Source organism: Oryzias latipes, chromosome 18 (genome assembly GCF_053564925.1).
Source record: "Oryzias latipes strain Hd-rR chromosome 18, Olatipes_Hd-rR_3.1".
NCBI lineage: Eukaryota > Metazoa > Chordata > Actinopteri > Beloniformes > Adrianichthyidae > Oryzias > Oryzias latipes.
In genome coordinates this window covers 10,817,501-10,875,000 of record NC_136254.1, presented here as the reverse complement: position 1 = coordinate 10,875,000, position 57,500 = coordinate 10,817,501, and the positions used below count along the sequence as shown (strand labels likewise).

Genomic DNA, 57,500 nt, shown 5'->3' with positions numbered 1-57,500 from the left:
ATTCTCAGATTGAATCAACCACCACAACAAGAAAAAAGATGAACAAAAAAAGAATCCCACAATGAATAAATTCAAGTGACAATTTATTTGGTCTTCCTTATTTCCTACGAAATGAAAAGCAACAGTAAGAATTCAATATTCATCCAAAACCTTTATAGAATTCACCAATCTCAATACACACCATCCCTGCAGCTTGTGTTTCAGGATTTCAATTTCCAGATCTGACTTTAGGATCTGTCAATCCAAGTAACACATCTCTTTGTCGGTCTTTTCAATTTTTTTTATGAGATGCAGTTTATACAACTCCTTCACTGGTAACTGAAAGTACAGTAATGTGGGGTTAAATCCTGTTCATCAACATGAATACCATAGAATAACACTCTGGCATTTCAGAGTGTTATCCGTGCAGAGGAGTTTGATGGACCTTCCACCTCCTGCTCCTCCTCCTCCTGCGGCGGTTGTTCCTCCACACTCTGGAGGGTGGGGAGGGCAAGAATAGGTTAATCGACACAATAATGTGAAGATTGTTTGACATGTACAAACATAAGATTACCTCTATAGATCTGTCGGTATAAGCAGACAGTGTGTCATCCTCTACATCCTGAGAAGATGAGCGTTTGGTTGAGCACACTTTATAATACTACCTGTGCTATTTTCTGGTGTGTAGGCTACTTACAACTGCCTGGGGTTCAGTTGTGACGGGATGGTCTAAAAGGACGATATTGCCATCAGCATCTGTTGAGACCAATGCAATGTTACAATTTTATATATATATATATATATATATATATATATATATATATATATATATATATATATATATATATATATATATATATATATATATATATATATATATATATATATACACACACACACACACACACACACGTACTGGTGCTTCTGAGTGGTTAGAGGCTGGCATGTTGCACATTTTAAGTGAAAATATATATAGTGTGTATGGAGGGAAGCCTCTTACATCTTATGAAGGCACTTGTGTCCTGGGGAGTGACTGGCTCTGATGAACTCCCTGCAGGAATTCCCTCAGCCACCGGCCTTCCAGTGTTGAGACTCAGGGCCATCTCCTCAGCAGTTGTCAGAGGTGGTGGTGCAGGGCCTCCCCCTGTTTTGCGAGCCTCTGCCTTCTTTCTGTTGGCTGAAGACAAATCAAATGACAGTGAACAATGAAAACAACATTAGAAATGTATTGCTATGTAGATGTTTCATATGTAAAATATTGTCAACAAAGCCTACATCCATGACATGCTCAGATTTTACCTGATTGAATTATGTTTTTGTACTTCATTTTTAGCTGCTGCCATGTTCTTTTTATTCCTGCAGGATTGCATCTACATGGAAATGAAATCAGGGACATTGAATTAAATTAATGTAACAATTACTTTTTGGAAACACAATTTGCTAGCACTGCTTACTTTCTTAATTCCATATAAACCTATACCACTTGATCAATACAAGGGTAGACAAAAGTTCACTTTTAAAAACACAATTGCATGTATTAATATTAAACTGACCAACGTTTGCAAGAGGGGAAGGTTAACAAGAAAGTCCTCTAAACATTATCAATGTTAAATGCATTTTCCCCCAGATTGGTTCTGTACACTATGCAGCATTTAATGCAATTACACCAGGAATGACACTTCAAAAGGACAACTAAGTATCGCCAGTTTTTATTTCACACCTTACGCTATTTAGAAAGTTATTACAGCCAATATTTTATAGCAATGATTTAAATGCAAACTTACGCATTGACTTGAGCAGCAATGTTTTCCCACGCTAACTGTCTCTGTCTTGCAGCTGCAGCGGTGTTGCTTTTTTTCTGGAATATATGCTCATATTCCCTGTAGGTCTGCAGCAGCACGTCAAGTTCAGCCGGCGAAAAATATGCAGACCTCTTTTTTTCCTCAGTTGCCATGGTGACTCGTGATATCTGCGCTCCATTGATCATGGCTTCTTATAGTAGCGGTGCGCACGCTCACCTCCGAATCAGTCCACTCAGAGTTGATTGACCTAACGCGGATCAGCTGCTCTGAAACTGAAAACTCAGAGTTGTCAATCTCTCGATTGACCAACTCAGAGTTCAGGTTTGACCTCAGAGTTGGTTGAACCTCCTTTCTGAAACAGTCCCCTGGTGGAACTATAATCCATACAGGCAGTGTAGTTGACACACTTAACTGACAGTGATTTGATGACATAGCGTATACAATAGTGATGGGACGAAGATACCTCAAGGAGTGTATTGACACACTAAACAAACTGTGTCAGCACTGTATTGATACTGTGTTGGTCACCAAATAGTGACCCCTGCAGTAGTTATAAAATCATTGCAGGTAAAGAAATTCCTTGTTCGTGTAAATGCTAAAACTGAGATGGTATGTAAAATATAGCAAATTAGAGTAAAAATGCAGAGTTACAATTTCTTTAACTTTTTATGAGCACATTTGTCAACTTAACTGTTAAATCATATGAAATAAAAGACAAAAAAGTGATTAGTTCATGAATTTTTATTGAGGAACAAAAGTTTTTGGAGTCTCTTTGCTCCAAGGCGATTTCTCCTCTTACACACCAGCTCCCCAGCCTTGGAAAATACTCTTTTGCATGGAACAGACGATGATGGTGAGCAGAGAGTTTTAAGTGCAAGTTGATGAAGATGTGGGTATATTTCCTGGTTCCTTTTCCAATATTGCAAAGGATCTTGGTTTCTGGGTGTGTTTGTTTCTGCCAGGTAGCGTTGGACTTCAATAATGGAGTCAGCTGTTGCGTTCCTCGTCTTCTGGGTCTCTGCAACCTCCATATCTAATGTTTTCCAGAGATTGTGCCCTAAAAAAATAGTTAATCATTACTTTATTATCACATAATAAACAGGTGATACAGGAGCTCCCTGAATCCCTCATTTTCAACAAAGCTGAGTGGCTGACAGTCTTTGATCATATTGACCACTGCCTCATCCACTGCTTGCTTGTTAGGAACTGCAAGCCAAAAGGAACTATTTTGTCAAAAGCTTAATAAAAGGACTGTAATTTTTACAAACAATATCAAATGGACATAAGACGACATGGTGATATAGTGGTTAGCACTGTTGCATCACAGCAAGAGGGTTGGAGGTTCGATACCAAGCCTTGAGCCTGTCTGTTTGCATGCATGTTTTTTTCAGCAGAATTTTTAGAGAATTTCAACATACCTGGGGTACTCTCACGAGTAGCTGCCAATTCTTCATTGCCATGCCGAGCTCTATAATGCCTCAGCATTGATGAAGTGTTCTTATTGATATAAGATAGCTCTGTAGAGTAGAGCCGACCCTTCACCTACAATAACAACATAAAAAGTTAATTTATCTGAAAATAATTCAAACCTCTTACCAGAACATTGGATTAAAAATAATAGACACCCTATCTCATGATTACGAGATCAGGATCTCATAATTACATGATAACATGAATAAAGCAACTGTAAGGCTCTTTAACTATCATATGTATCACAGGTCATTCACTTGATAAACTGATAAAGTGAGTGCAATGCGCCACCTTAAAAAATAGTATTTAAAGGAGAAAAAGATTTGCCTCGTTTGGCGTCACGAGATCAAAATTATTCCACACCGGGGAAAACTTCCTAGGACGATCCATGATCAAGCAAAACTCCATCCGACAAACCCACGACATGTTGATACAGTTTGTTTCCTGATAAACACACTTTAGCGCGGCACATCCAAACGATACAGTTCCTGTATCGGTCACATGATTCTTTCCTAAAGCAATACACGCACCGATGCGAGGTTTCACTCTTGAGACTCTAGACAATTAGTCAGGTAAACATTCATCATAAGTGTCCATTAAGTATTTATCCAAAGTTTAAAAATGGTCGATTAACCTGTTATGAAACAATTTTATCCAGCTGCCAAACAGCTGATTATGGCACAGAGGCTGGGCTTCAAAGAAATTCTGAGGATGGTCAGAGGTTTGGGTAGAGAGTTTTACGATTGTCCCAGTACTTCATAGGATCCTGCAACCTGGCAAGGTATCTCTGTATCTCCTGGATGGGATCAGTCTGCCCACTTGTAATCTACTCTTGAGGATTGACCACAAATTCTCTATGATCTTAAGATCTTGTGAGTTTCCAGGCCATGGATCTGAGGTTGTTAATTTTAATGGCAAAGGACTATGCAATTCATCTGATCCCTCTTCATAACATTCTGGAGTGTCACGGCGTGGGGAAGGCTCGAGAGCCGGTAGGACCCAGATGCAGAGGCGGAGGCACGCGGTTCAAGGACAAGGGGGTTTAATAACCAAATGCGCTGCAGAGCAGGTTTACAAAACAAACAAACTTACAGTGGCATGGCTTGAAACATGGAACAAGGCGTGAAGACAGGATGCCACAAACACCATGACAAAGCTAATGGACCAGCACAGGAGGAAGACAGAGACAAGACTAATATACAGACAGGGCAGACAAGACACAGGTGAACACGATCAGGGCAGATGGGGACCAAAGGAAGTAAAACTCAAGAAACAAGACAAGACAGGAAACCTTTCAAAATAAAACAGGAAACAGAACCAAACAAGAAAGAACAAGAACTAAAACGAAAAACAAAACAAACTTAAACCATGACACTGGAGTATATGCAAATTGCTATTATGAAAATTTAAGCAGCAACATTTCCAATTTCCATGTTTAATCCTCAGAACTTTTGGCCATGACTGTACATGCACATTGTAGAGAATTGAACCCAACTCCCAACTCTTTGTCTTTCTCATGTGAGTTGGCACCTTCAGGGTTTCCCATGATTAGAATTGAATCCTGGAGATAATTTAATTCTGGTCCATGTCAGATCTACAGTTAAGCTTCCAGGTGGTCTTAGAAGATCAAAGACTGTTTTCTCCTGAAGGGGGGATGTGTTCGGCGCTGCAGCATCAAAACCTCTTTACATATGCAATTATCAGGAAGTCCCTTTTAATTGAAATGACTGAAACCCACACACAGTAAACCTGAATGAAAACCTTTAATGAAATAAAGATAAGATAAAAACCTAGGAGAAATAAGGACCAAAGAAATAAAAATTCCTTCACTCTCTAACTTAATTATTAGAATTTGGTATATGTTACAATAGATGGCTTGTAATTAAAAAATATGCAAATATGAGATTTTATACTATTAATAACTACAGACTAAAAAATAAAATGGGTAATGCTTAACATATTCATAATGCAGGAAGAGAAACCATATTTGAATATTTTCATTTTAAATTTCCTATAAAAATTCAATGGGTTTCCGGCATTCGTTGCGATTACTGTTGCAATAAAACATCTACTCATTTAAAATGTACATGGTTGTGACTCCTCCTATTACACAGATTCGCAATCTCACTGCTTTTCCACAACAACTGACAGCAACATGCATTTACTTAAACATTTAAAATGAAGTCGACGTTTGTGACGTTTATTAGCTTTTGAATGATTACCACTTACCAACAGTAGGGAGCCGGTTTAGCTCGTGCTGGTTTGCGGCGCCTTCCGTCCGTGAAACCAGGGTTCGAATCTGGGCTGCTCCCTGTTCCCTTCTCTACTTCTGTGCCGGTCCCGAGCCCGGTTGCTTTGAGAGGGTTGCGTCAGGAAGGGCATCCGGCGTAAAACACATTGCCAAGTTTACCATGCGACTCGTTCGCTGTGGCGACCCCTGATGGGAAAAGCCGAAAGAGAAACAACAACAGCCACTTAGTAACAGTAGTTTACATGTGTAATGTTAGAAGTGACCAGTAGAGGGCACTGGTAAGTTGAGCATGAAGGGACTGATGTGGAAAGATCACGAAGTAGTTGAGGAATGACTGGAACTGGAATGTATGTCAGAGAGCAACGGAGGAACAAAAGTCTCAACAGTTGAACCTACAGAGTGTCCTGCATTGTATTTTATGCCTGTAAGACAAGAACAGACATTACAATATGTTTTCCAGCAATTGACATAATCTTGAGCTTTTATAACATTCTGGAGAAGGGAGTATAGCTGGGTTAAATTATGCTAATTTCCTTGTCCATTAGTTGGAAAAACATGTAAAGCAGAGCTTCTTTCTATGGTTTCATGTGACTTCAATAGTTGCATATCACTTTTCAACATTTCAGTGCCTTTGCATAGTGTCCTTTTGGCAAATTCCTGATCTTTTTGATGTACAATGGTTTCTAAACACACCACAAGTCTATACCCACAAAAGAGAATTATTAGATTATTGCTGAAACGAAAGGATCTGGTTGAGAGCACACGTGATCCCACCAAAAAGCACTCTGTGCTTGGCCACAACAATTTATCAACAATAAAGAAAACAGATTAACGGCCTCTGATCTACATGGTTAAAACTCCCAAAAGATATTAAAAGTTCCAAAAGTCCAGGAAGAGGTTAAAACAAAAGCTCTTAAATTCCTGGGAAAAGTTAAAACACAGGGTAATGAGCTTCAACTGTGGGGAGGTCGCAGATCTACAACCGAGGGCCGACCTCTTTCAGCCTGATGTCGTCCCCAGGACTGGGTGTTCTCCAGTTGATGATCAGGGACCCTTCCAGTCACACGCACCACAACCTTTCTTTAATTTTTTTTCATAAAATTTGCATTGACATTGCCATCACCAATATTATCCCTCCTAGGAGACAAAAACCAAGATGCTATTTGACATGCAATGCACTAGAAAATAAGAGAACATTACCTTCCTCGATAATTACCTCATAAACCCCAGCGACTGCACTGATGTTCTTCAATGGAATAGGCTTGTCTTCTTCCTCATCACTGTCACATGTTGGGGCCAGCGAATGGTCTCAATCATGGTCTACAGGCAGTGGCGATTCTGGCACCCTGGGCGAGCCACACCAATAACGCCCCCTCAGTACCCCAGAATTAAAACCCATAAATGTTCATTCAATCATTCATTTTCTATACCGTTTTTTCCCTTTCGGGGTCATGGGGCTGCCGGAGCCTATCCCGGCCACTTGTGGGCGAAGGCAGGGGACAACCTGGACAGGTCGCCAGTCTGTCGCAGGTTTGTGGTTGTCTGTGCCTTTACAAAACAAAAATAACAATTTTTTTTTTTTAAAAACGTTTTTTCTTTAGACTTTCTTAGCATGAATTAATGCTCCTTAATGCTCAACATTGAGCCAATTTTCTGGATCTCTGGATAAATGTACAATTGCTTAAAATGGTTTACTATATTGTTCAAATATTAAATAAATACCAATTATTATAAAAAGTGTTTTGTAAATTCTTACAGCTTATTATAGTACTGTTATAAAAAATACTAAATTTAATAAGTCTTACAAGGATAACATCACTCATGTTTGCTTGAGGTTTAAAATGACCTATTTTAAAATAAAATAAAAAACTATATACAACTAGTACAACTTAAATCTTGAACATTCTCATAGCTTACACTACAAACTTGGTCTGATGGTCTTATTAACACTAAAAGGCCTAAGGCAGAGCCGTTTGACTATTCTACCTATAGAGCCTGCCAGTTAGTCGATCGACTAAAAGACTTTCTGCTAATATCCTAAAGCAGCTGTGAACGGCTGCTTTTCTGATGTAAATAAGGCACTTACTGGTGCACCATAGCTGGGGCCATGCTGAACAACTTCAATGAAACTTGTTTTTCACTTTGTCATCTTGGGGAGAGATCAACACACATGGGTTTTTTCCTTCACTAAGATTTATTTATGGAAATCGTACAAAAACTGACATTTTTACACATTTACAAATTACAAAAGTCAATGAGTACATTTTGAGAAATCACTCACAATCCTGGCACTGCCATGGCATCTCTTTTCTGCATTTGCCACATGTGTATCTGTAGCAGTCAACACATCGCATACTAGCATGATTGTTCTTGCAGTGATTCTTGACCTGACACGTGGCTCTTTTTCCAGGGCTGGGTGTGGATGGTTGTTGCCGAAGCAATTGTTCTTTTTGTGCCTTCTTTGCACCCACATAAGTGAGCCAACTCTCTTGCAAGCTCCACCAGGAAGTCCACCCGTCTCTCCTGCCTCCCGATGCATGCTTGGTACAGCACATGTGCATTTAGTGCTGCCATGTCAACCATGTTATAGAACACAGCGACTGGCCAGCGCCGTGTTCCTTTGCGAACTGTGTACTCCCGCACAATCTGGTCCATCACATCCACTCCGCATTTTGTGGTGTTATACAGGGTGACTGTGTTTGGCTTCCTTTTAGTGGTTTCCTCAGTCTGAACCTCGCTGTGCATGCTGCTTAGAATGTAGACTGTCTTCTTCTTTTTGGGCGCATACACCGTCAGCGTGGCACCAGTGGTTGAAAATACCTAATAAAGACAAGTTGTTATTTTCATAGCACTTTCACACACAAATTAGAAACACATAAACAAAGAGCAACAAAAGACCTGCAACATACCTGAGTGGTGAATTCATCGCGGTCTGTCTGCCTAGTAGATTGAGGAATTTCGCGGCGAATCTTGTTGAGTGTGCCAAGGATGGTGGTTTTCCGGCTAAGCAGTCGTTGCGCAAGTGACAAAGATGTAAAAAAATTGTCTGTGGTAACATTTCTGCCCTTGTCCAGGAATGGGTCCATCAGCCTCATCACTACGTTTTCAGACAGTCGCTCCCCACTGGGACGACTGGGGTCCTTGCCAAGATATGGGAGGACATTGCATATATACTTGGATTTCAAGTCGCAAGCCACCCAAAATTTTATCCCAAACTTGTCGGGTTTAGTTGCAATATATTGCAGGAAACAGCAGCGAGTCTTTGATGGGAAAAGCTGTTCGTCAACAGTGATGTGCTGACCGGGGTTGTAGGATGTGATGCAGTTGATGACAAATGATCCCCACACAGTAGAAATTGCAGCAAACTTATCATTTTTTGCTCGCTCGCTGCGGGTGGACCTGTCATCAAAGCGTAGGTGTCGCATGATGTCTTTGAAGTGGTCACGGGACATAGTTCCAATGATTTGTGGGTTTCCAAAGGTTTGCTGACCAGCAGTCACGTAGTGATGGGACCTTAGTAAGCCCCCGCAAGATCACAATTGCAATAAATGCCATTAGTTCCGGGAGGGCCATAAACCAATCAACATGCTCTGTTTGCTGTGCATGTTGAATTGTCCATTTTTGAATGCTACGAAGCATGTCCAGGGTGATAAAACAGAGGAAGCTCTGAAGGCGACTTGAGATTGTTCTCCTGGCCTTAGCTGTTGGCTCTCCATCTGCGTCGTATGCTTCTATTGGGGTGAAATGGAGATGCTCCCCCACCTGTTCTTCACGCCACACTGTGCCATCTTTCGCTGTCTCGGTCTGGTCAGTCAACAAACGAGGCTTTTTTTTTGGTTGAGGACCAGTCTCTTCATCTGCAATGTGAACAAGTTCAAATTGTGAGCAACGGGACAGTCAAATGATATCACAAATGCATGCACAGATACTAAAAACAATTCATGTATCTCTTCCTCTGTATCTGAACACTCGTTTGAAATTAAATAGGAAACAACATAAAAGGAAATCTAACCTGAAGACAGCTCAGAGTCCGAATCCAGACTAAAAATGAGCCAGTCTTGTCTTAATATGGGCAAAGTCATCAATCAAGACATCATAAGTTAGTGTCTCAGCAATGGTGTGGTTTATGCTATTCACTGCCAAATCAGATAGCCGATCCTTAGCAATGGATGATCTTAGGAAGGTTTTGATAAGATTAAGCTTAGAAAAGGTTCTCTGCCTCTCCACAGTAACAGGTAATGTGAGAGAAATCCTTAGAACTGTCCACGGATTTGGATACATTTCAATTAGTTCAGAGTCATGAAGGAAAGATGATAAAAGAATAATAATAATGGGTTATATTTATCTGCACTTTTCCAGGCGCTCAAAGTGCTTACAATGATGGTAGAGGCGTGGCTGCCAGTTTGCACCTACAGTCCCTCAGACCATCACCGGGACATTCGTACGCATTCTCACACCAATGGAGCCACACTGGAGGCAGGGAGGGTGAGGTGTCTTGCCCAAGGACACATGGACACATGTTACCTGGGGGAGCGGGGATCGAACTGCCGACCCTTTGATCATTGACCGACCTGCTCAACCTCCAGAGCCACTGCCACCCCATAGGTCATATTGTGTCATTGTCTGTTTTGGAAGGTTGGGCAGGTGTTTTAACTCTTATTAGCTCATCATCATCCAGGTCAAATTGTCCATTGTGTCTAATGTGGCACCAAGAGCCACCATCTGAAAAAGTTTGGAAGTTGGACAGTACACAAAACTTGTCCCCTACATTCTGCAATGTTTTAAATCTTTCCTGAATAGCAGATACTGCACAGTCAACAACAATGTTGAAAAATTCCTCCAAGTTTTTTCAGAGCATCTCAGAGGTTCAGTAGAAAAGTGACGCCTGGAGGATCTGAGCCTCTTCTTCTGAAGTACTGTCTCCACGTTCATTTCTTCACAAATTTATTTAGATGTCTTTGCCACCATAAACCCAGTTGCTCTGTACGTGTCCAGATCAGTCTGTCTTGTTTAGCATATCATTTTGCTGACATACTGAATATGTCACACCAGACAACTGTGCAAATACTGAACTGATAGGATCCAACGTCATCTGAGAGTGACTGCGCCTCAGTGATAATAACTGGGTCCTTGGTGTTGTCCCTGACTTCTAGAAGTGCCTCTCGCAAAGCTGCTGACTGATACCCCATGGGTTCAACGCTCTTCACTTTACTCTCCCATCTTGTCAGTCCGAATCTTCAAAGTGATATTCATATATTTTTTTAAATAGCCCATCTCTGTGTGGATGCTGAAAAGAGTGTAAAGTTTTTGCAGAGTGCCAAAATAGTTGGTTGCATCACTAGACGTTTTTGCTGCATCAGCAACAACAAGGTTCAAAGTATGAGCCCCACATGGTACAAACAGAGCTCTTGTCTCCTTTAACCTTCGGGACAGTCAGAACCATTTTTATTTTGAGGCATTGAGCCTTTCTTGAAAGTCCAGTTGGTTTCAGTCCCATAAGAACTTTTGACATATTTCAAATGAGTATTGATGACCTTTTGGCGACCCCTGATGGGAAAAGCCGAAAGAGAAAGAAGATTGATGACCTTTTGGGCAGCTCAAATTGAGGGCATAGAAGAGACTAAATAGCATTGCAAATGCCAAGGCAACGTTGTCCAAGTCTGACAAGTTCTCCTTCAAGGCAGATTCCAACATCTGAGTATTCCAGCGTTTGGTCTTCTCTGGCTACAAAAATGACCACTGTTGTAGCCTCTCTATATGGTGTCTTCATACACACCATAGTGAAATAAAATTTGTAACAATTATTTTACAGATAAATTCAATACCAAAATTGTGCCATGTATGGTAATGCAATTGCATATTAACTTACATTTTGGTCTCTGACCAAGACATCATAATCATCACCAGTCCTTTTATCATGCTCTCTCTGGCATCATCTTTGTCATCCTAGGAATGAGCATTCATATTTGACGACCCAGTTCCTAAGAATTAAGGAATGGAATTCAAGACAAAATTAACATAGTCCAAGTTACAAGTTAGCGTTTTACACTAGCACTTTATCTCCAGTGTTTACATTCTATTCTAGTCAATTATGCCAATTGTTTGCATAATTAATATAATTCAGAAGAAAAAAATTTGAAGCAGAGAAAAGCAGCCTTGCACTTATATGCAGCCATGTGCAGTAGTGAATGGCTTATCACTGTCAGTTAGCTGATTCTGCTATAGAGAAAAGCGGCTTTGCACCAATATTCTAATATCACATTTACATTCATAAAGCATTAAAATCGGTACAAAACCTGTATGAGAAGCAGCTTTTCTCCATGTCAGAATCAGCTGGTTGAACGGTGAATGGGCAATAATTTTCAGTGTTAAAAAGAGTCTTATTTAGCTGTTCCCAGCCACAGCTCCGGTGTTAAAGGGTTTCTATATACTATGTTTTGGTTGTAGTAAAATTTTTCCCTGTGTTCTGAGCTTTTACAAAGCTAGGGTTTTTATAGGAATAAGTTCTCAGGCTCAAAGCATAAACAAGGCTGAGACCTGGCTGCCACCCTAGAAAAATGTCTGGACAAACATCTGAGAACCTAAAAATGGAGAGAGAAAAAAGGCCTGAAACTAGTTCTTGATCAAGTAAGGAACGTCTCAAAAACATATATCTGATCCATAAGAAATAGCACATAGGTACCTACAAATATGCTTACAGCCAGTAGCTTCAGTTTGTTCCTATGAGGACTTGAGGACTTCTGAAAAAGTCTGAGTAAGTTTCCGCGAGAGAAACCATGACTGAAGAAACATATTGATTAGCATCTTGAACTCTGCGTTTATTGGTGAAGACAAATTTAGGATAATTTAACTGAAATGGAAACTCTAAACTTTCTGTAAAAAAAAAAAAAAAAAAAAAAGATTACCTCCTCTGAAGTAAAATGAGCAGGCAACCTCTCAAGCAGCTCCCTGATCATGGGAGCATCTTGGACCACTTCAGTCTCTTTTGGGCAAAGGTTTTCTCCATTTTTTTCTTTGACAACTTTGTGATAGTCTCTAATCAGAATGTTGTTGACCAATTCCATGGGCATTTTTTCTAAAGCTTCCACTTTATATCCTGGTGGGTAAGTTGGGAGATTTGACACCTCACCACGTTCCACCCATCTATCTTCCTCCGCTTCGACTGCCACCCAAACCACAATGCACCGGCCCCCTTTGAGGTCTACTACGGGTGGTGGGCCCATGGGAGAGTGGTCCCACGTCGCTCCTTTGCCAATCCGGGTGACGTAATCGGTTCCTTGCTGTTTCCTTTCATCAGGGGTTCTGAAACGCTCTTTGTCTGGCCCGTCACCTAGGACTTGTCTGCCATGGGAGACCCTACCAGGGGCTTAAGCCCCCGACAGCTTAGCTCCTGGGATCACTCGAGCTCTCGAACTCCCCCACCACGTTAAGGTGGCGGTTCACGGGGGAGACCTGTCCGACATCACCTATGCAGATCTATCCAAGAACTTTGCCACATCATTTCTCTGGAGACGCTGAGCCTGTACCACAATGGATTGGATCCCATGAGCTGAGCATCTTCGCTCCCCAGGTGACCCTGCGCTTGGGGATCTTGTGAACAGAAACAAGGTTGGAGCTGGTGACCAGCAGCTTGGTCAGGTTCTGGATTTCCTCACCACGTTTTGGCTTTTTTATCCTTAAAAGCTGGACTGCTCTTGTGTTTTCTCTCAAAGCCATTTCAGTCAGACAACTCATGCAGTAAAGATTTATTCCATATTTCTTTTAGTTTGGCATAAGCCTCCGTTCACATACATAAAACAAAGATCTTCATAGAAAACTTTGGGTATTAAACTACCCCTAACGGAGCTCAACAAAGCCAGGGAGGGTGGGGTGACAAACACAGCGCTCGACTTGGAAGAAGAGGATTGGGCCGCACCTGGAACTCAAGTAGGACTCTGAACAGGTGAGTTGATTAGACTGAACTGCCCGCAGGGAGGAGTAACCAGCTAAACACTTATTCGAGTTGTCTGCCCAAAATACTCCCAGGGTTGTTGACTTATACAAACTTCTGGACATCCTGCTTTAAGAAGCTCTCTTCTGGAATTGGAGAATTTATATTTTAGGCTAACCTTCCAACCTTCACAACCACTTGTTGAGCCTCTTGGAGACGTGGAAACTTTTGAACAAGTGCTTCTGCTATTTCACTAACATCTCTGTTTGTGGCATAAAGCTTTCCTCTGTAATCCCTAAAGAAAATGTTAAGAAACCTCATTGAGGTTATACATTAATATACTTCTTGAAAGAAATACTTCAACAGGCCTCATATCTTAGGTGTTTTTTCAAAGCAGTAACAGAATTTTAAGGTTTTTTTTTTTTTTTTTTTTTTTTTTTTTTTTTTTTAACTTGTCCTGTCCAACAGCTAGGCAGACAGATGAGAGCTGAGGGCCTCTTGGGTTGGACATATTTTACTTTAACAAGAGGGGTTATTAATCTTCAGACAAACCAAAGGTATGTCTGAATAAACCCCTTTTGTAATTGAGGCCAAACTTTATTAATTTCAAACATGTCTGAAAATCTTTGGTGTTGGACCGGACGGAAAAGGAAAGAGGGGAAGAAGAAAGAGGGACGTTAGAGAGAGGGGGGGTAGGGGGTGATAATAGGAGGGGAAGGGGGATAAGACCATGAAGCAGCATAAAGCAACAAGTTTACTGGTTGTTAATCATTATGGTAAGGTTCAAATGTAAAAAAAAAACAAAAAAAAAGGGCGGAGCCTGTCCACACACACACTCAAATGTTATAAACACACTTGTTAGTTGCAAAAATGTCCACCTGTCGACATGTACACAAAACAGATAGTGTTCACACGCATACTTATGCCTTAAAACCAACTAGTGTGAAATATTTCAGTCATTCAGTCTGTTGAGCTGACACCTGTGCTCAGGTGAGTGTTTATGTTCTTCTAAAATGGATGGTGGAACGTGAAAAGAAGGAGGGAGAGTGCCCAGCCATCCCCACCCCAAGACCCCCACCGCACCAGCAGCGGCAGCCGGACTCCCCCCAACACCACACGGGAACCGGCAGGGAACAACCGCCGCCCGGGCGACCAAGCCCGCCACCCAGGCCAGGGCCAGCAGGGCCGCCGCAAGGCCCCCAGAGCCAGAGAGCAGGGAGGCACGGAGGGAAAGAGGGCGCCGCCCCAGCCCAACCAGGAGAGCAGCCCCCCCGCCGCGCCGGGAGAACCCAACGCAGGGCCCCACCGGAGAAGGACGCCCACAGCCCCAGACGAGCACCCCACCACCACCCAGGAGTTCCGGGCATCCCCCCGCCCCAACCCCAGGTACGGGCCAGGACCCCCCAAGGGAGACCCACTCCGCACTCCAGGCAGCCATCCGCCCGGCCAACGGTTGGTCCAGGGAGGAGCGAGGCAGGGGCCCGCCGCCCCCGCCCAGGAGGGGGGAACCCCGGGGAAAAAAGAGGGCCCACAAGGGGTGTTGTAAATATGGCCCGACCAGGCTCGGCCACAGTTGGAAATTTGGCGGGGCCCAGCACTCAGGAGCAAGGACCAGAACCCACCCCCCAGGGACACGAACACCCCCGGCTCAGATGTAATGTGAACCCCCCCCACCGCGCGGAGAGAGCACCGCCGGGCCCAGGAAGCCAGCACCCCGGGGACACAGCCGCCGTTGCAAAGGGGCCCGTACCCCCCACCAGGGAAGAGGCAGGGGACAGATGGTCCTAGGTCCCATCTTCCTTGCAAAATGTGTGTGCGTGTATGTGTGTTTGAGAGAGTGTGTGTGTGCATGTGTGTGTGTTTATGTTGGGATGTATATATTGAGGGGGGAGGGGTGTGTGTACTAAGGGGGGTGCGGTTAAAATTGGCGGGTAGGGCACTAAGGGGACGTCTCCTGATTACTCACAGTGACGTCCCCTCACCCTCCCCACCAAGGGGCCCTAAATGTCTAAGGTGCGGTTAAAATTGGCGGGTAGGGTGCTAGGAGGACATCCGCTGCTTGCTGGCAGTGATGTCCAAGCACCCCCCCTACCAAGGGCCCTACATGTCTAAGGTGCAAATAAAACCGAAAGAGGGGGGGCCCACTCCATACGGCAACCACAGGAGGGGGGTCACTGCCTAGTGAACCCCCCCCCCCCCAAGGCTCATCGCAGGCTAAGCCCCCCACCCCCTCACCCTATTATGAGGTTATATGAGGAAGGGGGTAAGTTGGGGACAGATGATAGACTGTCCCCCGGTGGTCAAACAGCCGTCCCCCGCCCCCCCCCCCCCAGCAAGGGGGCCAGGCCCACCCAGCCCCGGGGCCCCACCCCCGGAGGCGCAGACACCCCAGGCCCAGCACCACCACCCCCACACAGAGAGAGGGGAGCCAGAAAGCGCCGGCCCCCCCCGGAGCAAGCCCAGGCCCCCACCCCCAAACGCCGGCCCTAGAAGAGCTCTGGTCAGGCCTCGACGGGACCGAGGCAGCCAACCGGCCGGGGAAACCGCCGATGGCCTCAGCGGAGACCCCGACCCGTCAACCCCCCCTGCCCCGTACCAATAGGGCCCCCCCCCCCCCCCCCCCAGAATGCCCCCCCACAGGACAGGGCCGACAAGACCCCCACCCCACCCCACCCCCAGACCCCGCAGCCGAAGCGGATGACACCCAGAGCGACCGGGGGCCCCAAGAGGGTTGTCCCGTCCCGCCCCAGAGCCAGGGAAGGGCCGATCCCAGCCCCAGGTGTAGACGGGAAGCCCATCCAGCGCCGCTGGGCCCCCCCCCCCGAGCAGCGCCCCCCGCCAGCCCCCCCCAGCACAGGCAAAGGGACCACCCCCCCAAGCCAAGCCAGACCACCACCCCACCCCCCCCACCACGCACCCCCACACCCAAGCCCAGAGGACCACGCAGCGCCCCAGGCCGCCCCACCCAGGCGCCGGACCCGACCCCCCGACCAACGGAGCCCCCACCACCCCCGGCCAGGCACCGGAGGCCCCGACCCCCACCCCGGCCCACGGCAGAAGGGCAAGGAGCAGCGACGACCATGCCCCCCCCACCCCCTAAGTCACGGAGTTAGCTATGGGAGACCAGAGAGACCGAATTCTTTCAAAGTTACTTGAACTTTGGGCTGACATTTTTTCCAAGCTGATATGATCAAGCAGCAGATTTCTGTGTTGACTTATATTTATATTTTTTTTGCTTTTCCAATTTATTAAAATAGTTTTTTTAGCAATGCAAAGAGTTATGAAAATGATAGAGCCTAATCCTCCTTCTACATCGATGGCACTCATGTCACCAAGCACACAAAGTGACGGTGAAGCTGTGATTGAAACCTTAAGCCAGACTGATAGATCGGCACATACCTGCTGCCAGAGAGCCTGGACAGGCGTGCAGAACCATAGTGCATGCATGTAATTGTCGGGTAGATTACTGTCACAGTGCTGACAAATGTCTGAGTTACTGAGACCCATCTTGAACATCCTCTGTCCAGTGTAGTAAATTCTGTGAAGAGTTTTGAAATGGATTAGCTGCAGATTTGGATTTTTTGTCATTTTAAAGGTGTTTAGACAAAGTTCTGACCAAAAACTTTCATCTGTGCTGATGCTCAAATCTGCATCCCATTTTGTTGTCGGAAGTGAAATATTGTTATCTAAATTACATAAAAGTTTGTATATTTTGGAGAGAGTTTTATTCATTGAGAAATTGATCAGAGTGGTAACTACATCTGGTAGCTTTAAATCGTTGTCTCTGTATTTAAACTTTTTAGTAATAATTGATTTAAGTTGCTGATATTCCAAGAAGTTATATATTCCATGTTTGTCTTGAAGTTCCTGGGGAGTTATGAATCTTCTATCAATAATTATGTGCTCTAGTTGTTTTATGCCCCCTGCTTGCCAAGCTGGGAAGTGGATAATTTTTTTGTTTATGAGGATGTCTGGGTTGTTCCAGATGGGTGTCATTTTGCACGGTTGAATTGATGATTTTGATATTTTGAGAAATTCCCACCAGGCTGTTAAAGTGGCATTTATATTAATACTTTTGAAACAATCCTGTTTTTTAACTATTTGACTAATAAATGGAAGATCTGACAGGTTGATCTTTCCACATAACGCCTGTTCCAAGTCTAACCATGAGTTGGTTTCTGGATTATTTTTTAACCATTTTAAGATGTATTGTAATCTATTTGCAAGAAAGTAATTGTGGAAGTTAGGTAATTCTAATCCTCCACAGCTTTTTGCAGATTTTAAAGTTTTTAGACTAATTCTTGCAGGTTTATTGTTCCATAGAAAGCTTGATATGGATGAGTCTAATGTTTTGAACCATTTTAATGGCGGTTGTGTGGGAATCATTGAGAAGAGATAATTAACTTTGGGTAAGATTTTCATTTTAACCGTGGCTACCTTGCCCATAAGGGACAAAGGCAGGTTGGTCCAGCGTGTTAGGTCGTCCTGTATGTTTTTCAGTAATGGGGTGTAGTTTAGCAGCACCAGTTCTGATATTTTGGGGGAAAAATAAATACCTAGATATTTTATATTGCCTGATTTAACTGGTATTGTGAGTCCTTGCTCCGCATTACTGTTCAGTGGTAATAAAACAGATTTATTCCAATTAATGGAATAGTCTGATATAGAAGAGAATTCATTAATGATTGTTGCCGTTTCATTTACAGAATGTATATTACTTAAAAACAGTAATATGTCATCTGCATAGAGACTAATTTTATGATGGCTGTGTTTGGTTTTAATTCCTTTAATACTCTCATTCTGTCTTATTGCTGCAGCTAGAGGCTCGATAAATATTGCAAAAAGCGAGGGGGAGAGTGGGCAACCCTGTCTAGTTCCTCTTCCAAGAAAAAACCTGTTGGAAGTCTGTTTATTAGTTCTAACTGATGCATTGGGGTTGTGATATAATATTTTGATCCAATTGATGAATGATTCTCCAAACCCAAACTTATGGAGGGCAGCAATGAGGAACTTCCAATTTACTCTATCAAAGGCTTTTTCAGCATCCAGTGATAGTATAGTCATTTCCTGGTTTTTGATGGTGGCAAAGTCTATTATGTTAACGAGTCTGCGGACATTGTCATCCGAGTGTCTGCCTTTGATGAATCCAGTTTGATCAAAGTCAATTATGTGAGGAGTGACTTTTTCTATTCTCTGTGCTAGTGCTTTGCAGATAATTTTTACATCTGCATTAATTAAAGAAATGGGGCGATAGCTTGAAGGACTCGTGGGGTCTTTGTCTGGTTTTAGAAGAAGGATAATGTTGGCAGAGTTCATGTTAGGTGGTAGAGATTGGCTTTCATTGATAAATTTTACCGTTTTATAAAACGTTGGTGCCAGTTGTTCCCAGAATTCCTTATAAAACTCTGCAGGAAAGCCGTCAGGCCCTGGTGCTTTACCATTAGGCATAAGTAACAGAGCTTCATGAAGCTCAGACAACGAGAGCGGAGAGTCTAAATTTGTGATTTGATCTTCGTTTAACTTGGGCAGGTTTATATTGTTGAGAAATGAGTTGATGCTTTGTTCTGATGGATTGATCTGTGGAGTGTATAAGTTTTGATAAAAGTCTTTAAACGCATTATTAATTTTTACCGGGTCATGGGTGACATTCCCTGTTTGGTCCATAATCGAAGTGATTGTTGATTTTTCTTTATTAATTTTAAGCTGATTAGCTAGAAATTTGCCAGATTTATTTGAGTTTTCATATCTTTCCAGTCGAAGCCTTTGTATCTGGAATTGTGTTTGTTTATTGATGATGTCATTTAACTGCAGTTTTAAATTTTTCAGGTCGCCCAGTATGTGTTCCTGTGCAGAAGCAGCATAAGCAGTCTCCAGAGTTTTTATTTTATTTCCTAATTCTAATAAATCTGCTTTCTCCTTGCGTTTTTTATGCGTTGAATAAGAGATGATTTTCCCTCTCATGACTGCTTTTGCTGCTTCCCAAAGAATACTTGGTGATATTTCAGAAGTATCGTTGAATTCTAAGAAGGTTGCCCACTCTTTTTTAAAGAATTCAATAAATTCCTGGTCTTTTAACAGAGACGTATTAAACCTCCAGGTTGAACCCGAGGGTCTGGGTACTTCCCTTGAAATAGTAACAGAAACTGGTGCATGGTCACTGATAATAATTGGATGAATGTTGGAACTTTTAATTTCTTTCAAAAGGGAGTTACTGACTAATAAATAATCTAAACGAGATTGTGAATGGTGAACTGGAGAAAAAAAGGTGAACCCCTTAGTGCTTGGATGACATGAGCGCCAAGCGTCGCAGAGACCCAGATCATTCATGTACTGCTTTAGAATACTTGCAGACTGCCATGTACGCTGGTTTGCTGCCGTGCTGAGTCTGTCAAGTTCAGGGTCCAAAACAAGGTTGACGTCTCCTCCTATAATGATTGTGGAGTCAGAGTGAACTGAGAGTGAGGTGAAGAATCTGTGAAAGAAGGAAGAGTCGTCGAAATTAGGACCATAGATGCTGGCGATGCAAAAGTCTTTATTCTGAATGGATATATTAATGATTACAAATCTGCCTTCTGGGTCAGTAACTGTATCCTTATGAGTAAATGTAACATTTTTATTAATCAAAACTGCAACCCCTCTTTGTTTGGAGTTGAAACTGGCAGAATACATAGCTGGATACTGGGAACAGCACAGGAGATGACCAGCTGATAATGATAAATGGGTCTCCTGCAGCAGAGCTATATCTGCTTTAAGATCATTCAGGTGATTTAACACTTTCAATCTCTTTGGCCCAGAACCAAGTCCACGCACATTCCAGCTAACGATGTTAAGACTGCTCATAGCTGTTCTAACCGGGAGAGTGCAAGGCTAAATAGTGCGTGTGCCCGTCCGTGTGCGCGTGCCCGCTGTGCGTACCTGCTACACTGACAAGCGCTATGCGTTGTGGGTGAACGTATCTTGGCTATGAGCTGCATGTTATGTGCGTCCTGTGTGAGCCTAAGTGAGGTTTTTGCAGTTAATCAACGTGTGTGTGCGGGATCGCGTGTGCATGCTCTTATGCGCGCTAGTATGCGCGCGCGCCCGTTCCGTGCATAAATAAATACTCACCATGGTTGCGTTGACTTTACCTGATTCACATATGAGGACATGGGAAGGGGGGGGGACAAGAGAAAAGAGAGAGGGAAAGAGAACAAAAAACAAAAACAACGAAACAACAACAGAAACATGAATGTGAGAGAAAGAAAAAACACTTTTCCTGAGAGGTGTGGATTATTGATGATCCGATTATTTCCTATTCAGTTAAATAAGTTTGCGGGTTTCTTCTGGGCAGCGCAGATGTCAGTGCGCCTCTGAAAGCCTTCAGCACAGCCAGGGTGTTACCTCTGGGTCCCGGAACAGCTTGCCATTCACAAAAAGTTTATCAACAGCAACCACCGCGCGTGCTCCAGCAGACAGGTGCTTCCTCCTCAGCGGGAAGAGGATTTTCCGACGGCGGAGGATCTCGCCTGGAAACTGATCATTCACGCTGTAATGTGTGTCTTTCAGCTCGCGCCCTCTGCTTTTTACCTGCATCTTTTGTTTATAATGTTCAAATTTAGCAACAATAGGACGGGGACGCTGATTGTCCGGCCTTTTTCCTCCGAGCCGGTGAACCCTGTGGAAGGAGATCTTCTGGACTTCTTCCTTGGGGAGTTTCAGGTGGACCTCTATAAAGGACTTAACAATGTTCTCCGGGACTTCCCCTGCCTCTTCTGGAATCCCTGCGAACACTAGATTGTCCCTCATGCTCCTCGCCTGAAGATCCAGGAGGGTTTCCTTGATGGATCGGTTTTCCTCAGAGAGACGGGCGGTGTCGTGGCCCAAGATCTTCACGGTCTCTCTGAGGGCCTGGTTCTCCGCTGCGAGCTCCTGCACCTGCTGTTGGCTGAACTCCAGAGACTCTCGCAGACCTTGGAATTCCTTATGGAGGATCTCCAGCAGATTTAAACGGCAATCAAGGCTGGAGAGCCTTTTATCAATTGAATCCAGGATATCACTCATGTTGCTGCCTGGGGAGGAGGCAGCCCCCGGGGAGTCTTCGGGACGGTTGCGTTTGGTGGACGGAGTGGCGGTGTTGGATTTCTTCATGAGGCAGGTATTGAAACACTCGTCGATGTAATTCTCCAGATCCTCCAGGTCCTCCAGGTCATCCAGGCTGGCAAATGCTTGACAAACTTTTTCAGATTTTTATTTTTTAAACTTTCTGGATTATTTAAATATGGCGGTGTAATTAAATAAATCAAAAATGTTTGTTCACAACTTACGCGCCGCCAAGTAAACTCACCACACTCCTCTCGTCGGCTCTCGCGATACTACAGCATCACGTGCTCAACCCACCCCAATGACCTCAACCCACCCCAATGACCTTTAGTCATTTTAAGGTATTTTAAGGTTTAAGGCGGTCTCAATCACTAGTTCTCCAGCTTTCTGCTAAATGTTCTACTATACTTTAAGAGGCTGCCATTTCACTAGTCTGCATCTTAAAACGGAGCTGATCAATCCTGGTCCTGAAGATCTATAATCCTGCTTCTTGTCTAGCTCTACCTAAACCTCTAGCTGCTGATTACCTGGATCTGGTGCTTTCAGTCAATCAGAAAAAGGCTCACTAAAACACGGACGCGTGTGGCTCTCGGCAGCTCTCACGAGGATCTTCTAGTGACCTAAAAGTTGATTTTCTCCGAAAAATTAGAGCTCACCATGGCCCGAAGAAAAACCAAGCAAAAGTTGACTAGGATGACCTTTAAAACATACTTGAAGTTTTCTTTGATTTATTGATTCGATTTAAATGATTTATTGATACTTCAGGATTCTTAATAAAAAGTTATGAACCGGATAATGATAAATTATGTAATAAATGGTTATGGTAGAACAGGGGTGGGATTACATAAATCCACTTCCTTCCACTCCCTTTCCAGCAATCTTTAATTTTAAGTCTAATTATCCTAAGTTTGATATGTCATTGTATGAATGTTTAACTGATTATATTGTTTTGCGCATTATTCTTATGTGATTGCTTGAAATAACCCATTTCAAAACAATACATAAATGAACAACTAGTCTAAGAACACATTGATATCCAGCCAATCAAATCGTTTGCTACGTTTTACTGAAGGCCGAGATGGCAGCAAACCGGCAGTTCATCGGTGAGTAAATGATGCTTTACATCTCCCCAATATCTTTTCACTAATTATTTAATAGAGCACAAAAACGTGCATATTTTGTTATGTTTTTTAAATTTTTATTTTTTTATGGTAGGATGATAAACACAGTAATCACGGGGAAAAACATTTTGCTGTCAATCAGGGTCAATCAGGCCTTACTGCACCTGGTAACATTGGCCAGACCACTAACTCTGCGTGTGTAAAAGAAACATTCCGTGTATCCGTCCTTCATTCTGTTTTCAACCTAAATATATTATTCAATAATGGGATTACAAAAGAAGTAACATCAACATTTTACTTTTTTATCCGAGGGCTAACTTTGTGTTTTGTGGTAGAATGATAATCACGATGAAATTGTGCAGTAAATCCGACACTTACTGCACATGGTAACAACGGCTGGAAGACACTGCAGAGAACTAGCTACTACTTCTTACTACTCACACTGAAGGGTTAAGTATTAAACCTGAGGTTTTCATCCCTGCCCTTTTTAAATTAGAGGTCAAGCCTTATCTGATTCTTGAATGTTTGCATTGTATGGGAACAGAGGCAAGTCAGCCACATGAACAGTACAGGCACTGGATCAGAAAGACCATCTGTTCAGATGGAAATGACATGATGAACTTTAACAGAACTGTTTTAATTTATTTCAACTGTTTTGTATTGGTAGTTTTTCTCTTGTGACAAAATATTAATACCATAAACAGAAACTAATAATTTAATGTTGATTCAATACATGGTGCAGTAGAACATAATTGGATTTGGGGTTCTACTTGTCAGGTGGGGAAGGCTGGTGAGCAGGAAGGACTCAGAATGCAGAGGCAGGAGGCAAACGGTTCCAGGGCAAGGGGTTTAATCAACAAAAAGTGCTGCAGAGCAGGAAAACAAAACTACAACTAAACTTACTGTGGGCATAGCAGGAAACATGGACATGAAAGTCAGGGAAGAGACGTTAATGGACCAGCACAAGAGGAAGGCAGGGACAAGACTTATATACAGACAGAGCAGACAAGACACAGGTGAACACGATCAGGACAGAGTGGGACAAGGAAGTAAAACTCAAGAACATGACATGACAGGAACCCTTTCAAAATAAAACAGGGAACAGAACTCAAACATGACATAGACCAAAACGGAAAGCAAAAAACAATACAAAAGAAACTCCAACCATGACACTACTTAAGAGTAATGTGTAATTATTTTTAAAACGAAGGTTATTTTGTTAGACGAATGTTTGCCACCAATTTTCTATGCCCACTTAGTCTACTTCAAGGTTATGGACAACATATTCTATTATCAAATATGGCCTTAAAGATAATTGCTCGACCAGTACAAAACAATTTTGGCTCCATATTTATTGGTCAAGGTAAAAGGTTAAGAAAAAAAGGTGTTTTTTTCTCATGAGGTGGTTGTACCAACTACAATATCACTATTTTACATCTCAATATTTATTGTTCTATATGATGGTCTAATATATAAGGAAATCATGGGTGTTGACATTTGAGACTTTCACAATGAGATGTGTTCAGACTAGTGACTCACCTTGTCAGGTTAAAATGTAGCTAGCTAAGGTTTAAGTTGTTCATCTGCTTCTTCAAACAAACTTGTCATAGTTTTTTTTAGTAGCAACATATAAAGTAATAAGTGGGTGATTAAAATAGACATATTTGTTCTTTTGTTTTTGACAGGCCTTTTCCAGGTATCTTTGCCCTTGGAAGAAAGCTGCAGGAAAATGCAGCTAAGTTGTATCCCTGCAAAGAAAATTAAACCGTTGGAAGTGGTCTTTTATTTGCTGTCTAAACAATGTGAGAAAAGTCCAAATGAAAAGCAGATAGTCCACCTGCAGGCAGGGTTTGGTCGTAGGACTGCTCACTTAGATGAAAGAACAGCACACGATGAGGTAATGAGATGCAAATTGTCAAGTTTGTGTATCTATCTTCAGTTTTTACTGCTAAACAGTGAAAATCTATTTGGTAACTCGCTCAGTGAGACACCTGATAAACACAAAAGCAAAGTGTTTACAACTAGATAAGAGCACTTTTTAAAAAATGTATTCATTAAACTAGGTTAATTTGTAGAATGTTTGTTTACAGCTGTGTGAAGCCCTCAAGGTTATCTTTCTAGAACTGGGAATAGTTATAGATGGTTGGTTGATGTATAAGTCTCGGTGGGGAATATTGAATTTTAATTAAAGTGCCATTTCATCACTTTGCATATTGATGCACCTTAAGAAGTTTTGAAAAATATTAGATTTATTTGTAATTTTAAACGTATTGCGTCATAATTCCTAATAAGAGCATAGTTGGGTATCTTATTTGTCCTTGAGATTAATTTAATTATTTTCTTCTGGATAATACTCATACTGCAATCAAATGTGCCTTAATTTTTTTTTTATGTTTTAAAGTATAAAAATAACTAAGTTTTAGAGCCTAATCTTTCCCTAAATGCTTTATACAGGTGGATGGGGGAGTAGAAAACTCTCTTCAGTGGTACCTGATAGCACCGGCCACACAGGCAAGATGTTAAAATCAGTAAATAAGAACGGGAATACAACTTTGTTCATAGCCTCAATCCAAGAAGAGCTCAGCACCATCATCACCCAACTGATGAAGCATTCAGCAGCATGCCCAAAGCCACATATCAGAAGTGTACAGAAGCAGTTCCCCTGCAACTTCTAACAGTACACATCAAGTCTTGTGCTGTGGATGACAGTGACAATAGTCACATGTGTGGATGCCAGTCAACCAGTGATGAACAAATGTAAGAATTTTCTGTAAGCTTTTGTCAACACATTTCGTGACTATAGCAAATGTAGAACCTAGTTGTTTGAAACTTGCCGTGGAAATTTATTTCAGTTTGTAACTTTTATCTTCTTCAGCATTGCAGCAATGTCCTCAGTGCACAGAAATATTTTCCACTGACTTCATGGAGTTACATGCTTCTCATGTGGAAAAAGGTCATTGTTAACCTCTTATAATTGAAAATGTTCACAACATGTGATATACATACAACGTGAAACCGTTGTACGCATGCCAATAGTTTTAAGTTATTTAGAGTATGGCTTCAAATAAAACTGGTGATGAAACTATTATTTAAAGGTCTTTTGGAAAAAAAAAAAGATCTTTATGTCATGTGCGGGGGGCTTGAGAGCGTGAAGGACCCAAATGCAGAGGCGGAGGCACACGGTTCAAGGGCAGGGGGTTTAATACAAACAAAAAGCGCTGCAGAGCAGGATAACAAAACTAGAACTAAACTTACTGTGGCAAAGCATGAGACATGGCATGAAGGGAGTCAGGGACAAAGAGACCTTAAAGACAATTGTGACGTTACATGAGACGTTAATGGACCAGCACAGGAGGAAGGCAGAGACAAGACTTATATACAGAGAGGGCAGACAAGACACAGGTGAACATACAGGGCAGATGGGGACCAAAGGAAGTAAAACTCAAGAAACAAGACAAGACAGGAAACCCTTCAAAATAAAGCAGGAAATAGAACCAAAAAAGACAGAACAAGAACTAAAACGAAAACCAAGACGACAAACTCAAACCATGACAGTACCCCCCCCTCAAGGAACCGCTCCGAGGTTCCAAAAGTCAACTGGGGGGGGGGGACAAACCTCGACGGGCATAAGAGTCCAAGGAGGACGGCCGGGGGGCCGAGCGGTCCGGCGAGGCAGGTCCGGAGGACGGCCGGGGGGTCGAGCGGTCCGGTGAGGCAGGTCAGGCGAGGCAGGTCAGGCGAGGCAGGTCAGGCTTGGAGTCGTCTGGCCAGCAGTCGGCCAGCGGGTCGGGCCAGCAGTCGAGCTCTGGCGGGTCGGGCCAGCAGTCGAGCTCTGGCGGGTCGGGCCAGCAGTCGAGCTCTGGCGGGTCGGGCCAGCAGTCGAGCTCTGGTGGGTCGGGCGTGGAGCCGGCTGGAGGATCAGGCATGCCCTTGGAAGCGGGGACCTGTCGGGGTGCAGGCGGCACCCCCCTGGGATCCGGGACGGGTCGGGGCGCAGGCGGCACCCCCCTGGGATCCGGGACGGGTCAGGGCGCATCCAGGACCACCACTGGTTAGGCTGTGGTGCGTCCGGGACCACCACCTGAACAGGAAAGGGCTGGGGTGCATCCGGGACCACCACTGGCACAGGATGTGGTGCATCCGGGACCACCGCCGGAACAAAAACAGGACGTGGAAGGGGGATGGTGGCGGCGACGACGACCCCCCCCCTCAGGGTAAGACGGCTCCCAGTAAAGTCCTGGTGGCTCCCACACCAGGGAGATGAGGCAAACTGGGCCTGGTCAAACACCCAGTATTCCCTGGTCCGCTCTGCTTCTTGGCAGAAAGCCTCAAGCAGCATCAGGTTTGGAGTCAGGCTTGGAGTCGTCGGGCCAGCAGTCGGCCGGCGGGTCGGGCCAGCAGTCGAGCTCTGGCGGGTCGGGCCAGCAGTCGAGCTCTGGCGGGTCGGGCCAGCAGTCGAGCTCTGGCTGGCGGGTCGGGCCAGCAGTCGAGCTCTGGTGGCTAGGGCGTGGAGCCAGCTGGAGGGTCAGGCATGCCCTTGGAAGCGGGGACCTGTCGGGGTGCAGGCGGCACCCCCCTGGGATTCGGGTCGGGGCGCAGGCGGCACCCCCCTGGGATTCGGGACGGGTCGGGGCGCAGGCGGCACCCCCCTGGGAGCCGGGACGGGGCGCAGGCGGCACCCTCCTGGGAGCCGGGACGGGTCGGGGCGCAGGCGGCACCCTCCTGGGAGCCGGGACGGGTCGGGGCGCATCCAGGACCACCACTGGATCAGGCTGTGGTGCGTCCGGGACCACCACTGGCACAGGATGTGGTGCATCCGGGACCACCGCCGGAACAAAAACAGGACGTGGACGGGGACAGTGGCGGCGACAACGACCCCCCCTCAGGGCAAGACGGCTCCCAGTAAAGTCCTGGTGGCTCCCACTCCAGGGATATGAGGCAAACTGGGCCTGGTCAAACACCCAGTATTCCCTGGTCCGCTCTGCTTCTTGGCAGAAAGCCTCAAGCAGCTGCATGTCCCGCTCTGCTGGGTCCAGAAAATTAGGCTGGTCCATTTTGTCATGTGCGGGGGGCTTGAGAGCGTGAAGGACCCAAATGCAGAGACGGAGGCACACGGTTCAAGGGCAGGGGGTTTAATACAAACAAAAAGCGCTGCAGAGCAGGATAACAAAACTAGAACTAAACTTACTGTGGCAAAGCATGAGACATGGCATGAAGGGAGTCAGGGACAAAGAGACCTTAAAGACAATAGTGACATTACATGAGACGTTAATGGACCAGCACAGGAGGAAGGCAGAGACAAGACTTATATACAGACAGGGCAGACAAGACACAGGTGAACATACAGGGCAGATGGGGACCAAAGGAAGTAAAACTCAAGAAACAAGACAAGACAGGAAACCTTTCAAAATATAGCAGGAAATAGAACCAAACAAGACAGAACAAGAACTAAAACGAAAACCAAGACAACAAACTCAAACCATGACACTTTATCAAATATTTTGTTACAAATCTGGTGGATAAACGAGGAGCAGACGGGCTAAAAAGAGCATTACACTGGTCCTGGGAGCGCCATGGTCAAATAAATACATAACGGATTAAAAAGAAAAGATAAACAGTCGAAGGTTTTGACTTATTTCCATAATTAGTGACTTGACCCACTAAAATTTGAGAAGATGTTTTGTAAGGCCTTTGAAAAGAAGAGGCTAATGCCATTGTATTCAGTAAACAATAACACTTTCATTAACAGCATACTCCTAAACTTGTATGACACACAAAAAGCACTCCTGGATCTTCATGGCACACATTGCCATTTATTCTTCGAATGGAGCAGAACTGGAATCTCTGTGGGCACAGATGGAACAAAAAAAGTGTTTCAGTTTATGGTGCCAGCTCTTATTCTCTTGAGTGCAGACGCTTTTTCCCCTGCTCCTGCTCCTGCCGCTTCCTGCTTTATTTGCTTTTTAATCATTTAATTAATCATTTTTAATTATTTTACCTCATCCACAACTCCTGGAATATCAGACTGGTCATCCTTTTTTGTGACTTCCACCTATACAAATCAATATTTTTACGTCTGACAAGCCAGCGACATGTCCGGAGGAGGAAGAAAAACAAACTCCCACTGTGAACGCTGTCGGATCTACCAACAAGAAATAAAAGAGCTACAAACACGGATATTTACTTTGGAAACTGAAAATGGACTTCACAAGACCCTTCCAGTGACATCGGGTGGTAAGAAGCCCACTCTTACTACAAATGAGAAGAATAACAGGGACATAGACCTGAGTGATGTTGTGTCTTTTCCGAAACTTTGTGCGGAGGAACTCTGTGTTAAGCCAAAGCGAAAAGATGACAAAACATCCGAAATAAAGCTCACAAACAGATTTTTACCCCTAACACAATGTGATATTGAAGAACACAGTGAAATTGGACCACAGAATAGGAGTCATAATGTTGGAAACAAAGAACACGCAGAAAGAAAATCTGTGCCAAACGTCAAGGTCAGAGATACGCTGCTGCTTGGAGATGGCGCTATCAGTGGAGTCAGCCACAGAAGAATGCAAACTTTATGTTGCCCAAGTTCTACTGTTCCAGTGATTACAGGACTCTTATCTAAAGTCTTGTACCAAGGAGTTAAACGAATAATCATCCATGTAGGTGCTGTCGATATCAAAAAAGAACAATCTGAACGTCTGAAAAAAGACTTCATCTAGTTATTTGAAGAGATCGACAAAGTAGAGGTTGAAGCATTCATCAGTGGACCTCTTCCTAACATCGATGGGGTGTCACTCAAGTTCAGCCGTCTGTTTCAGCTGAACAATTGGTTCTCCAGAGAGTGTGCTTCCAGAGGATTCCATTACATTGAGAACTTCAATACATTCTGGAAACGAAAGGACCTATTCATGGGAAGAGGCCCACACCTGAACAGAGGTGGAGCAAGAGAGTTAGTAAAGAACCTCCTCCACGCTCTGGGGCATAGAGGCCAAGGCCCTGAAAAGGCAGTAAGGAAGGACCGAGCCAGTGTCCCAGGAACCACAGCACAACGGCAACAACAACTACCTCCACTACCACCACCGGTCAAAGACTTGGATCCGGCAGCACCAGCACCACAACCACCTCTATCTAAGGACTCAGCTGCACCAGCATCACAACAACCACCGCCAGCTAAGGACCCAATCGCAGAACCACAACAACAACCACCAGATTTGGCCCCAGAAATGCCACCATCTGACCAGCTCTGGGCGCCCCCTGCTACATCTACTCCCAGTGAAGACTCGCTTTCCTTTTCATCCCCCCCACTTTCACCCATGGCCCTACCTAGCCATTTTGATAGCCTGATTAAGTCAGGAATTAAGATGGCTCCCCTAACACCTGTGAGCCTCACACCACACAGGAGCTCTCCTACCCCTCCAGCGCCCCCTCCACATCCTTCACCCAAAGTCCCTCCAACACGTCCTTCATCCAAAGCCCCTCCAACACGCCCCCTCCGTCGTTCACCCAAATCCCGTCCAGCTCCCGCTCCTCCTGCTCAATCACCCAAACTACCCTCAACTCGACCTCCCCTGCGCGCCTCTAGACGTGCTATCCCCCAGAGCTAGGATGAAACGGGCCCCCAGTGTCCTAGGAAAGGTTATGTCAAACTGGGGCCCTGTGATGAACAGCTTCCTTCTGGTGCTATACCTGTAGTTGCACCACGTAGAATGCAAAAAAGGGCAGTTAGACTGTCCAATCACAGAAATCTAGTTGATATCCCTTGCAAGGTTTTGACCAGTCCCAAGGAAACTAATCTTAAACTTGCTGCACTCAATGTCAGATCTTTATGCAACAAATCATTTTTAATCAATAATCTTATCTCTTCTTTTAATCTTGATTTTATGTTTTTAACTGAAACATGGCTTGACAAAAACACAGGAAACATAGTTCTAGTTGAATCAACTCCCCCAAACTACAAACATGAATCGGAAATACGAGAAAATAAAAAGGGTGGAGGCGTTTCTGCACTGTTTAGAGATAATATTGCAACCCGCAGACTATCATTTGGTGTGTTTTCATCATTTGAGTATGTGTCCTTTAAGATTGAGTTAAAACAAACTCCTCCCTTACTCTGCATAGTTATGTACAAACCTCCTCAGCACAGCCAAAGTTTCATTGATGATTTCACTGAAATGCTCTCAGTTGTGTGCACAGACTTTGATGGTCTAGTCATTACAGGTGATTTTAATGTTCATGTTGACAATGTCAATGACAAAAATGCAAAAGAGCTCATCACAAAGGGGGTTAATATTCACAATGTCAGTGTGGTTGATGTCGCCCTCTCTGATCATTTCTGTGTATTCTTTGACCTGTCTGTTTCTCCCAAACCACCGCCTGGCCCTGCAGTTGTCCAAAGGAGACAAATAAATGAGAGCACTAGGGCACAGTTTGTAGAAATGGTAGACCTTGAAAACGCCTCTGGTGCCAATGTTGATGAAATGCTGAATTCTGTTACTTCTAGCATCTTGAATGTTCTGGATGCCATTGCCCCTATGAAGGTTAAATTGAGAAAACATAGACAGAAAGCTGCCTGGAGGAACGATGATCTAGTCAGGGCACAGAAACAACAGTGCCGCAGAGCTGAACGACAGTGGCGCAAGTCAAAACTCCAGGTTCATTATGAAATGTATAAGGGGGAGTTGTACGCTTACAACCAGATCTTATGCAGAACAAGGGAAAGGTACTTCTCTGAAATCATTGGAAGTTGCAGCAGCAACTCTCGTGTCCTGTTCACAACAGTTAACAGATTAACTAACCCTCCAACCCAGCTACCAATAGAACTAGTTTGCACACCTAAATGTAATGAGTTTGCTGTATTTTTTAATGACAAGGTTCAGGGCATTAAAAAAGCCATCAACTCCACAACACATATAACTATCGAACGGCCACCTACTCACTCTAAGCTGACTCACTTTGTACCTGTCACTGACCAAACTGTCCAAGAGACCATCACCCGTCTGAGCTCGTCTACATGCTGCCTTGATGTGTTACCCACTAGATTTCTAAAGTCTGTCCTGAACAGTGTGTTGCCATCAATTACTCAAATAGTTAACATGTCTCTTCAATCTGGAATATTTCCAGAGGCCTTAAAAACTGCAGTCATTAAACCTCTCTTGAAGAAGAGCGGTCTTGATCCCACTGTACTGAATAATTACAGACCTATCTCTAATCTGCCATTTTTAGGAAAAGTCCTTGAAAAAGTTGTCTACCAACAGCTCACTGATTTTCTCTTATTAAACAATTCATTTGATGTTTTCCAGTCAGGTTTTAGACCCCATCATAGCACAGAAACTGCTCTTATCAAGGTAACCAACGACATCCGCCTGAACACTGATGATGGCAAAGTCTCTGTCTTAATCCTGCTAGACCTGAGTGCTGCCTTTGATACTGTTGATCATGGGATCCTTTTGCACAGACTCCAAGACTGGGTTGGCATCTCTGGATCTGCCCTAAGTTGGCTCAAGTCTTATCTAGAAGACAGGAAATATTTTGTTGAAATTGGGAGTTGTGTCTCAGACTACATGGCCTTGACTTGTGGTGTGCCCCAGGGATCGATCCTGGGACCCCTTCTGTTCAACCTCTACATGCTACCACTAGGGCAGTTAATACGCAGTAATAACATATCTTATCACAACTATGCAGATGATACTCAGATCTATGTGTCACTGACAACAGGTGAATATGGGCCGGTGGATTCACTCAGCCACTGCCTCCAACAGATCAGTGCGTGGATGCAGAGCAACTTTCTACAGCTAAACTCAAACAAGACCGAAGTTATTATTTTTGGCCCACAGAAACAAAGAGAGTCAGTAGCTACCTTCATTCTCTGTCTCTTAAACCCTCAAATCAAGTCAGAAACCTAGGGGTAATCATGGACTCTGACCTGAACTTTAACAGCCATATCAAGTCAGTAACATCAGCGGCATTTTACCATCTGAAAAACATTGTCAAAATCAAAACATAGTGTCAAAACCAGACCTGGAGATACTTATTCATGCATTTGTCTCCAGCAGGTTAGACTACTGTAACGGCCTGCTCACCGGCCTCTCCAAACGAGCTGTAAAACAGCTTCAGTACATCCAGAATGCTGCTGCTCGAGTCCTGACCAGAACCAGGAAGTATGATCACATTAGTCCTGTGCTCAGGTCTTTGCACTGGCTCCCTGTACCTCAAAGAATAGACTTCAAAGCAGCTCTGCTTGTGTACAAGTCTCTCCATGGCCGAGCACCAAAGTACATCTCTGACATGTTAGTGCCATATGAACCATCTCGTACTCTGAGGACCTCCGGGGCCGGCCTCCTGTTGATTCCCAGAGTCAGAACTAAACAAGGGGAATCAGCGTTTCAATATTCTGCAGCTAAAATCTGGAACAGCCTCCCTGAAGGCGTAAGACAGGCCTCTTCTGTGTTCATGTTCAAATCTAGACTTAAAACATTTCTGTTTAGCCGTGTATATGACTGAAAGGTCCTATCTGCACTTTTCTTTCCTTTCCTTCCTTTATTTTTAAATCATTTTTCAAATTTTTTCTTTTCTTTTAAAGTAAATTTTACGTTGATTTCAATGATGTATTGTGATTTTAATGCATTTTTCTGTTTTGTGAAGCACCTTGAATTACTTTGTGTACGAATTGTGCTATACAAATAAACTTGCCTTGCCTTGCCTTATTTTTTGAAACACAAATGAAAAATCAACACAGTGGTTTAAAATAGACATAAAACAATACAGTGTGCTTGAAAAGGAGTGGGTTAAAGAGAAAATTGATTGATGGGGTGTTGCAACATCCCAGTAAAGTATGATCATGACTGGAGTCATTCACACCTTAAAAATGTTTATATGTTAAACTATAAATAATTTACAATCCCCTCCCATCTTTAACTGTATGTGTCAAAATGTTGTCTGACAATTTGTAATGTCTGAAGAAGAATGTCTACTCCTAAGCAAGTGCTGTTGCCTAGTAGAACAATTCTCCCTTGGAGGCACTGCTGAACAATGTCTTAAAAGGTGTGGTGCCTCTGGAACATAAACAGTCCCATCGGTGTCTGTAGGTGTTGGTCCTTCCCAGTCAACTCCATAATCTTCTATTGTCGCCTGAATAAGAGTAGCATGTGTTAATAAAAACTTGTAACAAAAAAATCCAAGTATTGATGATCAAACTCAAGTAAATCAATGTGCAATAACAGCAACTGACTTAGTTACAGGTTCAGAGGTTGTAGTACTGCCTTGCAACTGGCCTTCAATCCACAGTAGTTGAGGTGATCTGCCTTGTTCTGTGGAAAGGGAGTGGCAATCCTAGGCTTGTTTAAAAAGCATCAAATGTCTGTTGATGCAGGCACATCATGTCGAGCTCATTGTCTGGGTTTAAGGCATTATTATGAACCAAGTGTTGGAGAGCTTGATAGTAATTCACAGTAACAGCATGCCAAAGATCTCTCCGTAACCTCTCAATACACTGATTGTGGACACTTCGGCCTGTAATGAAAGGTCTTCTCTCTCTGTAAAGAAAAAAAAAAAATTCAGTAGAAAAAATATAACAATTTTATATCTAGGCAATTTTGCCTGGCTGTATTTATAAATCAAAATGAGGATAAAAAATGTTTTTTTTCTTAAAGTCTATAGGGAAGTTTCTGTTATTTGCAAAGCTCTGTTCCGGGTGGGATGCTATTAATGTTGAAATTATATTTTTGGAAAATACAGTTGGAACAGAAATCAATTTTTTGATTCATTAAATGTCACTTTAAATGTTAGACTACATCAAGGCATTAATTTTCATCCCATTGTCTTTAAGTTACTTTCAGAAAACTATTTTTTTTCCCCTAAATCTGCATGTATACTGAATATCAAATACATGCATCCATAAAAGTCTCATCAATCATATCAGGGATTTTTTTGCAATAACAATTTTTGACAGGTTTGCAATGCTGCAGCGTCTTTGCGTGGTACCTGGACTTCCCTCGATAAATCACACGAGTAAACAATTCGTTTCCCTCTCAACTGCCGGTCACAGCTGAGAGTGATTGCCATATTTATTTAGACACACCCACATGTAACACACCGGAATCAAATAAACAGGAAATGATGATGGCTTGTTTCAAAATAAAATACATCAGAAAAACAGGTATAGAGAATAAAACTGTAATTGGGATCACATTCTAACAATTTTAACAAAAAATGAATAAAATACCTGGTCCATGTAGCGGATGCTCAAGTGAGCCACCTCAACATTTTCACCCCCTTTATCACTAAGGACACGTGTTGGAACTCCAAACTACTGAATGGCTTCAAGAAAGGCTGACAGAACGGTGGATGCTCTTTTATTGTCAGCAGCCTGGAGGTACACATTTTTCTGCAGTAACCATTGATTCCCCCATGAATGACGATCCTCCATCTGCACAGAAAAAGTAGAAAAGTACTAGTAAAGTAGTGTTCCAAAATTGTACGATAATAAAATATGCAAAGAATGTGTACCATATCAACTTATGATTCCCATCAATGTTCCAGAGAGCCATGGGTGCTGGTACTCAGTAGACTCTTCTTCGAATAATGTTAATGCTTAGACCACAAAAAAGGTTCCAACTGGATCCACAAGTCTTAGTGTTTCCATTATCTGAGATCTCTGGATTCTAAAAGGGCAAAAAACACAGAATCAAAATCAGTTCTCGTACAGTTGGCATTGCAAATTGATAATTATTCATATTCTTGGTTACACATACTGTAATCCAATGCTGTTAAGATATCCAGAGACAGTTTTAATCCCAGAATTGGGAAATTGGCCAATTAAATGGCTGATTATTTCTCTGAGATCCAGATCTAGTAGGTCACTGTAAGACATTCTGACAGATAAACCATATTTTGACATTCTTCGGCATATGGTTCTGTGACAAAAAAGGTGTGCAATTTCCCTCACTGTAAAATGAAAGTCAAGAAGGTACTGCAATTGTTCACTAGAAATTTCCCAAGAGGGGGTCCTCTGTTTCCAGTCATCGGCAAGGACAGCCTGAATCCCAAAGAAGGTTCATTATGCGCGTTTATTAATTGCAGCACTTCTGGTACATTTGCCATGATGTGGTCCACATCTTGTTAAAGTCCCCTGTCTGCACATATTAGAAGAATTTGATAGAATTATTCAGAGCGAGAATCAAGGAAATCCAAATCCATTACAGAGCCTTGGGATTCCAGTTGGTCACAAAGCCGCTGGGACTCTCTAAAGATGAATTCCAGTAGCTCACGGCAGAGTGGTTCTTCATTAAAACTGCGTTGAAAAGACATTAAAGTTGTCATATTATATCATTTCATCGTGCCATTGTTTACAGTCTCTCCAACTTGCTTTTAAACACTCGTAACCTCAACCTATCATTACCAGTGCAATAAAAATCTAGAGGACCTGGTTACAGACCACAACATGGCGCCTTAGGATGGAATTTAAACAATGGAGCTAAAGCTTCAGTTTAACAGTTTTACAAATGAGAACACTTTTGTTTAAATATTTTTTGAAAAAGCAATCAAACAATTAGCGTTTTTTGCCAAGTTTTAAGCGCATGTTACACGCTGAACCGTTCATTCACATTAAAGTTTTTATTAAACGAGCCACAATTCTGAAATCTTGGAGAATTTCCGTTTCCGGCTAATGATGTGCGAGCGCTATCTTGACAACCCCATTGCAATGCCTCTGCAAATTGATCATGACCGGTGGCTTTTTCCATCTCCTTTTCTGCAACTGCTCCTGATTTATAACAATCTGAATCAAGAAATCCTTTGAAATCATAAATCAAAAATATGGAAAAACAGATTAATTCATGTGAAAAAACGGAAGTGCCCCGTGGCAGCAATAAATGGCAACGTGTAGTATTGCATATACCATGTTGCAATTATTGACTACATGGTGAGGGTGAATGTATTAAAAACAGCATCCCAAACATGCTTAATGGGTAACATGTCCTGTGAGTATGCTGGCCATGCAAGAGCTTCCAAGTATTGTCTACAGATCCTTGCAACATGGGGCCGTGTATTATCATGCTGCAACATGAGGTGATGTTGTTGGATGTACGGCACAACAATGGGCCCCAGGATCTCGTCATCCGTGAAGAGAACACCTCTGCAACGTGCCAGACGCCATCGCATGTGAGCATTTGCCCACTCAAGTCGGTTACGAGTACGAACTGGAGTGAGGTTGAGACCTTGATGAGAACGACGAGCATGCAGATGAGCTTCCCTGAGACGGTTTCTGACAGTTTGACAGAGTTTGGGAAATATTAAATAACATCATTAAAAATGGGACAAAAAAGCGAACTTATCCAGATTACTTTACAGATGAGAAGGGTCAAAGCTATGACATCAATGTAGCAGCAAACGGTCTCAATAACTACTTTGTAAACGTGGGTCCAGAGTTGGCAGCAAAAATTCCAAAATGCAAAACTAGCAAAGACTATAATCCACCCATCGAAAGGATCCCACACTCAATCTTTCTCTCTGATGTGAACGAAAATTAGCTGATATCAATTGTGAGTAATTTCAAGAGTAAAAACTCAAAAGATTGTGAGAATATAGATATGAAGCTGGTGAAAAAAGTCATTTATAGTGTATCTAAGCCTCTAACATACATATGTAACTTATCATTATGAACTGGGAGATTCCCAAACCAAATGAAAATTGCCAAAGTGATTCCTATCCATAAGAGTGGAGAGAAACACCAATTTACAAACTATAGACCTGTTTTTCTTCTTCCACAATTCTCAAAAAGTTCAGAAAAAATATTCAACGATAAATTATTTTTATTTATTGAAAAGCTTAACATTATATATGAAAACCAATATGGTTTTAGAGAAAATAGATCAACCTCATTGGCTATCATTGATGCTGTGGAGGAAATCACAAATGCTTTGGACAAAAAGAAATATGCAGCTGGAATTTTCATTGACTTTAAAAAAGCATTTGACACTCAATCATGACATCTTACTTGACAGACTGGAAGTGTATGGGATAAGAGGACTAGCGCTAACGTGGGTCAAAAGCTATTTAACGGGAAGAAAACAATTTGTCAAGATTGATGAATATACATCAGAAACCAAAGAGATAAGTTATGGTGTCCCACAAGGATCAATTCTGGGCCTGCTGCTATTCAATATTTACATAAATGATATATTCAATGTTTCAAAACTTATGGAACTCATTATTTGCTGATGACACAAATATATTCTATTCTACATACAATCAAGGGGAACTTATAAAGGTGGTGAACACAGTTAAACAAAATAAAACTATGGTTTTATCTAGGTTCAAAGATAATTTGTTGTAATCCATCCAAAGTGATGTTTTTTGGAAACTACAACGCAAATAAAGAGCTCTCAATTGTAATAAATAATGTCTTAATCGAACGTGTTACAGAAATCCAATTCTTAGGGTTTTTTAATCGATGACAAATTAAGTTGGAAGCCACACAGACACATACAAACTAAAGTCTCAAAAGTATTTCAATCGTAAGTAAATCTAAATATATTAGGATACAGCGGTAGATATTTATTGTACTGTTCTTTAATATTACCATATTTCACCTACTGTATAGAAATTTGGGAGAATAATCACAAGAGCTCACTACATCCTCTCTTTTTACTTCAAAAACAAGCCGTCAGAGTTGTACATCTTGATCATACAAACAATCTATTTTATCAATCAAGACTTTTAAAACTGCAAGATCTTGTGGATTTTTGCACTACGCAATTTTTGTACAGAGCCAGTGGGAAACCGTTACCATTCAACATCTAAAAACAGTTCTTAGAAAATGAAGGAGGCTACAAACTGAGGGGATGTAGGAACTTCAAGATCAAACTGATAAGAACCACAAAGAAAGGTTTCTGTGTGTCGGTGTGTGGCACTAAACTTTGGAACGGTTTAAGTACCGTAATTGCCGGACTATAAGCCGCTACTTTTTTCCTGCGCTCACAGCCCTGCGGCTTATTCAGTGACGCGGCTAATTTATGGATTTAATTGGCGGCCGCCATGTACGGACTTTCGGACTCAGTGAATGGTTTTTATTCTTTATCTAACGCCAAGCACAAGTCATTTGTTTTTCAACATGGACCTGACTTCAGGTCTTAGACACTTCAGTCATGGTTCAACAAAAAGAAACACGCATGCCCGGCCGCATCCCAGAATCCTTTGGTGCCCTTAGACCCAACGTGCACGTGATCGCCGCTACAATATGATGCAGCTTTCAAGTTAAAAGCAATCGTTAAAAGCAGCGTGAAAATATCCACCATCACCAACGGGATTGGAAAAGCCGGTCAGCTGCGTGACGGAGAGAACAGCGCATGTGGGAATAACATCAGCCTTTATTTTGTCGGGACACGACTGGAAACACAAATCCACGTGATCGTTTTAACGTTTTCTAAGGACTGACCGGAATTTTGCCTTGAAAAGCTCACAGCCTCCATGTGAGCTGGAGACATGTTCTCCTGGCTGCTGCTCGTTCACATAGAGCTGCGGGTCCAATGGCAGTCTGATGGCTCCCACACGTAACAACGCATCCGCCCCTCATCCACAAAACATAGAGTATTAAGTCCGATTGCTCTGCACAGACACGATTTCCTCCTCCCTGTAGCCGCCCTGGCCAGAGGTGTCGGAGAAGATAGGAAGGGGAGCGCGCGGGGTGAGCGCGGAGCTCAGAGGCGTCCGCGGAGCAACAGTGTTTGTTGTGGAAGGAAACTTCTGACGCACGCGCCGCGCTGAGGCGCGCGCTTTTCAGTCGCCGCTGCTTTATTTTACTGGTCTTTTTTTTTTAACCAGCCCTGTTAATACCATAATGCTGCCGCGACACAAGCGGAAGGAGAGCTGTTCCTTTTCACCCCTCCATGCACTGCTGCTACTTGCTCATTCTTAAACACGTACAACAGTGTGACGAGCCGGGAGTTGGCCCCGCCTTTAGCCCCTAAGACTCATGGGAAATGGGGGATCGTGGATGTAAATTTCCTCATCATAACTGAGGGATGTAATGTTAATTATATGGTTACTGTTTGTAATTTTATGTGTGATACCTAGATTGTCAATAAGTAAAAAAAAACTAAAAATAATAAAAATAAATAAATAAACCATAACTGAAGAACTTGTGAACAGAATAGAGGTCCATGCTGTTTGGCAGATGTGGGCGTACTCACATGCATGAGCCTGAGGCAAGGCTAACTCCTCCTAAAGTGTGGTAATGAACCTTACCTGTGCCGGGAGTCAGGATGTGATTTGTCAGGTCTACCGTCTTACCTAATACAAGCAGCTTTTACTCCAACGCGGCTTATGTATGTTTAAAAGTCGTTAAACACGTGAAAATGAGTGGGTGCGGCTTTTAGTCGGGTGCGCTTTATAGTCCAGAATTTACGGTAATAAGCTCAGAAAATGTTCAAATATTCAAGAAAATGTATAAAGAAACTCTTATTTCAGGATATGAAGATCCTTCTTCCTCTTTTGGCTTATCCCATCAGGGGTCGCCACAGTGAACAAGTCGCATGGTAAACTTGGCAATGTTTTACGCCGGATGCCTTTCCTGACGCAACCTTCTCAAAGCAACCGGGCTTGGGACCGGCACAGAAGTAGAGAAGGGAACAGGGAGCAGCCCGGATACGAACCCTGGTTTCACGGACGGAAGGCGCCGCAAACCAGCACGAGCTAAAAGCTCCCCTATTTCAGGATATGAAGGATTTAAGGATCAACAGGTGTTTGAATAATTCCAAATACATGTGTGAATTTGATTGTGGTGAAATAATCAAAGCTATTTTAATTACAACCAATTAGTGTTACATTGTAATGTGCAATAATTACTGAAATGTTTAAATTACAGTCAATAAGCTATTGATTTTATTTACTTGATCTGCAATGTGTATCAATTTTTGGTTTAATGTTATCATGTGTTTTAATGATAGTCAATGATTTTTTACATATTGTTATTGTTACTGTTTACTGAAATCATGAATGAATGTTTTCTGAAGATCATCAATAATTACTAGGCACTGGATTTTGTTACTTGAAGAGAATCTATCTGATCAGAACCGGATTTAAAACACTGTAAAACTATCAAATGAATAGACTCAGTAGGGGTGGGGTTATATAAGCTTGCTTCTTCCCACTCCTTTTCAAGCAATAAATCAAACTCTACTTATACTTCAGTTAATGATCACTGTATTTAATTAAGCAAATGTAATTTAAGTGATATTTTTGGGAGCCACTTTAGCTCGTGTTGGTTTGCGGCGCCTTCCGTCCGTGAAACCAGGGTTCAAATCCAGGCTGCTCCCTGTTCCCTTCTCTACCTCCGTGTCAGTCCCAAGCCCGGTTGCTTTGAAAAGGTTGCGTCAGGAAGGGCATCTGGCGTAAAACATTGCCAAGTTTACCATGCGACTTGTTCGCTGTGGCGACCCCTGATGGGAAAAGCCGAAAGAGAAGATTTAAGTGATATTTTTGTTTTGTCTTCTGTCTTCTTAATCTATGCATTTCATCATTTCTGTAATGAGTTTGACAAATATGTGCAATTTCTTTATTGCTTTGACTACAATGCTTGAAATAAATCAATAAATCAAATCAAATCAAGTTTGTGCAGAAATTCTGTGGTTATGCAAACCGATTGTTTCAGCAGCTCTCCGAGTGGCTGGTCTCAGACGATCTTGGAGGTGGACATGCTGGATGTGGAGGTCTTGGGCTGGTGTGGTTACACGTGGTCTGCGGTTGTGAGGCCGGTTGGATGTGCTGCCAAATTCTCGGAAACTCCTTTGGAGACGGCCTATGGTGGAGAAATGGACATCCAATTCCCTAGCAACAGCTCTGGTGGACATTCCTGCTATCAGCATGCCAATTGCACGCTCCCTCAAAACTTGCGACATCTGTGGCATTGTGCTGTGTGACACAACTAAAGATTTCAGAGTGGCCTTTTCTTGTGGCCAGTGTAAGGCACACTTGTGCAATAATCATGCCGTCTGATCAGCATCTTTATATGGCAACAAATTTTGGGGGGAAATTCCATCAGAGCTTGAACAAGACAAACAAAGGCTGATATAAAAATGAGACTTACCGGTCCATTAAGAAGAATATTTTGCACGCTGGCGTCTTTTTATCTTTTCTCAGGTCAGGTGCAACCTAAACACGCTTTGAAGCAATGAAAATTGTGGGAAATTAAAACAGAAGAGTCTGACGCTCTTTGTTTTCAGCATTTGTTACAGACTATTGCCCCCTGGTGTTTCAGTGTAATATTGTTGTCTCAGGAAATTGGTCGTTCCATTAGCACATATCGATAAAACATAAAAAAAATTGAATTCCAATTCTGACCAACAAATTTGTCAAAAGCACAAAAAATGATAAAATTCACGTTGGCCACATGTGCAGCCAAGATGCACACATTGCTCAGAGCGTGAGGTTTCATGTGTCATTTTTGAAACTAATTAATAAATAGGAAGTACAACTACTTAATAACATAGATAGCCCTTCCACCTAGGACAGTGACTGTTATTACACAAAAACAATTTTTTTTAGCTATACTGTTTATGCAGGCATTAAACGGCATTCTTTTTTTCCCCTACGTGCTTAAATGTATATGTAGGTGCATGGTGTTAAGCAACTGCCTTGGAAAGCACCCACTTAATGCCAGCAGTGTACCCGTGGCGCACATTTTTTACAATTTTAACTATAGCTTCTGCTGTTTTTGAGCATACAGTGTTGCGAGTTTGGGCAGTTTTGGTTCGAAATTTGGGCGGGCTTTGGGTTGTTTGAGCATTTTTTTTATTTTTTTATTCAAATATTGTTGCGAACCTTTCGTTGCTAGTGAGGTAAATTAAAGCCTGATCAATACAATAATTTTACGACAGCTAGTTTATGAATAAAAACATTGATTCCTTACCCTTGTTCAATCCTAGACACTTTAACTTAGGAGACTGGGTCATCTAGACCCACTAGACAGTGCGCTGGATCTTTTTTTTTTCAATGATTTTGTTAGGAGTGATTAGAAACAGAATAGTTAGAAACTCCCTTTTACATTTTATTAAACTAACTTTTACCTTTTATTACATTAATGGCTTAACCTCGATTTACTATGTATTATCATCTCAAAATTATATTACACTCCGAACAGAGCACAGCCAAGACTATTGTCTCGCAAACATTCCTTTAACATCCTCCCTTTTAATCTTTGTGTGTTCTGGCAAATGTCTGCAAGAGATCTGACACTTTAGGTGCTCTGACCTTTGAGCATCTAGCCTGCAACAGTCTGTGGGGGTGTTTTTCACACCATGATCCATCGAATGAGGTTCTGAATATGCAAATGCAAGGTATATATGCCAGGCCTTTTGCTGAACCCCTTTGTTCAGACTTTGAATGCATCTTGTTCATCTGTCTGTAACCCTGCGTACAAATCTGTGGTCTTTGTGCAGAGTAAATCTACAAAAGATAAGTTTTGTCTCTGAGTCTTTATTCATTATTTCTGTGTGTAAGAAACTGACGGGGATACGAACTAACACAAATACAGTCCTTTCTAGAAAATCCAGTTTCTTCACATTTGGTCCTTCGAGCTGGCCGACTGACGCCCTGGACATCGCTGGAGCCCCTGGGTGGGGGGTTGCCTGAAAACCGCTAGCGGTCTGAGATCACATCCTCAGCATTGACACATCCGCCTTCAGGATCGGCGGCCCTCGCCCTGGATCCAGTTGTGCCCTCGGCGACGTCGGACCCTCAAATAACGAGGTTCATTGCTTGAAGTGAGTACGCCACACAGAAAGTCTGTCCTCTCTTTACTTGTTAGGGCTTTATGTTGACTGTGTCTGTGTCTTTGTGTGTGCGTGCATCAATGTTGGGGGAAGAATAGAGAAACGGCTGTAGTCCGCTGCGCGAGCACGCTGAACAGAGCACCGCTTGCAGGCAAGGTGCTGCGCGTGCACGAGTCATCTTGCGCAGACGGGACAAGTGTGGATCGGCACGCGAGGCCGTCATTGTAGCCGCCTTCCTTCCGCGGAGGAATGGCAGTGTAGGGATGGAAGTGTAGGCATAAGTGTAGGGAAATGAGTCCTCCAGGGAAGGAGAAGAAGTGTAGGGACGTCAGTGTAGGCCGGAAGTGTGGGCATAAGTGTAGGTGCAGCCGCGGCGAGTGAAGCCGAAGAAATAGAGCCTTGGGATGGCTGAGTATGACCTTTTAGACGAAACGGAGCTCCGGGGAAAATATGTGTGTGTAACGCTTTTATGTCTCTCTGTCTGTGTCTGAGTTTGCCCTTTTTTTCGACAGCCCCTGTGGTGTGTGCTCGCTTTGATTAATGCCTCGTTCTAAAACAAAATAGTTACTCAGTTGACAAATTAGGTTTCTTTTCTGATTCTCCAAGCTTTTTCTGCTGATTAGTCAGTGCTGGAGAATCCATAAAACGGGTTACTTGGGTGGGAACTCTGGTTTGTGTTTGAAATTGAGAAGCTGGTTCTCAGGACAGCCACGTCCGCAAAGGGCCTAGCCTTTGTAGAAGCTTGACGTGGTCGATGAACTCCTGAGAACGTTGTGGCTGATCGTCATTTATAAACCTCAAAAACATGGGTGGGGCTCATTCGCAAAACCTCACCAAGAAGGAAAGGCGACATATTACTCATGTCCGCAAAGCTATACATAAAGAACACGGGTCTCGTATTGATCCTTTCACGTATGCACAAAAATGGGTTAAGGATTTTGGTTTTGACTGCACGTTGGATCCGGGGAAAACGCAGGCCCTCCTGTCTGCTCTTAGACAGCGTCATGGCCGCTAGAAAAATGGGGATGATCATCCAGAGATTCAGTGTGCTTTGATGTGGTGCTCCACAGCTTCTACTGTCAGCCGTAAACGGCTGTCAGCTCAAATAAAAAATCAAACTGAAAAACAGCTTCGTGATGACTCAGATGTCGTAGCAAGCATGTCAAGGGCCACTATTACAGGCTCAAGGCAGGCACTTTCTGATCGCCTTGACGACCAGGCTTCCTCAGCATCAGGGAGCACCTCCCTCATGAATAATAATGATCGAACTCAGACAACTGAGGTTGCCCCCTCCCTTGTCTCACCCCCCCCCCTGCTCCTAAACTTCCAAGGCCAAATAATCCTTTCTCATTTGTAACATCAACTCCTAAGTCCCACATTTCGGAACCTTCTATTTTTTATCCGGATTTGACCACCTTATCTTCAGGCTCTCTATCTACTCACCCAACAGCCCCCCTCCCTTCCTATTAAATTTCTGCTGGCTGCAGCTGCTCGCCCGGCTGATAGCGGGAACAATAAGGCCTGTGAAGCGCTTCACTCACACACGCAGGATGTCAGGGGAGACACTCCACTGACTAAACTCCTGCTGAGAGCCCTGACACTACCTCAGGCTGAAGAGCGCCCTCTGGAGTGTCTCCCCTGACGTTGCTCTCCCCCAGCTACAGTGACCTTTGAACCAGTTGACATGGGTCCGCCTCCCCCTCGTGTTTTCATCTGCCTGTGGTCTGCCCTGCTGCTCCTGTGCGCTCTCACCCTTTTTCTCTGGTACTATGAGACTGGCCCACAAACCCACTCCCAATCTGAACCGACGGTGATGCCAACGACGCCTGAATGGATTCCCAGGGTTAAGAGATTTTTTGTGGATCCCATTGATAACCAGCACAATTACTGGTTTCAGACGGTTAACCTTACAGCTTCTTCTTATAATGTCACTGATTGTTATGTTTGCTCTTTTGTTCCCCATCATGCACGTCACAATCCCACAATCACGCCCAGGCCTGTTTCTATGTTTCAGACGCTGATGTTTTTTGTTGACTTTACCTCTGCTTACTCTAGTATTGGTGTTAAAAGACTTTTTCCTGGTGTTAACATTTCCTTTTCTGCCTACAGAAAAGGAGACCACCAGTGAACCTCACTGGTGTCCATGGATTACATGAAATCTTTCCACCTTTATCCACCTTTGTCATGGTAGGGAGAACACGTCAATGCAAGGGTGGGGTCATCTAAGATAGCACAAGGGTTAAACCCACTCACACCAATCACTGCTCACTGATATTGTCTGGCTCCACGGCAACTTGTGTTTGTCCAAAAAAGGGCGACTTAATTAGATGGGAGATTGTAGTTTTTCTGGTGGTGACGTCACACTCACTCCAGTTCTCAGATATAATTAGAGGTTTGAATCCAAAGTATTTATATTATTTCAGACTATGGGTTCAAATCCTGTTTTATAACTGTTCTTAATTATAGTACAGCATTTCATAGTTCTGACAATGTTAAAATAGTAAAGTATACTGCAAACAGCAAATAACTGAATCAAGTGCGTGGATGATTTTTAAACTCATTGTCAGGTCAGATGACTTGAGAATGCTCCTTGAGCAAATGACACACGTTTTTCAATGACACATTTTTTCATGACTGAAAGTATCTATTGGAAAAAGACTTTGTGTTTACTTGTTCTTCCTCCATGACATCCAGATACACCATGTCTGCACCAGTACCACAACCGCATTGCACCCCAATGATGCCATCTCAGCTTTTGCACACCCCAAGTCTACCTTCTTCCTCCAAGGAAGATATTGTCCAAAGAGACGGAAGAGGTCCTGCACAAAGGAGAAAAAAAGAAATGCCATGGCCACACTTTTTTGTCTGCCAGAATCTGACAGTGTCTGTCCCTACCAAGGAGGAGGCCATTTTCTATGAGGAATGCGGAATTAGGAAGAAGCTAGTTACATTTACCAAAAATACAGGAGATCAGTTTCTTGTCACAATCTTTACTCCGCATTTCCCCTTTTAACAGAGGGTGGGGGGGTTTTCTCTGGCCAAAAGTGACAGGAGGAAGCAGTTAACTCTGCTTCCTATTCCAGCAAGTGGATATTCATTGGGATACCTTCGATGTAGAGTGGAAATAAAAAGGGCTCCACTCTACATTATTCCCCTCCAAAGGCCACTGACATTACAGCCATCACATCAAGATAAAAGTATAGCCCACAATTTACTTTCTTTTGCAATACACCAGTGTAATTCAGATAAAATATTTTTTTATATGATTGCAGACCACTGCTGTGATGGAGAGGTGCCTATCATGCCAGGTGAATGTACCACTTTGTGAGCTCACACAACTCAATTTTTTTTCATGCAACTTCAAAGTGCCCAAACACAAGAAAAGAGCAGAAGAAGCACGGGGTTGTCTGATGAAAGGTAGTAAATCAATATTCATTTTTGCACATGTTTTTTAAATTGATTTAGCAATGATGGAATATTTTTTTATGTTTTTAATTACAGAACAGACAATGAAGATGAAGATATCATGGTCTCGCGGGATTTCTGACAGACCCAAACGCTGGAACCCAGAATGACACTAAGAGTCGCGAGGTAAGTTTAAGAGAGTTTAATTCACAGAGGGCGAGTATATTGTAGGATTCTTGACGTGGCGAGGCAGCTGACTGGAGGTTTTGCGGCAGGAAGGTCCAGAGTGCGTGGCTTCGGCTGAATCCAAGGAGGAGAGCGAGAGTGGAGGACTGCGACCCGAGGTTCACCCGTGATGAGGATAATTCCTGAGAGTGGAGCAGAGAGGAACTGTTAGCGAGGCTGGGACTAGACAAAGCACAAAACATGAGCTGGCCAGACATAAGCACCGTGGAAGGAACAACGGACTGGCATCGAAAAAAGGGTCCTGGATCTCCTTAAGTAGGCGGGGATGAAGATGAAGTGAGTGGAACCAGCTGGTCGCGTCCAGAGCAGAGCAGGAAAGGGGGAGGAGGAAGGTAATTGACAGAGGCACCATGTCAGAAGATGCAGACCTTGCTGCTGCAATATTCGAGTCACTCCAGGCAGATATAGTAGTCCAAATTGAAGAGTAAGTTAACATTCACTGCTTTAAACAGCGTTTGTATGTTCATGAAAAACCTTCAGCAAAGTTTGGGAAAAGTCATGAAATTGTACTTTTGTTTTTTTTGGCAGGCCGCCTATTGTTCTTGATGTTAAACAAGGTGAACATTAGTAAGTGACACTTTAGTTTCCTTTTATTTCCTGCCTTCTCTCATTTAGTCAACATCAAATATACTAAAAGTGTAGTATGAATTTAGAAGACATTGTCTTCTAAATTACAAACTGTGGCATAACAAAAATTGTTTTTTTTTGACTCACAAGATTTGGCGTCCATTTTGAAGGACCTCCAAAGCCAGGTGGATGAGGGACCTGCCCCCCCTTATAACGACGCTGGACAATCTGAGGGTGCTGTTGATGACGGAGGGCCGACCAGGGAAGTTTTCAGGCTGTTAGTTGTTGCCGTTAAAGACAGTATGTTCTTTAGTGGGAGTGAAGCCGGCAAGAACTGGTATCTCGGGGTATGTAAACTGTTATGCCATTTATGATACTAAAGGAAGTCTTTCTGGTATCTTGAGTCAAAGGCCATTTTGTAGTGCTGTCCGAATCTACAATTCCAAAATTGAATACCCTTCTAATTTTACAGAAATCTTTGTGAAAAACCAGTGTGCATTGATTCTCTCTACATCGGCAAATATAGACCACAATTTTTGAGAAAAAATGTGTTCCAATGTAATGTTTTAATAAATCATCAACATTTTTCATCATCAGAACACAGCAGAGTCACAAAAAGTCGCTAAACGCTCGTTAATAAGATTTTGAATGCAACCAGTAGCTAGATGAAGTCATTTCTGCAGGTTGAACCAGTGAAAGCTCACTACCATGAGGTTTTGAACATTTCAATTCATACCATTTATTTCACTTATTTGTCTTTCAGCTCTGGCTTCTGGGGAATATAGATTGGTGGGGAAAATGATCGCTTTTGCCCTCATTCATGGAGCCACAAAGCCATCATTTTTCTCAGAAAGATTATACACAGAAATATTTGGGCAAGACATCAAATGTGACGTTGGAGGAAGGGGATGACTGGGACGTGAAAGGCAAACTTCAAAGGGTATTTTCTATAAAGTTTTACCATCTTCTGCCGGTTAGCAGTTTAATGTGTATGCACGCACTTCCTGTCTCACATCAGTGTAATAATGCCATTTTCAACCAATGAGATGTACTGCCCACAAAAGGTTGAAATTGTAATTGCCATATGTACATTCAAAAAGAAAAATCATCAGGAAACGAAAAATTTTCTCAAATTTAGTACACAGCTCAGTGTTGCTTTGTATGCTCATGTAAGGGACAAATAAGAATTTGCCCCTTACTTGCTGTCAGATAAAAAAATGTTCATGTCATGAATTATGCTTTTTTGTAGATAATGGACGCAACATCCTTGGAGGAGGCACAGGATGATGTGGCCTGCGGGTTCCTGTCTTTGCCAAGTTGTGCATTGTTTTTAATCAAACTTTGAGCAAAGACTAACCCTTGTGAAGGAGGCAGGCAGGGCTTTTGTTGTGGGCGCACACAAGGTGCTAGAACACAGTAAGTATTTAGGATTTCTTCGCAATCAATTATTCCCGCTGTTCGTGTATTCTAAAACGTATTGACTAAAATTTTAATTCAAGCATGAATATTTTACAGGCTCGTTGAAGGCTTGGAAACCCTGGGTGTTGCAGAAGCAGTGCGAAGGAATCTTCAAAGCTCAAAGCTTTGTTTGTTGGGGGACAAAAACAGGTCCAGCTGGAGGAGCTCCTGGCGCTCTTCAATGCATCACACTGCCTCCACAGTGTTTTACTGATGATGTAGTGTGCTTTGGATTATGAGCTACTCCACGCCTTCTCCATTCTTTTCTCTTGCCATCATTCTGGTAGAGGTTAGTTTTGGTTTTATCTGTCCAAAGAATGTTTTTTCAGAACTGTGCTGGCTTTTTAGACGCTTTTTAGCAAAGTACAATCTAGCCTTCCTATTCTTGAGGCTTATGAGTGGCTTGCATCTACCAGTGTACCCTCTGCATCTACTTTCATGCAGTTTTCTTCTTATGGTGGATATTGATACCTCCTGGAGAGTGTTGTTCACTTGGTTGGCTGTTGTGAACAGGTTCCTCTTCACCATGGAAACGATTCTGCGATCATCCACCACTGTCTTCCATGGACGTCCAGGTCTTTTTGCGTTGCTGAGTTCAACAGTGCTTTCCTTCTTTCTCAGGATGTACCATACTGTTGATTTTGCCACCCCTAATACTGTAGCAATTTCTCACGTGTTTTCTCCTGTTTTCTCAGCTTAATGATGGCTCCTTTCACCTGCATGGAGAGCACCTTCGACCGTATGTTGTCTGTTCACAGCACGAGTTTTCTAATAAACTCCAGTTCTTTTATCTGCTTCACTCATAATGACTTAACAAGGGAATTACCCACACCCGCCCATGCAATAGCATGGAAGTCAATAGTCCAATTACTTACAAGCACATGAAATGAAGAGATTGTGTTTAAAAAATGCTTTATTCACATTTTTATGCAATCTTTATGTTCAACCCATGGAATAAAAGCTGAACGTCTGCACTTCAATGGCATCAGAGTTGTTTTATTTAAAATTCACTGTGGTAATGTACAGAAACAAAATTGGAAATAATGTGTCTCTGTCCAAATATTAATGGTCCTGACTGTACATCAGTGGCGGTTTTTGATATGGGCGATATGGGCGGTCGCCCAGGGCGGCACTTCATAGGGGGCGGCATTTGCCGTGCCCGATGCTGTGCTACTATATTCAAAGAGGCTACTATATTCAAAGAGGAAGCTTTGCGCTTTAAATTTGAAATTGCTTCAGCTGCCGACACTTAACACTTTTAATTCGACACATCAGACTCTTAAGAATGTCTTCCTCCTGTTTCCTCTTCACACTTATGGTGCAAAAAAAAAAAAAAGATGAAATAACTCAGAGTGAAACAACATAAAACAGGCACATGAAAAGGATTTAGGCAGAACAAACACCTGTGCTCAACCCAATTTCAACAAAAGTAGGCAATGGGGATTATTTCCCATAATTCTTTGCTCCGACACAGCAGACCCGATGCGCACGTGACCGCCGCCCTCTGCTGCAAGATGCTTGCGGCCACACCTCTTTGCGGTAGTCTTTGGAACATAAGTCAAAAAACTCGAGAGGGGGGCGCAACTCGCCGGCGGCTGAATCACACTAACAGGTGATTGGGAGAATTTTCTATCTGACAATCAACTCTGGGCCGCAGGTGTGCCTTCCGTCATAGAGACGGAGCCGCGTGTGTGAGAGGGAAGGGGAGGGGGAGGGATTGTTACGGGGGGAGAAGGGAGGAAGCACCCAGGCGCAGAGAGCAAGAGGAGGCAGGAGGTTGCAGGGGAACGGGGGCTTTAATAAACAAAACTAAGGACACAAAACCACTGCAGACGGGAGGCTAGAAACACTAAACACTCGAAACGGGGAGAGCAGACTAACATACTAACTAACATACTATGGACCAGCCCAGGAGGAAGGGAATGACAAGACTTAAATACATACAGATAACCGAGACACAGGTGAACACAATCAGGAAGGATGGGGAACCAAAGTTAAACTCACAACAAAAACGAAACAGGAAACCCTACAAAATAAAACAGGAAGTTAAACTCAAATCATGCCAGAACAAAAAGGAAACAAACCACAAAGGGCAAAGAAACAGAAACCGTAACAGGAGTGCTGGGTGCAGACCATTTTTTATGGATTGAGTTTTTTTGGAGGATTTCTACTGTTGGTGTTGCACAAATTTAGGGGAAATGCCAAATATTTTTGGAGTAATCCCACTGATGAGTTCTAAGATTTAGTCTTTTATGTTTTATAAGACATAAACATATTAATCACAATACTTTTTTTTTTTAGATCTAATCCCTCTGATATGTTTCACAAAGACTCACTCAGGACGTCACACATTAAGAAATTATTGCTAAAAATGAAGCAGGAGTCCATCTTAAAAAAATGCTCTAAAAAATGATGAAAGAGCAAAAAAAAAAACGGAAATATTTGAATTGTAATTTCTTATTAATATTTCCAGGCTTTCTTTGTTTTATTCTGCAGCATGTTCATATTTGTATAATTTTGACAGAATATATTTCTATGGAGAGCTAAATATTACAAGTTATTTAGGGTTTAAGTTAACTTGTGTTCCTGTTTTTATGCATATTTATGTTAAAAAAGTTCAGTTTAAAAGGTTTAAAAGTTTAGCTTTAGTGTGTTCAGTAAATGTTTATCTTCTTCGGCCAAAAACCTTAAGCGTGTTTGACTGAGTTTGACCCCCCTGTAATACGAGTCTAGAAAATGCATGCATTTTTTATGTAAAATTGCTAAAAAGAAGATAGGTAACACAACAGGATGTTGTCAAATTTTGTATGTGTGCGGGGGGGGGGGGGGGGGGGGGGCGCCTGTGGGGTTACTCGCCCAGGGAGTAAGTTAGTGTAGAACCGCCACTGCTGTACATTAAATCTTTTTGTCAGAAGTGTAACAGAACCATATGAGGAGTGCAAGAAATGAAAGAATGCTTGAAGGTACTGTGAGTGAGGTGGAGCAAACTGCAGTGCCAAGACAATCTGAAACTTCAACTATCAGTGACTGTAGGTGTAGCCCTGGGGTGGCTAACTAGCAGCTCAAGAGTCGCATGCGGCTCTCTGCCTCTTATATTTTCTGTATACCGTATTGTCAAGATCATAAGGCGCACTTAAAAGTATTAAATTTTCTCCAAAATGTACTGAGCGCCCTATGGTGCGCTCCTAATGTTTTGTTGTGTGACTTTGGTAAAAACGACTTAGAAAAGGACAGCATGAGAACAGTAGGGAGCGAAGTGAGTATGTGAAAGAATACATCCCCCAGTACTACAAAGGTGCAGGTATGTCCATGATGCAGAAAAACATTGTTTTGATAACTGTAAAAATGACACCTGGAAAGAGACATGATTATGAAGCACAGTTTAAACTGCAAGCTATCAGCTACGTGGAGAAACATGGGAATAGAGCAGCTGCCAGAGAATTCAACATCAATGAATCCATGGTTCGCAAGTGGAGGAAGGTGGAAAATGAACTCCGGTCAAAAAGACACAGCTGAGTTTCCGCGGAAAAAAGGCTAAGTGGCCCGAGTTGGAAGACCGACTCGAGCAATGGATTCATATTCAGAGAACGGCTGAGAGAAGCGTCTCTACAGTCACCATTTACTGAAAGCAGTAACGCTGGCAGAGGGAATGAAGATTGAACATTTTCAAGGAGGGCCATCTTGGTAATTTCGGTTTATTTCCATCCGGGCGAGCACTACGGTGGTGCAGCAACTTCCAGCGGATTACAAGGAAAAGCTTTCCATCTTCTGCTCATCCTGTGCTAAAAAGATTGCCGACAAACAAATACAGCCTCGCCACATCACCAAAATAGACGAGGTGCCGCTCACTTTTGACGTCCCAGTGTCAAAGACTGGGACCAGCAAGATAGTGATACGAACAACGGGGCATGAAAAGTCGGCGTTCACTGTTGTGCTTGGCTGCCGTGCTGATGGACAGAAACTCTCACTTATGGTCATTTTCAAGAGGAAAACTCTTCCGAAAGAAAAGCAGGAGTGATCATTAAGGCCAACGAAAAGGGCTGGAAGGATGAGGGGAAAATGAAAGAGTGGCTGAGTGAGGAGTATGTTAAGAGACCAGATGGTTTTTTTCACGTGTCACCGTTAATCTGTGACTCCATAGGCGCACATCTCACAGACTCTGAGTTCACCTGCTTCACGTGTTTTTTCACAGAGTTTGCTGTCATTCCGGGAGGTTTGACAAAGGAACTCCAACCGCTGGACATCGGTGTGAAGAGGGCGTTCAAAGTAAGGCTGCAAACGGCGTGGGAGCAGTGGATGACGGACGGCGAACACACTTTTACAAAGACTGGGAGGCAGCGCCGGGCGAGATACCCCACCATCTGTGAATGGATTGCAGAAGCTTGGGCTAACATGCCTGCTTCCACTGTTGTTTGAGCTTTCGTAAAAGCCGGCATCATTCAGGAGGAGCTGTGCGGCAACGGGACGGACTCTGACAATGAAAGTGAACCTGGCGTGTTTGACAAAGATCTGGCCCAGCTGTTCATTTCTGATACCGAAGAGGAGGACTTTGATGGATTTTAAGTTGCTGTGTTAAGACTGAAAAAAAGAAATTCAGTTCAACCAACTCAGTTTTTCTCCCGCCGCTTTTTTCTACACAGAGTGTGTATGTGTGTGTGTGCTCTCAGCTCCGGCGTCCCGCGTAAAGAGCAAGGAGGTGGGTGAAGCGCTTGGCGCAAGCCAATGTGTGTTTGCTCTCAGCTCCAGCGTCCTGCGCTCCCTTGAAAGAGCAAGGAAGGGGTCAGGCGCTCAGTGCAAGTGAGCATGTGAGTGCGTGCATTCAGTTTGTTTTACCTAGTTAGGAAGAAGAATAAAAAGGTTCTCTAAAAGAATAGAGACTAGTTCTGTTAATAACCCACTCTAGAGGCTGTGAGTGTCTGAACGGGACGTTTACGTGCCCGTGCCTTAACACCTGGTGCGCCTTTTGTATTTTTTTTTTTTTTTTGTGATGGGGATGTATCTTTATGTATTGTGTATTTTGTTTTTCAGTGTCGTATAAGCCCGTGTGGGCTGGGCACTTTAGTGCATGACACTTAAATAAATCAAATCAATCAATCACATGTATGTGTCACAGACTGAAAAATCCCCCGTAACTGAGACCGCGCCCAATTACCCGGTGCGCCTTATGGTCGTAAAAATACGGTAATACACAATAAGCAAATTAAATTTAATGACAGGGTCTCATACTTACTTTAAACTGAGCAATTTTAAGAGAGATTCATAAAATCCTCTCCCTCTGTGTTGGCTGCTCTAAATGGGTCCTGCACTGCCACCTTGCTGTGGTGTTGCTTGGTCCCCGCCTTTGATGCCTAACCTGGCTAGCTATGCATCATAGACCTTCTACGCAAAAACCGGAAACACGTAATCGAAGTGTAAACCCAGTTCCGGTTTGTGCTTTGTTGGCGGAGAAATGGCAGCTAGAGTGTTTTCGACGAGCCTGAGTAATCTTCCGAAGTTAAACAGCGCCGATGTGGTGAAGAGTGTGGAGATGCATTCGTCCACTGAAGGAAACCAATTTGACAAGGGATGTAAATTCTTATCCTTGGTTATCCACGATAACCAAGGTAAGCTTTAGCCTTTAGCCATAGCCACATCAATGGTTATAACTCTGTTTACGTAACTGTTAATCTTAGGTGCTGTGAATTTGTGATATAAGGTATAACACATGGCATGAGATTAACATAACCAGTAATTTGGTGAAGCTTTACTATGTTAATATGAAATGTTACTGACATTGTCTTGTAAAGTTGTGTATTTCTGTGTGAGATAACACGTATTGATTTGTTCTATCAAATATCCTCCAGGGACAGGTGGTAGTGAGAGGTAGATGCTTCAGGTCAATGAGAGAACGAGGAGCCTCACAAACTGGAGGTTTGACTATAATAGACAGAATGCTGGTTGGCAAAAGTTGCCCGTTCATTCTTCTTGGTGCGGTTGCGGCCCTTTCACTTACTATTATTTTACTGAAAGCAGGGTGACCAGACGTCCTCTTTCTCCTGGACATGTCCTCTTTTTGATACCTAGATAATAAAATAACATTGAACATAGATGAAATGTAATCATATTTGCTTTATGTACGCAGCTCTGAACACCAATTACTCTCAATGAAATCTCACAAAACTCTTTTCACTTCTCTTTTTTACAAACTCAAATCTACTCACCCTCCTGAAAGTTATAGTTTCATGTCATTCTGAACATTGATGTAGCAACATAAGAATTACTTAATTGTAACCTATTTAATTTATTGTGTCTAGATATCATTGGATGCAGAAAGTGCCAACCTGAAAGCTTTCTCCTGTAGTTGTGCGGCTGCTAAAGGAGTCTGCAATGACATAGTTGCCATCCTGTTCCAGACCACACATTATTCACAGCTGGGTCAGCAGGCTGTTCCACCCCCCCGGCCTGCACAAGTGGCTTGCAAAGATGGCATAGACCAAGAACACAGGTGGGTTTGTGATAAAATTGTTATTATGATTTAAGAACCGATGTGTATCCATAACAATTGTACCTTATTATAAAAACACCCACAGTAGTGACTACAGACTGTAATTGCCCTTTGCCTTTTCCTTGTAAGGGAATCCATCCTGAATAGGTTAGTGAGCTGGTGGTGCAAAAGCCCAAAACAATTGGCAGGGACGGTCTGAGCTCCACACTGTACAGGGCATATACAGGTGATTAATTTAACTTTTTTTGTTGCTTTGTGGGTGCAAAGGGTGTTTTTTTTTTAATGTTATGACTAACCAAATTATGGTTACCGCAGTTATGATGAATACAATTTAAATGTAGTTATGCACTGATCTCTTCTTTTTTGTGACCAATAATCTTGTGTTTCACTTGTGTAGGACCACTGCATGATCCATATAGATGGCATCTGGAGGCAAATCAAGCCAGGTACAGCCCCAACCTCTCATGGCTGTTGTATTGGATGGGGTTTCTGAGATGGAGCTGACGCCATCCATATTTGGGTCTGTCCCTCGGGGATCCCCCATGTCCTATCACTGTCCACCCAAGAAGTCCAGTGACCTCCTCCTACACCACATAGCTCCAGAATTTCCATCCCTTCATGTGATGCAGCACAAATTTTCCCCAGGTTGCATTTCGTCCCGACCTTGCATCAGTTAATGCATCTCCAGTCTCTTGAAGTGTCACTGCAGCTGTCCTGCGAGATAGCAAAAGAAACTCAGAAGCAATCCAAATGTCCTGGGTAGACACAGCTACAGTGACCAAGGCTGACGGCTAGTCTATTTTGGGAATGCTTGTTGTAGTCGGGCGTGTCGTGCAGAGCTGGAGTCTGCAGCTATTCAGATTTTCAGAGGCTCCACAAAGCAAACATCTGCAATGAAGCGTGGTCTACTAGTGGAGTCTGAAGTGCTGGCAAACTACGCTGAACTGTTAAGAGTTAATGTGTTACCAGCAGGATTTGTCAATCACCCTGACGCACCACATCTCGGGGCCAGTCCAGACGGTCGGGTGTATGACCCTTCAGAGTCGCCTCCTTTTGGCTTGGTTGAGGTGAAGAGCAGCACAAAAACCGATCCATCTCAGGTTGCTCACCTCAAGCTGCAGGAAGGCCACGCCAGTCTGAGGCGTTCACATAAGTACTACTGGCAGGTTCAGGGTCAGCTGGCAATCACAGGACTGACATGGTGTGTGACTTTGTTACAGATACGTTATCAACGTTAACTGTGAAAAGAATTTGGCGTGATGACTCATTCATAGCGGAAATGAAAGAGAAATTGGATATATATTATGGCACATACATGAGTGCAAACCTTGAATTACACTAATCTTGTCATTAACAATCAGTTCAGCCTTCTGTCTTACTGTTGATGATCTGTAATGTTATTTTTTATTGTAAATGTTTGATGTTTTGAGTTTTTATTAATCAGTTGTTAGTCATACCAAAAAATTAAATGATGCACAATTTTGACCAAAATTGTTTTATTTGTTCATCGAATTTTTTTGTGAAGTCAGTCATATTTCAACAGAAAATATTTAGAATATAACAATTTAATTAGATTTAAGAATATGTGGATACACTAAATTATTTACATACAATTTACGCATTATACAATATTTACATATCAAACATTAATTCAATCTTCAAAACAAAAAGATCCTTGATAAGTTGCCAAAACACAGCAGTTTAGCCAGATCTGATTCACACTGCCAATCAGTGTGAGCGGCACGGAAGAGTCACAGATGTGAAAGGACTTTATCCTATCGATCACTCTTTCCACTAGAATTCTGAGGCGGGCAATGGCTTGGGTTTGTTCCGTTTCCTCCTTGCTGAATTGGGCTGAACGCTTAAAAGGTGGAATGATGAGCCTAGATCCAATGTCAGTAAGGAGGTCTTGAATAATGAACCCTTTGTCCGCCATGACAGTCTCC

At 42.9% G+C, this 57,500-nt stretch overlaps 1 protein-coding gene and 4 long non-coding RNA genes across 6 annotated transcripts in view; 2 read left to right on the top strand and 3 right to left on the bottom strand.

Moving 5' to 3' along the window:
- The window catches only part of LOC144986978 (uncharacterized), a 2,543-nt gene extending 2,473 nt beyond the window's left edge, over positions 1-70 (top strand). Inside the window, exon 3 of the long non-coding RNA XR_013650820.1 lies at positions 1-70. This exon is cut by the window's left edge and continues 364 nt beyond it. This is a non-coding gene — a long non-coding RNA (uncharacterized LOC144986978).
- The window catches only part of LOC144986977 (uncharacterized), a 46,439-nt gene extending 44,270 nt beyond the window's left edge, over positions 1-2,169 (bottom strand). Inside the window, exons 1-4 of the mRNA XM_078935725.1 lie at positions 1,764-2,169; positions 1,279-1,349; positions 980-1,156; positions 677-735 (exon numbers count right to left, since the gene is read on the bottom strand). Coding sequence (XP_078791851.1) covers positions 677-735; positions 980-1,156; positions 1,279-1,349; positions 1,764-1,966 — 510 coding nt within the window. The 5' untranslated portion in view covers positions 1,967-2,169. The remainder of the gene's footprint in view (positions 1-676; positions 736-979; positions 1,157-1,278; positions 1,350-1,763) is intronic.
- A 335-nt stretch (positions 2,170-2,504) lies between these two features.
- Positions 2,505-3,306, bottom strand: LOC105358332 (uncharacterized). The gene is made up of 2 exons (XR_912003.4): positions 3,200-3,306; positions 2,505-2,838 (listed from the first exon to the last, which is right to left on the bottom strand). It is a non-coding gene; the product is annotated as an uncharacterized LOC105358332 (long non-coding RNA).
- Positions 3,307-33,329: 30,023 nt separating this feature from the next.
- On the bottom strand, positions 33,330-39,654 carry LOC144987214 (uncharacterized). The gene is made up of 3 exons (XR_013651091.1): positions 39,062-39,654; positions 35,134-35,288; positions 33,330-35,053 (listed from the first exon to the last, which is right to left on the bottom strand). It is a non-coding gene; the product is annotated as an uncharacterized LOC144987214 (long non-coding RNA).
- A 7,223-nt stretch (positions 39,655-46,877) lies between these two features.
- LOC144987213 (uncharacterized) lies at positions 46,878-49,905 on the top strand. Of its 2 annotated transcripts, XR_013651090.1 has the most exons (5): positions 46,878-47,612; positions 47,763-47,959; positions 48,376-48,552; positions 48,862-49,028; positions 49,128-49,905. It is a non-coding gene; the product is annotated as an uncharacterized LOC144987213 (long non-coding RNA). The 2 variants fall into 2 exon arrangements; XR_013651089.1 differs by having other exon boundaries at positions 46,878-47,959.
- The last annotated feature ends 7,595 nt before the right edge of the window (positions 49,906-57,500 follow it).